At 36.8% G+C, this 72,089-nt stretch overlaps 1 long non-coding RNA gene across 1 annotated transcript; it reads right to left on the bottom strand.

Annotated features, from left to right (window-relative positions):
* Nucleotides 1-11,952: 11,952 nt before the first annotated feature.
* LOC118698045 (uncharacterized) lies at nucleotides 11,953-61,089 on the bottom strand. The gene is made up of 6 exons (XR_004981831.2): nucleotides 60,975-61,089; nucleotides 33,647-33,850; nucleotides 31,211-31,395; nucleotides 15,672-15,769; nucleotides 12,482-12,641; nucleotides 11,953-12,389 (listed from the first exon to the last, which is right to left on the bottom strand). It is a non-coding gene; the product is annotated as an uncharacterized LOC118698045 (long non-coding RNA).
* Between the last annotated feature and the right edge of the window lie 11,000 nt (nucleotides 61,090-72,089).

Here is a 72,089-nt window from a genome sequence, read left to right as displayed (position 1 = left end):
AAAATTCCTCACTAATGGAAAGTAGACTCCTCCTCAAATGCACCTATTGTCCTATCAATTTTAAGGTCAGGTGTAATTCCAGAGTAATCGAAACCATTTAAACAACAAATTGTTACCTATAACTTGGTCTAAAAAGAGATCACTGGGATTTGCAGATATGACAGCACTGAGGTGGCAAAATCACCAGCAGGATTTCTGGTGTGCCTGACTGCAGTTTCAATACCTATTACTAATAAATCATTCAATTTTCCCTCCCTCTGCCTCCATTCAAATGGACACAGTTCACATGGGTGGAATATGACATGGCAGAACATACTACTGCTGACAAATGACTCCCCAGCAGAATTGTCTGAAGCACAGGCTGCACAGATGATCAATAGCAACCGTCAGTGTTTTGGGATTGTTTAGCTTCCCATTTACGTGAAGTAGAATCACAGCCGAGAACCTGAATTCGCACAGGCTTCAGGACTCATCCCTGCTCAGTAACAGCTCTCCAGGAAGCCCACAGCAATGCCTCTGTCACATCTGTGACAGCCAAGCCCGGGCAGCTCCCCTCCCTGATGCACAGAAAAGATCTAGGAGTTCTGATATCCTGCGGTGACAAGGGGCTCCCAGCTGCCTGGCATGAAGCTGGTACTCAAACCACCACATCAAAACATGGATCATAACAGCTCCAGCACACTCAGACTGCCCAGAGATGACAAATCTTCTAGCTGTGCCACCTCTTACCAGCCATTAGGAACGAGTCAGGTTTTCATGAGGTTTTACCTTGCAGAAATCAGAGATTTTTCAAACCAAAACCAAAACAAACCCAAGAAAAGAAACAAAGAAACCATGAAAAACAAACCACCAAAACACAACCCATAAAGAAACCAAAAGGTAAAAAATCCACCAAATCTCTTCATTTACAGGTTTTTGTCTGACAGCAATAGTTCCAATGACACAAAGGTTGAAGTTTCCACACCTGAGGATTAGATGCATTATATTATTTTCAGAGAACAAGTACTTGCAAGGCTTTTGTGTTCTGCACTTGCAAAAGACTTCATTGAGGTATTGGTGGAAAAGATGCTATCACAGACTAAAGCAGAGGTACATATATTAGCATTATTGACTAGCAACACTGAGTGATCTATTTTATTTAATACCAGATTTATCTCCCTGGTGCCTGCAACTGTAAGAGCTGTAAGATTAGCAATTTATAGGAAACGTCATAGGAAAGGACAGGATGAAATGATGTGGTGGGCTTTCATACAAAAACCAAATTGAAATTCAAAATCAACCAATCCAAAAAAACCAACCCAAACCCACGTCACAATGTAGGGTGGTTTTTGTTTTTGTTGGGTTTTTTAATCTTTAATTGCCAATGTTGCATATTGGCTGGAGGTTTGAACCATTCTGTAGGTGCTATTCCAAAAAAGCAATGTCCCTGGAGATTAATAGCATACGATCACTAGAATAACTCTTCATAAGTCCCCTGAGTCTCTGTAATTAACATGTTAAACTGCACTTAGAGGGAATAAAGTATCATTATACACAGAATAAATCATTTGAAATTACTGAATTATTTGTCTGTAAAATTACCCAGATAATTATCTAAACTTTATGAATAAAAGGTTTCATTAGCTACCACTTACTCTGGATAGAGCCCATCGAGCTTTCACTCTCAAATACACGAACAATGCGAAATACAACATAAATGTTATGGACATTTTAAAAAAGCAGAACTAAATTATATGCTGAGCATGATTTTGAGACCATATTTTTGTTATATAGGGTGCTTTACTGAGGTGAGCTAACTGGAGGCAGATTCTGCAACATAAAACACAAGAAAGTAACTGAGTATTTGCTAAAGCATAATCAGCCAAGGTGAATCTTAGGCTTAAGATACAGGGTTGAAATTGAAGAAAAGTGACCTGTGACATATTGAAGCAGAATTTAATGCACCAGCTTGCCTATATTTAAAGGTAGAACCTTCCTTCAGCAAATTTAGAGTTTATCTAAGCTATTTGCATGGTGGTAGATAGTTTGAGTCTAATACAGGGGTAAGATAACAAAGTGAGAACTAAAATTGACAACAAGGTGGCATTACTGAAAAGACTAAGACCAGTGCTTAAGCAAGGTCTTCCTAAGCAGCATGGCTGATCATGCACATGCCACTGCTCTGAGGGCAATGAAATCTGAAGGTCTTGCTCTTTCTAGAGCTGAGGCACACCAGATGCAGATATGTGACCCAAAGGGGATGACTTTATCTCTGGAGCCAAGGCTTTAACAGTCTTACACTAAATAAAACTGCCGTATGATCTCATTATTGGTAAGATGTAACACCTTTGGGAATTTTGCTTTCTTTCCTTTTAAATCAAGTCAGTAATGACTTTGTCACTGTTATAACCTGCTGCACATGCAGGATTCATGCATGCACTTGGTATCCTGCTGTGGCCCCAGGTTCAACTCCATAATCCAGCCACCACATCAGCTGCACGCCAGTAACTGCTGCCAGCCCTCAGCAAATGCAAATTGAAATGACTGAGGTACAAAGTCGTATTTCCTTTAATTTGCAGCAGACTAAAAGCATGCACATGGACAGCTATAATGCTATAAACACCCGTTCTGCAGCTACCTCAGGCATAATTCAAGCACATGTCTAAAACCTTAACCATTATGGTACGTGAAGAGACATGTAATGTTTTATACACAGACTCCCTTGCCATTTATAAGTTGCACAATCACACTTTTCCTCCCACAAATCTCACTTTTGATCATACAGCTTTCCAGGAATGAGGCACAGAAGTACCTTTGTTTTCTGTCTCTGGGGGCCTACCAATTCCTAAACTTCCCATATTAACTGTTTCCTTCTGGTACATCCCAACCTCAGCTGCACAACTCATAAATTTACTCGAGAGCTGTACTCTAAATCCTTTGACTTCGAAAAACACCCCATTTCCAGATGTGGTACTGGTGCTGCTCATACTTATCCAGCTGATGAGTTATTAGGATGCTTAAGGCTTTACCTGAAAGCTCTTGAGCTTGTATTGGATATGTGAGTTGGGATATCTGGAGTGGAAATTCCTCACCCTTTCCAACTGAAGTTGTTCCACTTCAGGTGAAACCCTACCTGTCTTTGTAGCCATAAAGATTGGGTCCCAAGTGCCCTTTCTATTGGCTTTGGTGTGCAGTGTGGGACCTTCTGTTAACTTACTATATGTAACAGAAGACTTTGCCAAAATGCATGTAAAAGATTGCTTCTCCCTTCTTTTGAGATTTGTATGTGCCTACACTTCCAAACAGAGACCTGGGCATCTTTTTTATTCTTTGGTTTTGTGTATGTCGCTTCATAAGTTTTTATGTTGTTTCACAATTATATCATATGAACATAGATAATATTGAGGAACTAATGCAGTAACATAGTTCATTAATAATGTTGGAAAGGTCATAGTCACCTATAACTATTACAGCAATGTTGATACTTTTTTCCTAAATAACATGTGGTTCCAGGGATTTGGTTTGAATATTTTTGGCAATCTGCTGAAGAAAACAACAGGCATAGAAAATTTCAGCCTGATCAAGGTATTGACAATTGAAAGCAACATATTATAACAAAGCACTGTGCAACTTTGACTTCAAGAATCACTGCTTCAGATAAATAAAGCTATTTATAGACTTTCACAGTGTCTTCCAACCTTAGATTTGAAACTGCCTTATAGTAGAGAAATATCAGAAACACTAGTTTTCCTTCAGCTAGAAAAATTGTCAAAGTCAGGACAGACTTGGCTACCATACAAATTCCAATTCAAGATATAACCTCAGAAAAAGATTGCTAATTACTGGGATCCTGCTCCCACTCTTGGGAATGGAATCATGGCAGGTATGAGCATCCCCTCTGAAGCAGCTGTAGTGACTGGAAACAAATGTGGGTTCTTACATATACACAAGCAGAACTTGATACCTTGCAGACACATCTGTATTTGCCTGGTGACTGAACAGGAGACTAGCATTTCTGCTTCCCATGGTATGGGCAAAGGAAAGAATTGCACCTTAATTTTTATGAGTTTATAACCCCACTTTTCCATATTCAAAGGTATTTCTCTGTCTTGAGAAGCACAAGAGATGGAGATGGATTATAGAAAGTCAAGCTTAGCAAGAAGTTTTGTGAATAGCAAGCAGTGTGCACAATCCTAACTGTTCATGAACCCATCACAGCTCAGAGAGTATGCCTGGCAGTCACAGAAGACCAGTGTAAATATATTGCTGTATGTTAGAAACTGCATTACTGATGCAGGCTCATGGAAGGAATTTTTTGGAACAGAAATTATACCATGGCAGTGGAATTCTTACAGCTATGTCCCCAGGATTGTGCAGCCCCAGTCTGCTGTCCACAGCTGTGAGGGAGGACACACAGACCCCTCTGAGGACAACTATCAAAGCAATTTGACTTATTTGCGGAACTAGAAAAGACACAGGCTTAAAACCAGTAGTCCCTCACTCAGCATGCCCAAGGATTTCTGCCATTAAAATGCATGAGTATAAGACACTGAAGGTCTCACTTCACCTATGTGCTTACTATCCAGCTCCACAAAACAGTGGTTGAGAATCAGCATGGTGGAGAACTGCCTATAAGCCTGTAGGTACCCTCATGAGCTGCTTTTCAGTGGAGAGAACTGTGCAGTTATGTTGAAAGTAAGATTATTTCGTCTAACTGTTGCTCATTACTGACATGAAGTGCAATTAGGCAGGGCATTTGCTCACTTCTACCAAGGTGACAATGTCAATTGGCCTCCAACCTACCTGGTTGTCTCTGAACTGTCCCCCAAAGCTGCTGCATGATGTTGTCTTCTTGCCCCTAGGTCAGCAGAGAGCTGAACATTGTCACAGCCTGAACAAAAACAACCACCACTTTGCCCAGCTTCCTGCACTCCAGAAAACGCTGGTGGTGGAAGGGTTAAGAGCCTCTCTGATAGCAGACAGGTCGTATTGAATTCTTCATTGTGAGATATATAAAAGTGTTTTTCAAGATTACATATCTCCATAGGTTATACTGTCATTATAAGGAACTGCATTTACACAGTAGGGAATTTAAGTTGGAAATGTGACACTCCTAGCAAAAATGTGAACTGGAACAAAAATTACCCAGGGAAGAAGCACCTTAAACCTTTCATTTCAAAGAATCTGCACTAAGCCTGAAGAGAGCAAATAATGAGTGATGAAAGGCGTCTTTGTTATGCTGTGATTTCAAAGCTCTGCCAAAATGTCAAACAATCCATTTAATCAATCAGAAAATTAAAGAATGTGGTAGATTCCCAAGGTAGCTTGACGTTTTAGCTCTGCCAAGTAATTCAGCTACTGCACAAAGCTTATGTCACAATAGCAATTACTTAATAAGGCATTTTTGTCTAACTGTGTTGATGTAAAAATGCAGTTTAGTTTTCAAATGATTTGCAGCTGTGTTCCTTGGATCAAGCATGCAATACCTTCGATGTTTACATTTGATGCTTTAAGCACTGACTTAATTCAATTTTTATCATAATGTAGCCTTCAAAAGTTTCCTATTATCTCAAAACAGAAAGAAATTTATTTCTTAAAATAGGCGTTCATAAGGTCACGTAAGAAAAAGGAGACACTGTCTGTTGTTTCACATACAAGACTCATTACACACTTCAGACACCACTGGCAGAACTCCTGTGATTTCAAATACATATTCTTTATGATGTTTACATTTCAGATTTGGTTATTTATGTCAGGACAAAGTTAAACAATCTTGGGAATCCTGGATTAATATAAATTAAATTTCAGGAATGTGAAACAGTCTACACTGAACATTTTCTATATTACAGGTAATTTGTTTTCTATTTCTCCCAAAGGAAAAATGTGATAGACTTGTTACAAATGTAGATTGTTTTTTCCTTCTGACAAGCCAAATAAAATTAAATATCCATTTTGTTAATGTGAAATTAAATGCAAAAGTTTTAAGGTAAAAAGTTCAATGAGCACTTAAATACATTGTTACTTTAGAAAACTTGGGTATACTAATATTGTCTGCCAAAATAATAATCCTCAATAAAAATGAAATAAAAGTTCATTTTATTTATGAAAATAAAAATGCATTAAATGTAATGTCTTAGTTTTAAATCAAATTGTTTGAGACATGGTTTTATTATCTACACTTTTGCACATTCCAGAAATTTCTTTTGAGCTCTACCTTGTGTCAGTGGCAAGAAATACATTCTATGTCTACCTGCAACTATACGGACAGTATCTGCTTTTCTTTTTTATCTTTTAAAATCTGAAATGCTGACATGAAAGAATCATAAACTCCACCAAATATATACCTACACTGCAGTTTTTAAAGAAAAAAAGCATTCAGCACAGCAAACAAAGCCTGACCTGCACTCCTGACAGCAGGTGGTGAGTGTCTTTGTGATCCTGGAGCCTATTAGTATGATCTCCTTCAGTGGCCGGATGAATAGGGACCTTCCTTTCAGAAGCCACAGTGAGTTGCACAAAAGCTTCTCTGCAGAGGAGGGGTGGAATGAATCCAGTCATGCAGCTTTCACTAACCCCCTGATCCTTTCTTTGGCTCCCCATCTCCACTACCTACCTACCTCTCCCTGTCCCCCTACATTTTGTTTCCTAGTCTGGTCTTATTGCCAATGGAAAAAGACTACAATGAAGACAGCAAAAATATCCCACAGAAATGCATTGAAATAGATCATAAGTGGGGAGCTCCCCAGCATGACCAGACCCGCACTCACAGAAAATTCTGCAGAAAATGCAAGAACTTTGGCCAGAGATGAAGTACCAAATTTGTATCACCTCTGAGTACTGTCAGTCTCCAGATTTTATCAGAACAGGGCACCCCCACATACCTCCTCTAACAATTTTCAGATGCACAAGTGCTTCCAGGGCTGAAGTATCAAGGAGACACCCTCCCCACCATATTTTCTTGTGGAAGTAGGAAAATTTACTCTAAACACTAAGAAACATAAGTGAAACAACAGTAAAAAACCTATTTGTCTCAAATAGGAATCAAACATTTTTTTCTGTAATGATTATTGGAATTTCCCTTCTTGCTGATGTTTTAAAAGTAACCAAGTTAACTCGTTCAAAACAACACATAGGATTGACCAAATCTATTGAAAACTCAGGTCAAGCCAAGTGTTTAACTTCAAAGTTGAAAAAAAATCCTCTCGAAACATTTAGCTGATCAAGTAGCTAAATAGGAACAAGTGACCCTCAAGTTGTTTGCATTATTCAAGAAAGACTTAGGAAATCCTGCTTGGATCTGAGATTACCAAGACACTGCTTCTCCTGAGAGCTGGTATGTCCACTACCTCAGACAGTATTTTGGAGGTATAAGTAGAACATTTTCTTGCTCTTGACTAAGGCTGTTAATTTATTAAGAACACACGTAACATGGACATTTACAATATATTAAACAAAGAGGTAACTTTAACATTTCATCTTTGTGACAAGACCTTGCTTTTTTCTGACAACTGACTACATTTTAAACATATACACTTTTTACTCAATTTGACACTGACAAGAAAAATACTCTCTTTGCCATCATGGCAAGGTGTCACTTAAAACCTGATTGTCATAGTCTTATAATGCATAATTCAAAGAAGTATATCTGAGTATATCATATTTCAGGATATATAAGAATGCATATTTCTTGCTCAGAAAAAAAAAAATAGATCTGCTCCACCCAGGAGGCAGAAGGAAAGGAAAATAATTAGGATATAAATAGTAAATTTTTTTCAGAAAAGAATAGACTAAAGAAGGTTATCTGAAACATCTACAGATGAACTACTACTAGAACGAAAATATAATCCCAAAGTAACACTCTCTCCTCCACTAACACCTTGAGGTGTGACCACTCCAGGACAGGTCATTGCTCATTAACTCCAGGGTTGAACTCTCATGGGCACTTGCAGCTGCTTCTGAAGTAGTCAGTGGAGTTAAATCTGCAAACATGTCATGAAGAGAGTTATTGAAGCACATTTGGGCCATTCTAGTGCCTTGTTTCCAAGGATGAACTCACCTCTGATCTTATTTCAGAGTGCTGTAACTTTTGACTCTTGAAGTAATTTGGAAACAAAATACAGTACTGAAAAATAAACTCTACAGGTGGGATTGTAGACTACTTTCCAAAGTACAGTTTGCAGTAAAGATGAATTAAATTTACCAAAAGAATAGTTCAATTGCAATTCATCATTAATTGGTAGAAATGGAGGAAAAGAGTATGGGGGCCCATGTTTAAAGGACTTTGTCTCAGGTCTATGAAAAGTTGCAACCAAAGTAGGTATTGAAAAAACAAAGACAATTTTTAACTCAGCCAAATAAAAAGTTGAAAAATAAACACAGCTTATTCTCTTGGCTGTACACCCTGGATACTATTGGAAAAATTTTTGTTAACACATGAGAAGGAAAATAGTTTTTCTTAGAATAGGAGTCTGAAGATAATGTGATTTATAGGTTTTTACACCTTTCTTTCACATGGCACCATTGAAGCAAACCTGTGTCTACCTTTTTTAAGCCCAAGCAAGACTGAAATAATTGCCACACAACATCTGGGAATTTAATCGTGGTTAATTTCTCCACGTGCTTTTTGATTTAAAGGAGAAATTAAAATTTATATTAAAATGGGAAATATACATTCTGCCTAATTATTGCTGGGGCTTTTCACCAGAAGATGACCTTAGTTACAATAAAGTCAGTATTTTTAGCAGAGAGAGAGAAAAAAATCATACCTAAGAAAAATAATAAAGGAGTCAAAGTACCAAAAAAATCAATAATGTTTTATTAACATATGCTTCAGAGAAATATTACAACAGAAAAATTGGAAATAAATAACATTCCCCAAAATATTCTCAAAGGAAACTGGTATACAAAAGCAAAGGAGATAGAGCAGTAAGGCAATATGTGGAATAGCAGCACTGTAAGGAATTTGTCAGAAATTTTTTTTCTGAGCCCAACACTGTCAGCCTTCATTCCAGTTCCAGAGAGGAAAAGAACAAAGCATTTTCAGAAAGACATGCAAGCAGAGAAAATAATTCTTTTTAAATCCCTGGTTACATCTCAGATTTGCTCTTAAACATGTAAATAAAGAGTCTGGACCAGTTGCTAACAGGGTAGACCTTGCTTTGTTTCCTTCCTTATTTCCAAGCATTTAGAAATTCATTGGCATTGCTTTGTATTCATTTTGGCATGTGTTTATTAGCTATATTAAATTCTTAGCTAAGTGTTTCATATACAGTGTTATCTTTGGCAGAAAATGAAAGATGTATGAACAATTTAAATACTGAACACCGATGTAAAGATGGATAATCTCGTTACAAACTGATTTCCTCTCATCAACCTACATGGGTGAAGGATGAAGAAGGAAAATGCAAAAACATGGTAGTCAAAGTGATGACACACTAAACCATCTTCCAATCATTCTCCATAACTCTACAACTACAGCATGCTATCCTGATGGCCCCATCTGAGTTGATGATTTTTCACAATGTATTTCATGGCTTCCATCCCTACATGAGACTTTATTACTATCACATAGGAATAAAAAGCCATAAAACACTAGAGTGAATTTATCTTGATCAGATGCAATACTTATTTTCTTCACATGATTTCATCACCATTCCAAAACTAACCAATGATTTCATGCTACATTACTGAACATTTTAAACTACATTTCAATGACAAGAAAGACACTGAAATGGTTACATCACAAATTTACAAAGCTTTAGCCTTTAAACACATTCCTACCTACGAGAATCAAGAAACAATCACAAGACACAACCATTTAATTCACTGATAAAAGACAGGACGCCACAGAAAATATCACTTCCACATACATCTTTCAAGACATAAGGAAAGACAAGAGACACAAAAGAAACTGGTATAGATAAACGCTATGAAAGCACACTACCAGCATCTTTTTCCTAATTTTCCTTAGTAACTTCCTGACATGCATTATTAAAAATTCGCACTCCAACACTACGACATCTTTAAGACATCTGAGCTTAATTGAAGAAGCAGAACAAGATTCCCTACTTATGACACTGAAACAGCCACTGTCACACAGCTCCTGTCAAATATGACCCTCTCATCCCTAGGACTTTTACCTTCTTGGCTATGACAAATTTACTATATAGCTCCAAAGTCCATATTTCTCCTGATGAAAGACCAAATGAGACAAATTATAAAATATCCTTATTTTCTAACCCAGACTATAATACTGAGGTCCTGGTCTGAACACAGTTATTTATTAGTGTAATTACTATTCATCTTCCTATTACTACTAATTGGCCAAGTAGAAACACAAGTCTCTAGGGTCATTGAAAAGTCAATACAATAATTTAACTGCCATTTGAAAATAATTTTGCTTGCAAGCAAACTAGGCTACATCAGAAATGTCTCAAGCTAAAATCTCTGCTTTGCCAAAAATATTTTACATCTTCCCAGCCATGTAAACCCACTGGCATGGGACCAATATTAATTCTGATCTAGTGGTGACACTAGGACTCAAAATTAACTCAGGTTTGATTTATATACTGCTATCCTTTCTTGCCTACCAAATCCAACTTCTTGCATAATATAATGTTGATAGCATAGAAAAGAGTGAGAAATCATTAAATGAAAGGAAGTGCATAAATAAATTCAATTATCATGCATAAAACATGCAAATGACTTAAAGACTGCATATGAAACTCTAGTTTATATTCATTAATCTCAGGTTGCACTTTTGAGGGAGAAAGAGACACTAATCTGATCCAGATTAATGCACTCCCAAACCTTCCCATTTGTTTTTAGGTGAGGGTTAAAATAGATGTATTAAAATAAACACAGCTGCTCACCTCCCTCAACCCGATTTCATATGTGGAAGAAAGTGAAAACTAAAAATTATATCATAGGTTTGAGACTCAGGGTTTCTCCTCAGGACAGCTACTTTTCCACTCTCCCTTTTTTTTTTTTTTTTTTTAAATGGAAGACAACTTTGTCTGCAAACTAGTCCAAAACCAAGCTAGTGGCTTGACACAGAGAGCAGGGTGGGAAGTGTTTGGGCTTGCCTAAATCATCCCCTTCTATTCTCCCTTCCCTATCCTGAAAAATAATTCAGATGGATCATTTTAGACCACGTGCAGTCACACCCAAAAGGGCCTCCATCCAAGGCTGTCACATTGCTGCTTCATTGTGTAGGAAAAGGGGATTCACAAGTGGGCTTATGCAGCCTGGCTTTGCTTACCTAGCCAGTAGGAACAGGATACAGAATAGGGCCAAACACCTTTAACCTGCCACCTGCTCCAGGTTTCACTGCCCAGGGATTCCTCCCGGTCTCTGCCCAATCATCTGGCTATACAAGTAGCAACCCCCCAGCCTCCTCTCACTTCCCCTGCTGGCGCTGGGTGCTGGTCCCTGTCACTTACCCTTGCCTAGGGAGCACTCAGCAGGGACAAGCCCCTGAGGACGAGACCAGTACCTGCAACAGTGAACAAAGGGGAAGTGGAATTCCTGGGGCTGATCCTGCCCCAGGAAAAAGGGAAGCACATGGAAGAAATGTGCCCAGAAAGAAAAAAGAATGGAAGGCCCCATTCCCATCCACTGGGAGAGGAAGGTTAAACAAAGCAAACAAAAAAGGTCACCAAACTAATTTCGTACTGAAACCAATGAATTTAGATTAGAGGCCCAAAGGGGAAAGGTTAGGATGTTATCAGTGACATAATTTCTCTTCCCTTTTGTTAAAATGATTGGATATTAAACCCCTCCAACACAATGGGACACACTTTCTGCAGGGTGGAGGGAAGCATTTGAAATCTTACATTTCTTTGATTATTTTTTACATATTATCCTCCTGAACTACAGACATTACACCATGAAAGCACAAAAACACATACATGTAGACTCAAACATATATTCACACATATGGTTTCAGACACAGACCAACTTCTGCTGACAGCCTGATTCAAGAGAGCTTTTATTAGAATTAATTTCTGCATGTTTGCACATGCCAAATTAGTTGCAATAAATAACAACAATAAGGCTGAAATCTGTCAACATCTTGACAAATATTCAGAGAGCTATTTAGTATACACTTATAATATTCATTGCTCCTAAAAGAGAAAATGATCATACAGTAACCAAACCCTAAGTAAGAGCTAAAGATATTCACCTCATGAAGCCATTTCTCAACTAGCCCCTTGGCACTTGCTGGAATTATTCGCAGCACGAGATCTACTTTTTCATTTTCCGCTGACTCCATGTGGGTAATTTCTCTCTTGTGATTAAAAGTGAGCTTGTCAATTCCTTCAAAGCATTTCCTTAGGTTGGAGGTGGAGTGGATCCTTTGTCTCAAAAAGGATTCTTAATAGATCATTGCAGCATCTAGGGAAAAAAACCTGAAAAATGATAAAAAATGAAGTTTAGAGGTATTTATATAAACATATTTTACACCAACACCAACAGCAGACGGATGAAATGGACTGTTTACCTTGAAAAGAATAGTCTTTTCTCCACCAGATAATCATTCAAGGCCTTCCTGAATGTCATCCAAAAGCGATTCTGCCTCCTTCAACTTATCCAGCATCTGGGGCTGTGAGATAACCCTTGTGGCATTGGTCTCCTCCACTGACTCCCTCGTTATTAGCCTCCTGGTGGGTGAGATAGAATACAGTGAATGTAATAACCATACTTCACACAACAGGCTCTCTCTCTCTTTTAAATTGAAAATCCCCTTATTACAAAACAAGGGGTGTTCTTTTTCTTCTACCTTTAAGTAGGACTGCCACATTCATTGCTTTTTACAAAAATCCAGCTGCTTTTTAAGCTACAGATAAATAGAATCTGCTAGGCAGTAATTCTGCTCAGTCTGAATGTATTATTTTCTAAGTCACTTTGGTGAGGCACTTTTTATTATGAACTGGAATGAACAGGGAAAGTCCTTTTCTCGACTAATTATGACTGTGCTTTGTTCTATACTATTAACTTACAATGCCAGATTGGTCAGCTTTTTTTTTTCCTTCTTTCAACAACTTCAACAAATTACCATGCTTTTTCTGGGAAATTAGAGAGTTAATTAATAAGACTTTATGTACTAATGATGAAAATATAAATAGCACTGAACAACAGTGTATCGGTAACATTCACACAATCCCTTTGATATGCACAAGGCAAACTCCTATCTTAACACCACTGATGTGTGGACAGGGGTTACTTTAACACAATCTACAGTATTTTCTTCTCAAAAAGATTTGTTAAACTAGGTACTTTCTAACTGAGGAAAAAGGAAAGCTGAAACACCATTTTTCATATACCTATCCCTAGTATACTATTATTGTACTCCCTATTTATGAAAATCAGGAAAGAGAGAATCAAAAGAAAAGCTATAAAGACATTAAACCAGGAAAGCATCAGGACATCTGTTGTTTCCCACTACAAGACATAATGTTGTATGTTTGATTTGAAAGACAGTTGTGGTTTGTTTGTTTTTAATTAACTACTTTAGGGAATGGATTAGTTTGCAAAGAAGATTTCAATATTCCCCAGTAACAATAAAAGCTAGAATATCATTCTGAGGTGTTGAGGCCTTCAGCAATCCATAATGCCTGGCTTTAACCAGGTAAGTAAGACATAAAGTAAAACATAGCTACATACCAAGTGGAAAATAATATTTTTAGCTTCATGGTTGTCCATACAGACATTCCAAGAAATGCAATGTAAGCATTTGGATACCAGAACACAGATCCTTTTATGTACTATATAGTGTGCTGAATGGAATTCAAATAAATAAATAAGAAAAATATTTTCTCCTTAAAGTTTTTTTTCAATACTTTTGAGCTGAAAACCATCAGTAGAAAAACCTGTCAGCAGAACTGCTGCTACCCTGTATTCAGGTTTGCAAATTAGAAAGAATTCTGGAAATAAGAACTTGTTCATTGAAAGAAAATTCACATCTCCACCACCATAACATCCCACTTGCATTCAAAATTATCCCATTTTTATCTATTTCTGCCTGAAATATTTTTGGGGGATATTTATTGTATGTTTTTCAAACACCTACCAAAAAAAAATATAGATATAGCAACAGTGACATTGCTTTGAGAAGCTAAAACTTGCTTCTTCCATGAGGTATTTCTCAGACCTCTGATAATTGGTAAACTGTGGACCCTTTTGGGTTGCTTGTCTCCATATCTAGAGACCAACCTGAATGCTGGAGTATTAGAAGCCTAATTCATGTAGACTGAAATACAGTTGATGGTACTAAAAAATAACTCTGTATCAGCAGAGCTTCCAGGATGTGAAAGCAAATGAACACATCCCCACAAACATTTATTTAACTTGATTTTAATACCAAGCTGAGTGTGCATGTACATTCTAATATGTCCCTCCATATTATCTCTGAAACAAGGACACAATCTAGCATATTGCAAATTTAGGTATGTTATCTTCTGCACTAACCTAATAAAAGAATTCTGAAATGCTTATTCCTGCTTGATTAAAAATATAACTGGATCTGTCAATTTAGCAACATTTCTTTTTAGGAAGTGACAGTAAGGACACTAAAAAAATACCTGTGAATGTGAGAAACCTTACCAATGTGGGGTACTGTTTTTCCTAAAATAATTTCAGAATTAAAGATATCCTCAGTAATTTTGTTGAGAATGCCATTCTTTCAGGCATGAAAGGCCTTCAGATTACTGATTATCCCACTTTCAACATGGCTAGTATCAATGGAGCACAATATAGTTTGATTAAAACTGAACCTATTTCATTTTAGTTGAATCAATTAAACACAGTGAAATAGTGGGATTCTACCCTGTGCTCATCCTCTGCTGAGCACTCCCCGAGAGCTTTTCACAATAGCCAGGGTTATGGTACAAAGTGATTGAATGACTTGACAAACATTACAGCCCTAGTAGGGGCCCATTTACGTACAGGGGAAAGATTTAGAAACTCCCAGTTTTGTACTTTGTCCACCTGACCATGTTTCCCTTCACTTCAGAAGAGAGAATCAAAATGAAGAATAATTCAGGGAAAAAAAAAATCAAACCTCCTATCTTTACCAAACCATTTTGTAGCTACTCCTTTTCCTTGCAACTCTATTAAGATAGCTAACATGGGAGACATATGTCTTCCAATGTATTACTTGCACGATTAAAAGGAAGTGTTTTACAGGTGCTTTTAGATATGCATGCATTTTGAATATTCTGCAGATCATTCATTAGCAGATCACATATATTTCTAAACACTGACTCAATATTCAGGGAAAAGACAGCAGTGAAGCCCAGTTTTTTATAAATTAAAAAATAATTAAAGATATATTTTGCTAAAAACATTCTTGACCTGTTTCTAGTGGAGTACTTCGTGGAGTACAATGAGAAACAAGACATGAGGAAATGGTTGCTTGTCTTTGTCACTCGAATCCTAACTTACTGAGAGGCTGTGTCTATTGTTTCTGAGCTCACATCATAAAAACTAATTAGAAATCAATTTAAGACAATGAACTTTAAACTTTACTTTTCCCTCATTATTCTAAAGTGGCACAGCTAAGTTGGAAAAGTTTTAAATAATGGAAGTCAGTGAAGCCTAAATCACACACAATGGTGAAAGCTGAGATGCGAGATGGAGATGAAATCTAAAAGCTAATTAAATTCAACAAGAGCCTCTCAAAGGCAACATACCAGCTTAGCCTCCCATGCTAACATTTCATTTTGAAGGGTGCACTAAATGGAGGGCCTTTCATGGCTGCAGTTTTCACAATATGATCCACCAGCTAAACCTGAGAGGGGAGAGAAAAAAAAGATTAGATGCATGGATTACTGTACTGAATAGATGCCAAGGCCAAGATAAAAAGAATAGATAAGTTAGGGCTTCTGAGGAGCTAAATTTGAAGCCGACCGGCAAAACGGATTGAACTTTATTACCTCTAGTCACTGAGAAATTCCCTAGACAGTTGGATGTAATTTGAAAAGGTCAGAAAAAAAATTTCCTTCACAGTATTATTGCTTCATGCTTTAAGGGTGTACGATTGTGAGGTGCCAGCTCTAATCATTTTTATTGACTTGCTCCAGAGAGACAGACAGATGCACTGGGAGTCACGACAGACAGATAAGACATATCCTACCTTTGTTTCCAGTTTTAAAACGTATCACACAGTATTAGGTATGTTTTAATGTTACTCATTTCATTTTATCCTTTGCCATATCTGAGAAGAATTTCCTTGTTTCTCTAAGCACAGGAAGGGGGAGGGAGGGAAACCCAGTGCATAACATTGGAAACTTGCTACAAATGTTCATATTTGATTTGAGCACTCATTGAATTCTATGTGAATCTGAAATACATAACTGGAATTCAGTAAGTGTAATAGGATTTTCTAGGCATTTTTAGGTATGCTCAGTTGATTTTTTTTTCACCTAAAGGGGAGCAGATCTTCCTGAATAGATTATAGCAATGACCTTCAGCATACTGACAGTACAAGCTTTATTACCATTGTGGGATGTCTTGGGGAAAAAAATCCCCAATATACAAAAAACCTCATGAAGAAACAGAAAACAAACCCACCCCAATTAAAGTAATTCAATTCTTTGACTTAGCATTCACAGATGCTTGTAATCAAATATAAACATTTGCTAACATTATACTTAGAGTCAATTTTTTGTCATGCAATTAAAATCAAAAGAGACTTAAGAACACAAAAGAAGAATTATCCAACCCAACCCCTGGAAAATTTTAATTAACATTAGATTTTCTTTTGCTCAGAAGATATTTTTTCCTTCCATTCGTAACACAAGCATATGTATTCCATGTATCCTGACCCTGAATGCACAGCTGAGGCAATTAATGGCCATTAAAATACAGCTCTGTGAGTTTCTCTACTGTATTGTTTAAGAAATATTTTGAGGGGTTTATGACCCCTCCTGCAAGCTGACTAAACTGTTTCCACTTGGATAAGAAACCCATTTCCATATGGTCATGTTCCCTCCCTTCAAGCCCTGTACATCAGAGGGTAACATGAAATTGCAGCAGAAGAGTTGCATATATATATTCACTCCTCCAGCACTTTATGCCTCTGAAAGGAAGTAAGAAACAAGTTATTTTTCCCAACAGAAGGAGTGACAGAGAAATTAACTTCTGTTGTAAGTTCTGACATAAGCTCAAAGTTGAACTCATGTACCCTATCAATCTTTTTGCCAAAAGACCCCTTATTCATCATGAAAAAATATTTGATCAAGACACAAACATTTAATATCCAAACTCAATTTTCCAAAAATATTCCCCCATCAACATATTTTGATGCCATTTGCAACAATTTAGCATGATGTCATTCCCTGTTTACAAGACATTCACTACCTTTTTTGCTATTCCTTTTTTCCCGTCTCCTCAAGGGCAGCACACATAACAGAAGATTCATTGTACCACATATGGAAGGGGTAGATCTTTAAATGTTCCATATGACATCCCTCTCACTCTAAGACAAAAAACATGTGAGAAGCTGATCCTATTATCCCTTACACATAGGTGACAGCACCCTCCACCTTTTTATAATAATTTCTATGATACTGTTTGCCTCCCATATGACTATTAGCCATGCTGATGGCAAAATTGCACAAAATCCAAAATACTGCTAAATTGCACTGTAACAATAGGTTTAATTAACCACCAAAACAGTTTGCTCAGAAAGGTGAGAAATGTTCACTTACTTCTAATCAGGATTTCATTTTAAACAATATTCTCACAGTTTTACAACAAATTATTTGGTTAGGTGTAGTAATCACACTTCTTTCCTTTACAGCCTTTAAGACTAAAGTGTTGTGATCCAAGTGGAACACCAGTTGGTGTAACAGGATCCCACCAGTAGGATGTCTTACTTTCTGTTTTTCTCTGTGTGACCAGGAGACTGTGGCGTTTATATACATTCAATTTGAAAATGAAGACCTTGCAATTCTGTGTTCTAACAATGCAAGAGCTGTAGGTGCCTTTGTCTTGTGAAAACTAGATTACTGAAACACATCCAGCATGTGATATTAGCCAATTGAAAAAACATGAATCCACACAATATTTTTTTTCTGTTGGCATGAGGGCTACAAGACAGGTATTCCCTGTAAGGTCTTCCACTTGAATGAATCCTGCCCTTCATTTCTGATACAAAGTTCCTCCTCCCCAGACAGCTGATAGCAAAGGAAAATTTGTCTGTCCTGACCAACAACCAGAGTCCTCACAGGACTTGAGGGAGGGCTGCATTCCCATGTTTGTTTAACCAAAATTAGATATCACCCATGTATTCTTCAGTTTTGTTCTGACCAGCTGACATGCCTAAACTGTATCTCTTTTCTTAAGAGGAAAAAGTCCAATCAAACAAAAAACCCAGAAAAACTAGAACAATGAAAAGCGGGCTTCAGAACATGCCCCAGACACAATCCTAGTTTCAGATGAGCTCCAGCATCACTTCAGCCTGCAGTAGGCCATGTTGCTCACATACAGAGCTCATGCAAAAGATTAGGTAACTATTTCACAGATGAAGAAGAAATGCTTGAGAGATGGATATGAATATAATTTCTAAGATTTACTCCAGAAAGCAGTTAGGGGCTGGCTACCGGTTTTACTACTTCCAAATTCTCCAACAGGTCTTCTTTCTGAATGGACTAGCTACTGGAAAAGGCTGGTGAGCTGGTTTGTTTGTTTGTGGGCTTTTGGTTTTGCTTTTTTTGTTACGCTCAATATAAAAAGCTTCTCAATGAAGACATAGGAAACATTTCAGCATCTAACATCATACTGGGCCAGTTAAACCTGTTTTGTATCCTTCAGAATAGGTCACAAAGATTCATAGTCTTAAAGGTCTTTTCCAACTTAATGACTCTATGATTCTTTGTCAGTTAATCACAGCAAATATTTGCTTTCTCTTAAAAGCCACTCTGTGATGTGTGTAATTTGAACCTGTAGTTTTTTGCTATACAGAAGAAATAAAGCATTCTGAAAAAAGGCTGCAATACACTTACTAGACACAACATTTATGTCTTGAATGGCAACTCATTCTTAAAATAAATCAGACCTTCTTCAAGACATAGGAAAAAAACCCCACTTTTGGATTTACTATGCATAATAGTATATTTTGGCAAATTCTCTCATGTGAGCACTGATTCAGCTCCCAGCTCTAATATAATTAGACTTAACATGCAAAAAATTAGGTTTGAGAACAATGAAATGCAATTAAAATACCATATGTACTGCAGCAGAGATAACATTTTATGTAGGTTTAGTGGGAAGAAAGAGAAAATCCTTTCTTGTTATTAAAGTTATAATGAAGGGACCTCAAAAAATGTACATAGGTAAAGGAGGAATTTATAACTGATTTTTCCTCTCAGCATTTCAGCTAGCAATTCACTGTTGGTTGATCATATTAATGAAAATCTAAACATTTGATAAACAACAGTTGCTATAATTTGAATTCTCCTGTGTTTCTAAGAAGAAAGGTGATTATACATTTCCAATCAGCAGTTGTTTAAAAGGATTCTCTGATAAGTTCTTCATGATTTGGGCATTGCATATTGAACTTTAGGCCCTTTGCCATTTTTTCTGGAGAAAACTTAAATCAACTGTCAGAAAACATCATTATTCAGGATATTGTTGAATCCTCTCCAAGTTGTACTCACTATAAATAAATATTTAATAAAAATGAATGTCAGCTTTTGTACATTTTTTCCTTGAAATTAGAACTGGTTTTGGAACCCAGAAGATATAGGTGAGTAAAGTGTTTGGCAGTCCTACAAAAGTATAATGGAGATGCAGCCAAGGTTCTTCTCATGCTGTTTTTCATATAATCAAGAAAACTAGAATTTATATAAAGCAATACAGGCACCATAGGTTTCTTTTTCAAATTCTGTGTTCATAATAGATGAATGTCTTTTTTTTTCAGGCCTCAGATTTCACTCTGAGTGAAGGTGACTCTCTGTGCTTTCTACTCCAAAAATTGAACTCTGAAATCATTTAAACCTAGTAGCTGTGGTAAGAAAAGCTCTTTTTAAGGGCAGACTTTCTTTAACATCTACCATTTACCACTGAATTTAGGTATTCAATCATTTCTTTTAAAGAGTTTTGGAGGACTCTTTTTGGCTTTCTGTCCTGACACAACACTGACCCATGTCCAGCCACACAAAAGGTAGAAGGAAGTTATATGCACTTACTTTTTGCTGAATTTCCTTGTTTGTCAAGCAAAATTAACCTTTCAGTTACATAATACATACATATAAATATGTATACATCTATAAATGCATAATATATTACAAATAAAGCCATTGGTGAATGGTCAGGACCAACAAGGAGTCATTTTACTTTGTACTATATAAGCAAGAATGGATGCACCTGTTGCCCTGAAGAGTCTTCATTGAGTTAAGGAATACAGTGTTTTCATTATTTTGTAGCTGTCCACTGCAGCCTTGTAACATTTCAGTATTTGATCAGTTACAGCTCATTTGTCTTTGACAAACAAGACCAAGAGTTAAAATGGTACCATTCATATTTATGCCTTCCGTCTATGTCATGCTATTTATAAGAATGGGGCTTTTTTTCCTTTACTTGTATCAAATTAGTACCTGGAGTCCCCAGCTCCTTCCAGCACAGACCACAAACAAACAAAATCTCTACTTTTTTTCCTCAGAGGCCTTATAGCTGAAGTGGAAATGAAAGAAAAGCACAGTGACTTGCCTAAAATCTTTCTTTTATCTCTCCTTCACACATGCATGGACTTACAGAGTCTAAAGAGAAGAAAGAGACCTTATAGAGAAATACATGGAACAAGTAAAGAATCAAAGTTCATACTATAATGAGGAAATAGGGAGAGAGTTAGTATTGTGCATAACATTTTAGAGCACACTACCATTGTTGAAGGCAGACTCAAACTGTATAGGTACAAAAGGAAAAGGAAAATCAAAGCAAAAAGATTTAAAAGTTACACAATCTAAGGAAAAAAAAAAAAAGCTGGGTAAAATATTACCAAGATTTGATTTTACACATCTGAGAGCTCATGTGCTTGGAAAGAAGTATTTTGTTGCACTGGGAATTTGTCTGAGTTTTCTTCCTTCTTTCCAAAAGTAAAATTTCCATTCTCATATCCAGAGAGAAAATTAACATAAAAATAGTCTCTGATTTAAATACAGTCTAATACTACTCTGGGGACTAATAAGCATACAGATAATTTTCATCCAAGGGAAAAAGCACTTTTTCGGCTGTTTGGAAAAAGACACTAGCAATTTCTGGAATATGCTCCAAATGCCCCTAAAATGGTCAACCAAAGTGGAATTGTCAGGAAAAAGAAGAGAGAGATGGTGAGAATTTTGAAACATTTTCTGTGTGATCTTCACAGCCGTTTTGATGAGCTATGCATTTGTACATGCATACACATGAGTATGCCAAATACAGACAGAAACACGTTTGTTATACTATGCCACCACAACTTTCAGACAGCCTTTTTCACTACTTTAAATGCCATTAGGCATATTTTTATCTGGTCTTGCAATTTTCCTTCTGAGAACCGATAGGCTTGGAAAAGCCATTATTCAAAAATCATGTCTCTTGCAGTAGGTACTCAACTTAAATGCTCTGTGTTTATGGCAATATAAAAATGCCACACACAGACTGGTTCATAACTGCTGTGCAAGCATCAGTCAGTGCATACATACACATTCAGGAAAAATCAAACTAAATTCAAATACTCGTAATGTTTGTTCTATTTCTCAGTTGGCGCAGCTGACAATTGAAACCTGAAATAGACACTCTAACATAAGAAAACTTACTAACTTATGTTGAGGCTTTACTCATTTCATGCCAGTTCTGTCTGAAACAGGAACAGGCCCAAAGTATGAACTTCATAAGTTCACACAAGTGCACACACACACAAACACATATACAATATTTGCCAGAAGAAAGGATTGCATCATTGTCATCGATTACGAGGAATGTAGATGGGGAAAACACAATAATAAATGAGGGACCGTTGAGGAGAGGTAGTGAGAACAAAGCTATGTGAGGTTGAAAAGAAGACATCTCTAATGCCATAGAGACAAAGGAGCTAATGCAGTTATCTATGAAAGGAATTTATTCACATGGCTTGAGTCTTCCTTTCTGAGGATATTTTTGCAGAGACATGCACAACAACACAAAAACAGACTATGTCTAATGTGGCAGAAAAGGTGGTACTGACCAGCTCTGCTTTTCCTTCTCTTACTATCTTGTGTAGTTTTAGATAGTTGAAAGTAATTTTAGATCAAAAGTAAATAGTTTCTAATTAGTGTAAAGAAATACAAGAGGAACAATTTAATCTGTGTTGAACAATAGAGAAAAATTTAGGAAATCTAATTTTAAAGTAAAATTAACAAAGACCAGTGATGTGAAAAAGAAATTTTTAGTGTTCAGCCTTGATTTGATGGAAGCTTGCAGATATCATAGAGTTATTACACTTGCCCTTTTGACATACATATGGTGGCTTCAAATATAGACATGAAGTAAATTAATGAATGAATAAATGAAGGTTGAAGCTGAATCTGAGCAGAAGAGGCATAAGAACATCTAGCAGAGAAAAGCACATGAAAAAGTTCACATACGAAGTGAATATGAATCTGGGATAACACAGAAATAGTTGATCAAATAGGAATTTGCAAGATGTTTTGAAATCCATGCTGACACAAGACACTTAGAAAAAAAATTCACTCTTAGTGATAGCACTCCCAGATGTCTAGAGTAGTCTAGTAGAATATTACACTTTGGTTTTGCCTTTCCAAGGTAAAAGAAATTTTTTTTTCAGGTGCATAGCATTACTCAGACACTATTAGAAAGACAGAGCAATTCAGTATAATGAAGACTAAACTAAAACTCATGGTCAGCCTTAAGAGCTTTAAGTAGAAGAAAAATATGATCAACTAGAAAAATCAAAATTACCCAAATTGCATACCAAGCACAAAGAGAAAGGGACAGACATGAAAGAGGATCAGGGAAAAAGATGAGGTGAGATACAGTGATAGCACAGAAACAGAGTGAACATAAAATAGCAACTAGACTATAAGAGAAAAGGAGTCTGGAGAAGGGGGGACAAAGAATCTGGAAGAGACTAGAGGACTTCACTTCTGGCAGGGTCTTGAAGGCATTTTTAAACAGGGACCCTTCATACCAATGGATACTTTGAGATGCAATGTGAAAGAGAAAGGATATGTAATATGTGCTTCCCTTTTTCAAGGGGAATGTTAATTGCTTAATGTTATACAATGAACTTGAAAAATAGCGAACATTTAACTGTGAAATAGATTTATACTAAAACAAACTTTAAAAAAGCTCAGGTGGGTAACTGAGGTGTAAGTTATTTTTTGTAAGTGCACTGTGAGGTGTTTTAGTAAACGTAGAACAAAACAACTACTTCAGAATGCATCAGATTTCAAAAATTCAATGCTGGAAATTAGAACAGATATGAAAAATGTCAAAAATTATCCATAAAAGCAGAAGATACCTTTTGACTTGGACTCTATAAAAGATTCCCCAAAGCAGCAAGAGTAGTCTCCTTGTTTTGAGAAATAACTTAAAAAGTCAAAGAGGTAGCCCACAGAGCCAAAACGGACATATTAATTGCTTGGAAGACCAGAAACATTGCCCTGATTTTGTAACAAAAAAATCCCGGAATCCACTGGAAATACGCAAACAGAGGGAATGAATAGTCACTCAACTCATCCACAGAGGAGAGACCAATACAGCACAGTGTCTCATCTTTCCTTCCAAGTCAACCCTGTATGACAAGAATTCCAATAATGTGGACTGACAATAAAAACCCAAAGGCATTTAAGGTGGAGATGAAGAGAGAATTTCTGCATTAGCAGCAGGTTGGTCTTTCTGTTGTAGGAAAAAAAAAAGGCAAAATTCAACATGAATGGTTAAGTAAGTAGCAAGACAGATGATTTCAAATCAAATATATAAATAAATTGTGCTAGAAACCATTTCCATTTTTAGATGGGCTTGTTCCTGACCAGAGATGCAATGTCATTACACAAGGTGGGAATGTAAAACTGGTAAAGGTGATGTTGAGTGAGAAGGAATCTCCTTTTCTATTATTCCTCCTTGGTTCATGTCTGCTGTTCAGGTTAAGTACATTTCATAAGAACAGAGTCTCCTGGATACTTCAGATCTTTTTATGAGGGTGCTTATATCCATGGCTTTCACATGGGCTGTGCAAAAGTTTCACATTTCAGTTCCAGTTGACCAAAAGTGATCTATTTTCCATAGGAATTTGATGACCACTCACTTTTATTGATGCAGATTTTTTTAAGAAATAAAAGCAAAAAAGGCAATTAGTCATGACACTATATTCTTTTTCCTGCATGATTTTTATGTCCTTATTTAAGGGTTGACTGCAGAGCTCATGAGTATTTATTTATTGTTATTTGGTTAGTCTATGCTTAAACTAGCTAATTTAGGGACTAAAGAAAGATATAATCTTAAAAAATGTTATTGTATCTCTTCAGTACATGATTTTATACAAATTCTGTAGAATGCATAGCAGGTGTCAGGAGATATCACGCACACCTTTACACTGTTGACTGGAAACAAGAACCTGTTGCAAGGCTAAATCAGCTTTTGCAGCTGTATCATATAGATGCCCTGAGTAACAGCTGACTGCTGCCCCCAAGATTCTGGCTTGAACTTGTATTTTAAAGGCCAAAAGCAAATACTGTGGACTTCTTTCCTACTGATTTTGCTCTCAAACAATGGTAAAGGTCAAAGTTTGGAGAGATTTTCTATATCAAGTGTTGTCTTTCTTTAAACATTTATGTGGAAGTTGCAGCTTTATTTTCTATGGAAAAAAAGGCCTTGGTAGATTCTTCTAAGCTATGGGTTAATTGATTCTTTCTTTCATCTACCAGTTTATTTGAAGATCATCAACTGCCCAAAAGATCTTGTCTATGAATCATTTATTCCAGAAATTTCCAAGTGAGAGCAATGTCTGGACGCAAATTTTCATGACTTTTTCAAACTCCATCTTAAAACTAAATTTTAAACTTTGGATTTGTGTGTCTCCCTCTTTCTGTGTTCCATAAGTTGATGCTTCTCTCTTTTTCTCTCTCAACTACTCTTGCATAAAGAAGTCAAGCTCTATTGAGGGTGGTGAAGTACTTGACATTAAATGGTCTAGTATAACATTTTATGACTCAGAGCTCCTGATAAATGTGATTTATTAGGGATAAAAGCTTTTTCCTAGGTCAGATGTCTGCACTGAAGAGACAGTTCATTATAGAGGATCACTCATATTTAGCGATGTAATAGGAATGAAGCAATTTTTTTATCATAGTGGTCCAAATCTGACTTGTACCACTACTGTTCTCTTCAGCCAGAGTTAATTGTCTGCTGAACAATGAAGGTACCTGGAACTAATTTATTTAGGAATATGTTCCATCTGTAAAGCCTCTGCTAATGGAGTACAAGAGGCCATGACTAAAGGATTCAGGTATAAAGTTTAAGACCTTAGATAATTACTTGCAGAAAGTATCATCAGCTCTACGTGTCAACTTACACAAAAACAGAACTATTGAACCTTTTAAAAAGGAGTATTGTGTCCACAGGACAATTTCTATTCACCATAATGGTGGAATAACAGAGTCAAAAGAGTTCTCTCTCTCTCATTGCAACGCACAGAAGAAAGTAGATTCCAACCAGCTGAGATCAAAAGATCTGACACTCTTTATAACTATAACTGTAGCTACCTACATTGAGCCAGGACCACTACAAATATCTTGAGAACATTTGTGAAAGAACTGTCCAAAAAGGAAAATTAGAACATTACCAGTCCAATTATTATTTTGGTACAAATAGGTGCAGTACTTACAACCCCTGCTTTTCACTGTCAAGACATTGTGCGTAAAGCTTCTGATGGAATTACTGAATTTCACATGGGAGCTGACCCCTGAATATTTAAGCTCTGAAGCAAACGAATAAATGGATTGAAAACTGGACATATGCTGTGTGGCAGTTGATCTATATTAAGAGCACTTATGCTCTAGATATTTTTTTGTACCACTTTAAGACTTATTTACAGGTTTGCATCCAACTGAACCACTAAGAGGGATTAAGTGCAACAATGGAATACCTTAATCTGTGCTGCTCTAAATAAAATTAGGAAAATAGATTGCATTTGTCAGATTAGTGCAGTTAAAAGCCTTTCCACAACAATCTGAAACATGTAGCCCAATTGTCCTATTATATAAAAAACTGGATTTTTTTTAATTCTTGCAAAAGGAGAAATCTCTGCTGTTGCAGAAGTTCTTTTAATGAGATCTGTTTAATCTTTCTGTTATTTGGTTTTATTCCATTTACTATCTAGCCTTATTACATTTGCAAAATAGCTTGTTTATCTTCATTCTGGGAAAGTAGGTGCCTATAATTTGTAAATATGTCAGTCAAAAATAGACCAGTTAGATGTTCCTGGTTGGCACATTGTCAAGGCACACAATGAGGGAGGCTCCCTCCTCTCTCTCACACACACTCCTTTCTCTCTCACATACACACACTCAAAAATGTATCCAGTAGAGTAAAATATTCACATTAATACTGGAAGCAATGGAGAAGAACCCTGGTCGACATCCCATCTGTTCCCTTGAATTAAATTTAGAATTCATATGTAATATAGACATTTCTGTCTGAATATCATAAAGCCCTGACACATTCAGGGTTTCATTAAAAAGCTCTGAGATGTGACTTGAATAACAATCTGTCTTAGCTAATTAGTATTTTCAGTTTAGCATATTCACTTTCAAACGTATTGCTGTTTGCACATGGTAATTTAGGTAAACAGAGCCCATCCACAGCTGCATCAATTAACACTGCTAATCAAAACTGAATTCAGGTAATTAGGCACATTTATGCAAAAAATGTGTAATTTGTGGGGAAAGCTAGATTCTTCAGTAATATTTCAATAAGTAGGAGTCTCTTTTTGCAAATAAGGCAAGAATATAGTGATAAATCAGCTTTAACATATACATGATACATAGTCAGTCACAAATATCTAAATTAAATCTCACTAATTGGTCTGTATTTTCAGAAATTTGACAATATTTTTTTCACATAAATGCTTTCCTCAGTGTTTCTACACAAAAGAGTGGATTGGTTTCTGATGGAAGTTTTCGTGCCTTTAAAAGTTAATGTTTGCTCAAGCCGTTTTTGAACTGTTGAACATGATGGTCTGAGCTGTTCTCATTTTCAGACAGGAAAATTTTAATGAGAAAGCCCTCAACTCAATTAAAATTTTAATTTCTTCAAAGAAGGCGCATTTTGTTTTACTTGAAAGAAAAGCTAGTAATTTCTACCACCATCCATTTCAAGAATGTAAAGTGGTACGTACCTCAAAAATATCCTGCCTTGACCTACAAAGTTTCACATCCTTTCCTTCCCTTTCTCTCACTTAATCCAAAATTTGAAACCCTCCAAAAACCACAAAAATCCCCAAACCCAAGCAGTGTAAGAAACTGCATATTCATAAGAGAATTTTAATTTCTATTGAAATGGAATGAAGAAATGTTCAGTGAAACATTATACTCCAAGAGTTTTCATATGCAGCTATTCAAGTTATTCAAATTCAATTCTCTGTTATGCACACTTTCAGAAAACTACACAGGTCTGATGAAGAAGGAATGCAATTATCAACTTGCAGCTAATTTTCCATGATGAAAAGAAATACTAGGCAATTGCTGATTTTTAACAGAAGCCTAAAATGAATCTGCAGGTTTTGTATCTTCTCTCCGATTTGAAGCTAACTCTGGGGGGAAATATGCAATACATTTTGTGCAGATTTGCAACATGGAATGTATAGCTTCTGCTAAATACATCATTGAGAAGAAAAAGAATTCTTTACAACTTTAAGGTCTAAGCCTAAGTAGCTACTGAAACTGCAGTGTGTTTTCCAATTATATTTAATGCAGTGGATATCTCACTATTCAGAAACTTTCCTCTATATAGAAAATTGCAGTTTGTTCCATTATAAAAATTTTTTTTAATGCTTCAGTTAAAATGGCTTTAAACCTGCAATTTTCATTTAGCTATTGGCTGAGTAACATATTGAAAGAACATTGAAATGAGATGGAAGAGGAAAAATGAAGACTGTGGCATGAGTAAAATTTTGAGGTGTTTTCTTTTCAAGTTATTGTAATGACTACTGATAATGTTAGAAATGCTGAACAAGACAATTTCTAAGCAATCATCCTACCAACATAAAAATATATGAAGTTCCCTATGCCATTTGCACTGGGAGCAATAGTGGGGGCAAACAAGATTTTAACTGCACCTTTTTTGGGGGTTTTTTTCAAGAGAGAAACATCACCTATATGACATCACATGCTAAGCACCACACTGATCTCTCACGTGACTTGATAACATTGACACACAGTGAAGATCATCAAAACGATCTTATGTGACCTTTGCCAATCTTATGTCTTTGAAAGAACCCGCTTGATAAATGCTTTTTCAAAAGAGCAAAGCAAAAGGCACAATGACTAACGGTGTTTATTTTAGGTGTTATGGTCTGTAGGAAGTGAGGACAGTGACAACATCCTTGTTGAGGGAGGAGGTCCCTCCTCCACCCGCCACATTGCTAGCCCTTTTTTTTGCATAAAGTAATCAGGTATGGTATTACAGCAAACTTCCCAGAAATACTTTACTACACTGGCCTGCCTCTTCAGCCTGACTGCCTCAGAAAATATAAGTAGACACAGTTAGGACAATCTCTTCACTAAACACATATGTATTTAGCATACATTATTACCTCCTCATGAATTTCCCTGATGCACCTCCCATTTGAAAATTTAATATCATGCTAGAGCATCATTATTTCATGTGATTTGGAGGGGGTTTTCCCACAGAGGTTTAAGAAATTTATGGCAGTATTAGCTGATAACAGACAAGGAAATAATGCCTATCTCAAAAGAGAAAATGCTATATATGAAAGTTGGCTGGTAAATAGATGCTTCTGACAGATGTAGCTCCAATTTTTTTTTCTGTCCTGCATTGCTCTACTGTAAAATATGGAAAATAATTGAGGCATCTTTCTACTAAAAAAAATTTAAAATAGGATTTTACATTCCAATTACCATTAATTAAAATATGACGGATATGTATGACTACAAAGGATCTATAAATACTGCTTCCCTCAATTTAAAGAAAAGTTTCATCCTATTACAAGCACTCAAGAGCATTCCAGAATTATAAGCAAAACAATAAATATTTGAAGTTATTTATTTTTTTCACAGAGCATGCAACTCATTATTCATAACATAAAAACTGTTGCAATGCTTCACATTCCAGGTATTCATATGGTTAATTCAAGAAGATGCAAAAATTTTTAGCTTGAGAAAAGCAAAAGCAAGAGCCAAAAGCCAACAATTAGTACTCTACACTTTACATGAGGAAAAAAAGCTCAATAATTTGCAAACGTTGAAGGAAGTGCTAGTTCCATAATTAAAAATCAGCCAGAGATCCTTTTGGCAAATGGATCTCTTTGTTAAACATCCCACTAATCCAAGCCTGAAGGTATAATTCAGTACCCTGGAGGATCCCCTCTATACTTTTGCCAGCTGTTCCATTTAGGTCACTCCACCACAAGTTTAGCTTTTATCTATTCCTCACTTTCTTCGCTGGGTCCCAGAAGCAGCAACCCATCTCTCTGAAGGCTGTTTAAAGTGTAAATGAAAAGACGAGACAGAAGTGAGCTGCTACCTCAGGGTCCTTAATTTCTGAACTGCAATTCCTTGGACTTCCCTACCTTGACAGATGCAATATAAAATCTTCCTTGATAAAAAGTGGGGAGATAAACTGAATATGGAATGCAGATGGCACATTCATTATCATTTTAATGCTTTACAGCTGCATGAAAGAATAGGAAATTTTACTAGGCAGAAAGTCCACTCAAGACCAAACAGTTGTAGAAGCCCTTCTGCCCTTCAGCCCAATTCCCAGCACTACTGCTGTTGGCATGCAAGCAAAAGCCTTCAAAGATCCATTTTATCTCTTCTCCAGTGGTCAGGGAGAGGTGGATTCAAGCATAGGAAATAAAAAGAAAGAAAACAAAAGGGCAAAAAAATCCTGCATAGTCTGATCCAGTACAGTGTATACCAAAGACCATGAAGATTCCTGGGTGCAGACCTGACTCTCTTGCCTCCCTCTTCTGGACTGGCAGGTGAAGAAAGGAGACAGTAATCCTTGAAGGACTTGTTCATGCAAGTTAAACCAACCCCAAATAACAAAACTACTTCTAGTTTACCATTATTTTGGTGCTTTTAACAAAAATATAATTTGCTAACAAAGCAACAAAAATCTTTGAACTGGATCCATTTATAACGGCTGTAGTCAGTGTAAATTTAAGTCCTCAGAGATTCATTATAGTCCTCCAGAAGGACTTTTTGACAGTATGCTGCTTTATAACAACACCCTGGTCTCTTACCCTGCGGAAGTTAAGTGTAATTCATCATAAAACAAATCACTGCTCTGACATTAATTTTTTCTGCTAAATAAAAATAAAGAGTCAGGCCAATACTCTGGGAGGAATTCCTAAGTGTTTAACTTTTAATGAAAGATTTATAAAAAATTCAGCAAGCATATTACTGAGGTCTTTCCAATTCAATATTAAGTAATAAAGTTTGCACACCCAGATACAAACTGTAATGTGAAGCAGTATAAGATCTATTGGAAATTAACTTTCTAGATTTTTTAAAATGCTGTTCAGTAGCATAGCCACAGCAACTCCGACAACTATCTGCAAGACTTTACACATGTGGAGTAATCCCACATGTTTTAGACATCTACTAAGATCATGCCCTGATCCTACCCATCCAGCACGACGTACTGGCTACAGCCTAAGAAGCAGCTTGTTCACCCTTGCAGGAAGGATGGGAATCACATCCCTGAAGCAGCGCAGCAATTCACACACCTGCACTCAGCCCGTGCTGGAGGAAGCGCTCTGTCAGTCAAAAGTACAGTTCTGCAAGCTCGTACATCCGACGTTTAAGGATCGGGGAGAAGGAAAAAGCATCTCAAAGAACATAGATGCAACTCAATTTCTAATTCTGCCATGGCTCGCACAGGTGAGCAACCCATCTCCGACACGCTGTCCCGTGAGGCTGGGCAGGGACCCTCACCTGTGTCACCTGTACCCGGGGTCTCCACTCGCAGATCGAGCACATCCACAGTGACTTGTCCCGCTTACCTCGCTGACGCCTCCATGCTCTCCTGCTGGCATTCCTGCACGCGAAGGCTCCTTGCAGGCAGCTGCTCCCAAGCTCAGCATCCCCGTGGCACGGCTGCTCCGGCGGGAGCCAGCAGAGTAAAGGCAGGTTGCCACTGGCCAGTTCCACCACAGCCCGGCTGCGCGCTGTCTGCAATCACATCTCACTGAGTGCAAAACGAAAATTAAAACGTTTTTTCCTCTTACACTTAGAACAGTATGCTATATCATTTGTGTTTGCATTTAAATTGGACAGAATAATTTACTACTGGCTTTTAATTTCAGAAGGGTTAATCACCTCAGCAAAGGTCAATCAAACTTTAATCTCCAATAAAATTGCAGTAGCTTCAGTCACCTGCAGGACATTTATTATATTCCTATTTCCATGCAAAAGGATGCATCACTAATCTTCTAATTCTTTACATTAGCACATTTGCTATTAACATTTTACTAAAATTATTAATTCCTCCAAAACTATTACAAGGGCTCATTTCTACACATCTCAGAAGATAATCCTGTTAAAAACCAGCCACATCTACTGTGACATTGCTTTAGTTGTCTGCTCTAATCCTCACAACCATTTGATACTCCAACTGAGTTCTAACAATGCACGAAGTCTCAATTACAGAAAATATTACAGGCTTTAGTTTAGAACAACAATATACTGTTTTAGTAACTTAATCTTCCCTATTGTCTGCAATCACAATACTAATCTATTTTGTCACTGCTCACAGCATTTTCTATTCAAAACAAAATATAGATTTTTAATTTTGCTTAGCAGCTCTTGAAAAGCAATAGATTTACAAGGATAACTTAAAATCCATTACCAAGGATAGGAATAATAATCATGATAAGAATATGTTTCTGGCCTGCAGAGAAGTATTTCCTCACAAAACAGAAGTCTCTTTTGGGGTATAACCCATTAAAAAAACAAAGAAATAACAAAAAAGAGTAGGTTGTTCTTTAAATTTGATCTACCAGTTAAGAACAATTTATCTGCTATTAAATTGACTGAGAACTGCAAAGTCTCTCTGAAAAATTCACATCAGCATTAGTTTTAAACTACCATTGCAATAATATCAGCTCAAAATGAGAAAATTGCTTAACTCAAAACAGAAAATTATCCAATATAAAAGAGCACATCCCCTCAAAAATGTTGGTTTTAGATAAACATCTGCTATGCTAGCTACTAAACAATACATTCCTTCAAAAGTCTACTGTAACAATTCCACCTGCATGCCCAGAACTAGTTTACCTGTAAAGACATAGAGAAAAGCAACAGAAAATTCAGGGAGAGCTCATTACAGAACCTAAACAAAACACAAACAATTCATTTCCCAAATTTTAGAAGCTGGTACCAAAAAGTCAGAATTTATTGGGCAGAAAAATACTAATACCACAAAAATAAATGGGTCTCCCTTATCCTCCTACCATGGTCATATTAGCTCCTGCGAGAAAGAAATCTTCTGTCTATTTAAAATGGATTTTTTAGCCATAATAACATTTTGACATACCGTAATGTAAACAAACTGTTCTTTCCCATCCCAATATTTCCTTCTCTGTCTCTCTGTCTCTCTGTGTCTCCGTCTCTCTCCTCTTTTTGTTTTAATATATGGCACACAGACAGACACACGCCCCCGTCACTGTCAATATGCACACTCATTAGCAATATGTCAGACTGGCATTTTCAACACACTCCAGAGCATAACTGAACTACCACACAGTGCACACACACAGGCGTTAAAATACAATTGCAGAGAAAAAGAGCTCAGTGGAACAATGTTTGACTTGGAAAGCTAGGCAAACATACAAAAGGAGTAAGTGAGATTCTCGGGCAGTATTTTACAAAGGAGCTGTGAATTCCCAGCTAACATCATCAATGCTCCCCTCTTTTCATACACACAAACAGACACAAACACACATACACAAAAGTGAGCATTTTAGCAAGACATTCTAATGCTGAATTACAGATGCAAGAACACGGGTTTTCCCCTGGTTTATTCTTCCAACTTTTTAATGCATTTAAGTTACATTCTAACTTGAAGTAATGCATGAAAATAAATGCTGAAAAACCCAAGCTGAATGACGAGTTCCTAGAACGTAGACTGTCAACAGCATTTCTCAGTTTCCAGCTGAGAAAATTAGCTACAAAACAACTGCATCCGCATTTTTTGGAAAAAGCATCCAGCAAGACACTGAAGACCACTTAGAAAGGGTGAGTATCACTGAACTACAGTGTTGATTATTCACCTCTTGACGCATTGATAAAACACATTCTAGATTGCTATTGCAACTGCTTTAAAATACGACAGAATAGCTTCACATGGGACCCTGAAATGAAAGGTATCCTCAAAGAACCATGCCCTTTATTTTTCAAAAGAACGAGCAGTGGAGAAATGCATAGGGAAAGAAACATACCTTCAGTTATCCCAGCGAACGACTTTTCAGCACATCTACATAGTCCTGCGGCTCCACCAGTGCAAAAGTCAACACTGCTGTGCTTGTGATCTCTGTGACAATGGCATCATACTGCCGGCAATTTTTTCGATTAAACTTCTCAGACATGGTAGCAACTTTGTTAATTATGATATTAGCCAGCTGGCGGGTACAATCAATCATCCACTGTAAGAAAGCCAGACAAAGAGACATCTAATCATTGCAACCAGAGCAGATAAATTTTGTTCCTTTCTTATACGTGTCACAGATTCTATCCCTCCTGACCCTCTACACAGCCATCGACTGTCAAATTTAGATTCAGCAAGCTCCCAGCTTTTCTTTATCCCTGCCTTAGATCTGAAACTCCTGGTTATCAGGAAGACAAGCGTCACCAGCTGTCTCAGAACAGGAAGGCAATCAGGTGAATAGTACTTATTATCTCTCATTGCCTTCTTAGGAGCAACAAGATTGATTTTGGATCAACAACGCATCAAGATCTCAGGCACAGCTACTACAGTGTCAAGTCTAGAATGCAGTGCATACCTAAAGCTGACCTCAACCTTTATTAATACTGCATACCAAAAGTTTGAGGGCTGCTCTTTTTTTAGTTTTGTTTTGTGTCGAGTTTGTTGGTTTTTTTTTTTTCATTTTTTCCCCTAAGAAAACTCTTATATTTTTTTTTTTCTCCAAAGCTGCGTTGGATATTCTCTTATTCCAGGCCTCCATCCCCCCACCTCAGCAAACCCAGGCAAGCAGACCGCACGGTTACTCCGGGGACTCTGTTTCACAGTTGGATAGTCTTAATTGGGCCCACAGAAGCAGTTAGCTACCATTAAAGGCTTCTCTGTATACATCTTCCTCTCAACTAGTCTGATTGTACAGAAAACCCCACAAGTGAAGCCTATGCTTTGGGAAGGTTAAACACGCAAATATGTTATAAACCCAGAATATAAAAGCATCCTAACAGAATCTGAGCTGTTGGTGAATTTCAGCATTGGTCTAGAAACAGGAATATATTTGGGCTTTTCATTTAGAGCAGCATTAAACAATCATGCACTCTTACTGTAAGACCTTTTTCAACACACCAAATGCACTGCCAAGTAGTGGAAGGTGGCTCATATGAAGTAGAAACAAAGGTTTTGTTACAATAGAACAAAAGCTATCAGAATAATGCATTCTGGTACAAAAAGCCCCACCAACTAACTTCATACATTTTGAAATGCCTGCTGACAGTTCCATTTAACTAAATAGAGTATAATAATCAGTGAATACAAATTTATAAGGTGAAAAAATTTTCAGCATCAGTTGTGGATTCTTGGTATACTGGCTGTCCTGGCACTTGGACCAAAGACTGCTTTTCCAAAACTATTTATCCTCAGAATGGTGATCTTGTGTTTATGTCACCTTAAGTGAAAGCTAGTTTCCATTTAAAGTGGTATCCAGCAAGACCATCTCAAATCAGGAAGAAGATTTTGTGGACTTTACAGCATAAAATTACCTCTTTTTTTAAATAAATCCACTAAAAATGATACATTTTTTCTTGAAAGTTTTCACATGCAGTTCAGCTGAATTTTTCACGCTTTCTTTACATGCAAACATAAAATATCAACAGTTAGAAAATAGCAGCTAGTGGGAGCAACAATTACATCCTGACTTTGCTCCCTTCAAATTAAAGTTTTGCAGAACCTGCTATGCGTTTCAGAAGTCAATTTTTTTGTCCTATGTGACTTCTTCATTTGGAAAGTTGAGGCTGGATACAGGAATAGCAATACTGTTCACAATTCATTATTAAACACAGCTAATTGCTTTCTGATATTTGTTTGAAAGGATGAAGACAACAAAATAAATTACATACTCAAATGTGATGTCATTGTTTCATTCATTTTGGATGACTGAAGTATTCAACCAGCTTCTCAGGCAGCTATTGAAGGCTACACCAGTTCTGCTTTGCATTCTATATCCAAATTGTTAACAAATTGAGATCTAGCTCAAGTACCTCCACAACACATTGTCACCAATGCAATGGCAGACACTGTTAGAAACTCCTGAGTAATTCACTTAAAATATCTACCCACAAGAGGATTTTACTCAGAAGGAAGACCTTAATGAATTATTTGCCCTCATTTTTAATGCTTTACTCAAACCAGATCTTGCTTTATTTAAGCAGCAGCTAAATATGAAGAAATAGTCTTGGTTTTAGCACAGAGATTTAAGGCAAGAAGTAATAACTGAGCATAGCAAATGAATGAGGGACTTGAGAAGCACACAAAAACAGGAGGCTGACATAACTACCGATTCATTTTTCTGGAAGGTTAAGCAAAATCATCAGATACATAAGCCTATGCCTAGCAGTATCTCCTCTCAGCCACCAGCATAGACCTGACTAGGTTTCTAAGCTGTCAGAACAGATCTGAGCAGGCAAAACTGGAAAACAAACAGGATGGTGTCTGACAGACACACATTGACCTGACCAATTATTTTAAAGATGCAGGAATGAAGGATCAAACTTGGGACCCCAGAAGAACATGCTTTTGTCCATTTTCAACAATTACATCTGGTTTTCCTCTTATTCACACTTTTTTTCCTTTTCATTACTTCAAAATTCACTGTGGGAAAATATGGAATTAACTTCATGAACCCTCAGCTATAATAAACAAAGCAACTGGGCTTGTCACAATGCTCTTCTCTGTCATTACTAGGATGGACAGCATGACAGGAATCTGCTGAAAATGAATTATTGTACCTATTTACATACTTGAATACTGGTGGAACAACTTATACACTGGATGGATGTACTATCTCTATTAGCTCTCATGGAGATTGCAAAACTGGTCTGAATTCAGTTTTAACCCTGCTTGAAGGAGGAGGCTGGACTAATTGACCTCTGGATGTCTCTTCCAAATTGAATTATTCTATTTATCTATGAACTGTCTAAAGCAAAAACAACATAAATAGTAAAAATTATGAGATTATCCAAATTAAAGGAATTAGAGATGTAATTTTCACAAGAGGGCAGGGCACCTCCTCTGAGTACTTTGGCCCTCAATTTCTTAAGTCATTTGAAAAATTAGCCATATTTGGTTGGGGGGTTGTTTCCCCTGTCCTTTGAGACATAAATATTAGAATTACCAAAACCTCCATACAATGAGAATTTCAGATAAAAGGAAACATATCAAGGGGAATACACAAAGGAAGTGAACAAAGACCTCCACGGAAGCAACTAGACAACATACTTGATATAGGAGGAGTAAATTCAGGGTCAGGTAAACGAAAAATTTCATTAGAATAGAGGGAGATAAAGGATAGACCATGGTTAACTAAAAGTATATTCAGTTTAAAAAAAGAAAATGCAAACCATGGCCATAATAATGGTGGTACAGGCTCAAAAGAGAGGTTTATTTTGGTAAAGACTGGATTACTCCAGGATTTCTACAGTATTTGCTACATTCTTAGCATTCCTACATGGGATGGGGGGGGGGGGGGGGGAACCAAAAGAAACAAAAAACCCCTCAAATCCCAAAGATCCAATGTAGAAAAATATAGTAAAGAGTAGGAGCCATTATCTAAAGGGAAAAAAAAAAAAACAAAAAACAAAATAAAACAATTTATTTGTAAGCTTAACTTAAAAAATGTCCATCTAATAAACCTTCCATTGTACTCTCATAAATCCTGTAAATCTTCCATTCAGTACCTCATTCTAAAAAATTAAGTGAAATTAAGCAATAATATATGTAAATTATACATTTAAAATAATGAACAATGTAATGAAAGGAGTACTCTTCACATTACAATCCAGTGGGCTTTTAAATTAACTTCTAATGTTCAGCGGCTGCCAATTAATAAGGAGCCTATATGCTTGATTCTGCTAGAAAACACAAACTAGGAGAAGGAAAAGTGTAACACAAGGGCACAATGCCAGTGCAGGAGGGGTACACTAACACCAGTGCAGATCTTTAAGGGAACACACTTAGTAGAGCCTGGGTCCAAGGACCAAAACCTTGGTCTGCAGTGAAGCTCTTCCTGAAAACAGCAGCTTTTAAGGTTTTGGGACACACTGATTCCCGTCTCAATCCAAGAAAAAGCATATGCAAGTGCAGACAGCGACCTTATGGTATGGTTTCTCATTTTGCCGTGTCATACGCACCTGAAAGCCACAGATATTTTTTCTTTTAAATTTTGTTTTAAGCAGCTGGCCTGCAGTTTAAACTGCACATATATTCCACTGAAAAGAATGAAATAATAAAGTCTCACAGTGCAGAACAATGTCTGCAAAGGTCACACGTAGCTTCTCGAGGGGGAAGCGCCATGAGGCAGATGTGAAGAGGCCACATGTTGTGTCAATCCTCAGTACAGAATGAGCAGAGGTGAAATATTAATGCATTGCAAGGAAAACAATCTTGCCTATATTCTAGGAACTGATAAAGAAAGAAAAAGGGGGGAAAGACCATTTCTCCACCTGCAGCGTGATGAACAGGTCCAGTTTTGTCCCACTTTAATATTGTCAGGACATGTGAACTAAAGGACTTTTTCTGCCCTGCTGCGGCCAGATGCCGACAAGACTAAAAGCTGCAAATGTTTCTTCCTTGCCACTCTGTTTCACCAATGCTCTGCTGTTTTGCTACCTGCACTAGTAGTCTGACATACCTCTTCTTAAACTGACCATTAAGAATATAGACACTACATATATATGCTCCAGCACCCTGCCTTTGACAACATCCAGTAGCACATGTCCCGGAAAAAATGTAAAGGCAAGCAAGGAGCAATTTTCATTCCTGATGTCCGCTCCCAGCTTCTACCCGCTCATGGCATGGAAGCTAACTTGCCACAAAGCCAGGACAGCTTAATGCAACACATTTGACAAGAATTTCAATTCTGTTACCTATATAACAGAATGACCCAAAAAATCAGTAATTTACAATATATCTGTGAAACAGAAATGCTTGTTGGAATAAGAAAGATTGAGCTGAAGTCAACAAAAAATTAATCTGTCCTAAACTATTTGTTTGCCTATTTTTTAAAAAAGACAGGCTGTTCATTAACATTCAGACTAAAAATTCTGGATTTGAAATGGGGTTGGGGGTTGTATCATTCTCTAAAGATGAGGCAATAAAAAGCTTGCATTGTCTTAATGGAACGACAGCGTATAAAAGCCCTTTCCCAGAGAGCCTCTCGCTGGGTCAAGTGAGACATCTGAGCACCACAACTCCAGGAGCTAGTAATACTTCTTCCCTAAAGGCACTGCTTGAACTGTTTTACAGGAAACTCATTCCCAATGTTGTGGTTAAAAAGCCTTTTCTACAGCCTGAAGGCATCTCCTATGCAAAATTTCTCACCTGCAGTAAACTGGAACTGGGATGGCAGACACACACACAGAACAAAATAGCAACTGAATTAAACAAATTCTTGTTCTGGAGACAACAAACACAAAACACATTGGAGAAAACATATTGCCATGCTACAGCAACACAATCTCTTTAGATTATATGGTACTTATGTTTAATGTGTCATTTTATATTTTTCTCCAAAATAAAAAATGCACTTACTGCTGAAGTAGTCTCATAAAATTACCCATTTTGTCTGAATAAAATTGAAACATGTAAAACACTAATAATGTGGCAGAAACAAACTCTGGTGCATGACCTATTAGAAAGGTTGTAACTTCAATGATCCAATCAAAGTGACATAAGCCAAACACCCAATAGACAGGAAAAAAAATTAAATCCAACAACATAAACCACTAAAAGCGTCTGATAAAATTTCATTAAAAATAGAGTATAGAGTTAATGTAGTTACATTTTGAGTCTGGATTCTACAAAGATAGGTCTCAAATTGTGAAAGTGCCTGACACGTGCATCCAGGATATTAATAATTTTCTAAATTCACTTAATGAGCTTCTTTCAATATAAATAGTTAATTTCCTGACAGATAATACTCTACAACTGATTCCTTTTAGAGCAGTAAAAAGGCAACAGCTCCAAAGGCAAACTAAAAAAACCAAAAAGATAAGGAGGCCAAGTCAGTCATCACTTTTTCCCCAAATTCTAAATTTCTTCCTTATATATCTTTAAAGGTTTTGCCATCAATGTCAGCTACCTATTATTTTCAATATTAGAGGACAGAGAGCTCTTACAGAGTGTTATACCAAAGAGTAGCTGAAAGAAGATGATCTAACAGCAAGAGAAGCATAGTTTGGGGTTGGAGGGAGGGAGGTGGGGGGTTTATTTGCTTGTTTATTATATCAGGCAAAATTATCACATTTTTTGTTTTGCAACAACAGCAGATGTCATTGTATTATATCAGATTCAGGTCTCTTTTTACTTCTTCATTACAGAAATTATCACTAGTAACAGTGTCATCTACTTACATCACAGTGAAATCAAGCCTAAAACAAATAATTTTGTGAGGCTATGGTTCCTTTTAAATAAAGCCTAACGAATTCAAAATTAAAAATGTTGTTCTTTCCCAAAACTTACTGGTTTATGCCTTTTTATCCTCACTTATACAGATGGTATTTGCGCAAGGATGCTATAAGATTCTCCTGTAAGGTGACTGAATGGGTCATATGTCATTGACCAAAGAAGCACCTCTGGAGGATCTGTCTCCATTTTTAAATGCAGATTTCCCCATCACATAATAATCAACTGCCCCAGGTTTTACCACAGTAAACAGGGAAGTGGAAGTTCTGCACAAGGAGCCTTCTCCAGAGAAACAGCATTAAAAGAAACCCACAAAAACTTTAGTGTTCAAATGCTGGCTATTCCCAAAGGGACAAAATATGTTCCATATATGCAACAAAATGGGGAATGGCTCTGAATATGCCAGAAATGTAAGATGCTAGACTGAAGTGAAATATATCAAACCTCTTATGAGCAAAGACTCAGGAGTTTTGCTGCTGTAGACTTTTTGCTCATTTGAAAATGCTCTCTCCACTCCAGCATTACCGATCATGAGAAAAATTAAATTTCTACTCTCACTTGAAGATGAACACTGATTTAAATCTTTTTAAGAACAGAATTTAAACTCTATTGTATGTGTAGAGGGATCAATCATACCATTAAAAAATGCTCTGTTGGTGGTGCTAGTTTCAACTGAAAAGTATAATGAAAATTGTTAATTTGCTGCCTTCATTTGCAAAAGAGTAGGGTTGTCATACTTAAATTTAGGATGGGGTGGGGGGGGAGGGGTGAAGATAACCCAAAATGTAACTGTAGCTCAGTATTTGACTGAATTAGAACATGGAAATTTGAATGTCTTTAAACTCCCTGGAGTAGGATAAACCCACAACTAAGAAAAAGAATAACTTCTTACCAGTTCTTAAGGAGCTGATTAAACTCAAGTTCTGCCCACTACTGCTCAATGCCACTGTAGTTCAGGTGTCAATACCCAGCAGCAGGCTGCTCCAAATGTGTGTACTGTCCCAACCTACTTCTTTGGCATGTCCACTATTTATCACCACTATCACCAGATGCACTAATCTGTAAGTTTGTAACAAATTACACTAATCCCTTTTAAGGATTCTGATCAAGGCTCTAAAATGCAAAGTGCCAACCCTGAAAATGACACGGCTCTCAGAGTCTTTGCCTGCATTTTAAATGCCCGTACCAACCTAATTATCATAATGTTAAAGCTGTGCAATCAAGTTCCTTGAAAATAAAAAGTCATGCTAAAAGAACAAAATAAAATTGATGCATTCAAGTGGAAAAAGGTAAAATAAACAAAATAAAGCATTAGCTAGAAGTTAGGAAGATCATGCATTAAGATGAAAGATGAAACAGATGCAATACACAGCAAAGATCAAAGAGCTCCATCAATTCATTCTGAGAGTCAAAATCCAGCTGAGCATGGGAGCCCTGTCCGCATAATAAGAAAGGTTGACTAAAACATAAGGATTAAACAGATGAGCTGTCTCCAGTGAATGTATGGCACAGGAAGCCCTGCTGAGCCACTTGTAAAGACACTTTGGAATTGTACACCTGCTACTCCACAGTGAAACCTACAGGAAGCCAGCATGCAAGGAGAAAGAAATCCACTAATGGACTAAATAGCTATCTTTAAGAGGAAAAAAAAGAGTTGATGCAAGAAAACAGCAGCTAACAGATTTCCTCTTTCCCCTCCATTTCATTTATTTACCAAATATTTCCACCACAAATGATTATAAAGAAATTGTTATCACCACCCTCTCACTATCTCAAAACAAAAGAAAAAAGCTTACCACTTAAACATCAGCACAGCCATCCTTACAGGATCAGCCTAGTGTTCTCAATGATACTGTCTGTCACAATATTACTGGTTTGGAAGCTCTTTTTGTACTCCAGCACTTGTGTTAACCAGCCAAATCTCTAACAACTTCAGTGCTATGGGATTAATTTTAAGGGTCACTAAAATTTGTATTATTTCTAATGCTGATGGCATTTGAAATAAGGTTATATAAAAATCTTAATTTTTCCTCATCTGCTTTATGGATAGGGATGGAGACATTTCAATCAAAATTTATATCTTATGACTAGTTTCTCTTATCATCAGTAACAAGAAACAAAACTAGAAAAAAGTTATCAGGTAAGAAATGCTATTCAATTTCATTCATTCATTCACTAAGTCTTCTATTAAAGTAAAATCCCTATGACATGCATGTAGCCAAAACCACAGTCTTCTCACAAAAAAAAAAGAGAAAATGTCGGGCTAGCAGCTACTCCATGACTCAAAGAATCTGAACTGCTGGGGTTTCCAACACCTCTGACAGGATCAGTGCTATCCATTACACCTCCTCACAAAGAGCGGGTCAGGGATGCCCTCACATCATAAGATGGCAAAGCATAACTTAAAACAATCAGGAAGCAAAGCCCACAAGTTTCTTAAGACTTTGTTTTCTGACAGATGTACAATTAATGTCCACTGTGGGCTACAGGTGGTTCATATTTATTTTTCAAATGAATGTTACTAGCCTGCTTGTCCCACAAATGTTATTTACAATCACATCTTTTATTCTTGTTTTAGCTGACAGGACAATCTCCTCAAGGATCTCTGCAGAGCTGATATATTTGATTTTCAGGTTATCTACTGCCTGCAGATACAAGCACTTTGATTGTTTACAATGCAGGAGTAATTGGTAACTGTTAAATAACTCCAGAGACTGATTTAAGAGTTCTTCACCTACTGCATGAAAGTAGGGCTTCATACCACAGTCCCTAATCTGGCTAAATACTTTAAGATTTCACTACAAAAACAGGATATTAAAAAATTAGCAAATGCAATGATAATTTAATCATCAATCGCATACAAGCATTATATTCAGTTTTAATGATTTCAAATGAATTTATATTTCAAAGTGGAAATTAAAATAAGAAACAAGCATGTTCCCTCATTATACTTCCAAAATCAGTTAAAAATATTAATTTGTGTAGCTCAGTTTAAAGCAGAATTTCTAGTGCTGCTTTCAGCATCTCAAGCCAAAGTAAGGACACTAAAAGACAATTCAGCCAGTGTTCCTATGAGGAATTTCACATGTTGTTTAATTGGTGATACATTACTTTTGATTACATAGGTTCAAGTTGATGACAATATTTAAAATAACTTTCAGAAGCATTTGCCTGGTCTTGCACAGTCAAATAGAATTACTTAGCTATAAACAAATCTGACAAAAAGTCACAGAGGGCATTTTGACTATTATTTGACACCATCTAATTGCCACTGAACTTTCCTGCTTCACAAAATGGCGAGGAAGCACAATACTGCTGTGAACACACTTTTCGTTGGCAGAACTCCTCTGAACTCAGCATTTTGTACTAGGAAAGAGCAGTGAAATGCATCATTGCAGACAGCACACATTACCAGACAGCACCATCATAGATGTAGCCTAAATCAGATTCTAAAGCACACTGTGGGAGGCCATCCAGTTAGCATTGCTGTGAGCTCACCATGGCCGCGTTTCACCGCAGAGCCCTCATCCACCATGCTTGGAGGAGCAGCAAGAGATAGGGGTATGTCTCTCTTGTCACTCTCTGCCCCTCTGGCTTCTTTGGGGAGTGCAGCACCAAGGCTTCTCCCCTGCTTCCATGTGAAAGCAATGTGGGTGCTTAAGGGCTGATAGCAGCAGCTTCCCAAAAGAGCAGCTCCACATGTTTGTGGAATGAAGGAGACACCAGTGGCAGAGCATCCACTCCTGTGCAGCACTACAGCCGACCTAAGGAGTCACAGGATCCTCTCCTGCTCCATATAACTCTACTGCAACCCCTCAATCTCATCCAGACAGAGATTTCTTTCCAAGCAGAAAATGTAAGGAAAACTGAGATTGTTCCTAAATAATTAGCAATGCCAATTGTCTGACTTCTTGGAGCATAAATGTACATGCTAGCACACTGTAAATTAGTCAAGTGGAAGCCCAACGTTTTACAATTTACAGCCAGCATCAAGTGACACCTGGACTCCTGCAAATCCCAGGTGCGCATCCTGCAAAAATCACATAAGATATACAGCAGAGACTGAGCCAAGTGCTCTTCCAAGTAAGCTGGTGGATATACTATCACAAATTTTACCACCCATGGGCAAACCACAATACGTTCAGACCCAATCACAACCGGTCTCATAAAGACATTTCAAACACTTTTCTCCAAAGAGAGAACTGCCACTTAGAAAAAGTTCAACCTGTTTACCCAGCTGTTTTGGCCCTACAGCTGTCATTTAAAAGGTCATAAACATTCATTTTTATAATGACGTAATGATTTTACCTTCTCCTGCTCAACAGTTTTCCCTAAAATATTGAAATCACTTTTGTGCTGAAAGTTTACCATTGAAAATTTTAGAACAGTTTGCGAAGAGTACAGAATGTTATGATAAGTCAAATACAGAAATTGTCTCTATTGTTAATTTAACCACTAGGCTTCTATGCAAATTCCAGAGTGGGATGTATGTACTCATTTATTTGTTCTGTTTTTACATTTGAACACTACATCTGCAGCTCTGTTGCTCTGCATTTTTTTAAACATTTACGTATATAGAATTAGCAGATGGCAAACAATCCGTCACCTCACTCTTTCAGAGTAAAAAAATCTCACAACAAAAATCCTTTATAAGCTTTATAGTTAATTTGGAACTGTAAGAAAAAATCCAAACATTTGGACATACCTGTAAGTACGCTAAACGAGGCAAAAGGTGTGCCCTCACACCTAATTCTGAAACATTTCTTCTTTGAGTCTCCCCAAACAAGGCTTATGTTTGGTTCAACACTAAATAAGAACTGTGGCAATTTACAACTTTTTATATGGAGGTAGGAGCAAAATTTTCAAAAGTTGTGCTCACATGTTCACGTGTGAAAGAGACACAGAATAAATTAGTTTAGCATACTACTCTGGCTTACCTCTGTAAGCTTACTTTTCTGAATTTCATTTCCTAGACTGAAATTGTAGCTCTTCGTATTTCTTGATGGAGAATCACAGAATAAACTAATTGCAAAAGAAAGTGTCATTTCAGAGACTAGAGTCATTTGCAAAACTTTTTTCCTTCTCCATCCTACCTTGCAGTTTGTTAAAAAGTCTTACATGCATTGTATTATAACCTTGGTTTAAAAAAAAAAAAGAACAAAAATTCATACAATTTTACAGTCATAGCACACAGAGAAAACTCTGCCTTATATGAAAGTATCTATTAACGGGTTTTGTTTTGTTTAAATATAAGATAACACATAAAAGCACGAGTAAACTGTATATGTTGTTATACCCTGCATGAATCCTGTTACTATACTTTACTTTGACACCGTGTCATAAATAAACAAACTCTAGGTCAAATCTAAATACTCAAGTCTCATCTTGATCCTTCACTGTCTCTTGGTCCAGCTTCTTTTAGAGTGGATAAGGTGTGAGAAAAGAGTAAAGGAGCTTGACCTGCAGTTTATATCTTCAGCAAAGAATATAATGTGAGACGTAAATGAAATTAATAGTAAAAAAACCCAAAAAAACCAAAAAACCCCCCACCAAAATAAATATATTTCCTTTTAGGTTTTCAATAGATGCCCCTATAAAAAGTCCAACAATATTTCCTCAGTCTTCCAGGTTCAGCTTCCACTGATCAAGCTAACACAGCACGATCACACATACGTCATCATGCACAGCTACATACATAGGAAAATCTATTAAAGTTTTATAGAGTTCATAGTCTGAGCCCTTCAAAATGGATTACTAGCATTTCTTCAAGTGATTTCAGGCACCAAATGCTACAAACACATTTAAATTTGCCTGACTTCAGCAATGATCATGCATTTACTGTAGTTTTCATTATTTCAAAAATACTTCAGCTTCATTAGCAACAGATGAATTAATTATTTTTTTTATTAATTCAAACGATCTTTTTTCCAATTTTTTATAAGCCCCAAGGTTCTTTCAGCAATATTGGCTCCTTCTCTCTTCCATAAAATTGTAATCAATCTCTATTATTGTCATGAAAATGGTAGTTGTCACTTCGCTGAGAAAAAAACAATCAATACGTCTTGCAGAGTAGAATAGGAATTTAATGCAGTGAATTGATGTCTGTTAGAGAAATTTAGCTTGCCAGCAGTTTGGGACAAGCTAATAGAAAACCAGAAAATTCACTGAAGGTTGACAGATGAATACACAGACATGCCACAAAAATTAATATTTGGGCACTTTGTATAGCCTGTCATTTCATATGCTGGAGAGAAAATAGAGGTAGACAAACATATCCCCCAGGAAATCCTTTTTGTTTTAAAAGTCAAAAGCCAAAAGCATGTAAAAATGAATTCTTCACTGTATTATCTTTAGGTTTATGTAAGTTTCTGAAAAATAAGTATTCTGAAACAATCTTCCATTTAAATATTTTTCATCAGACACGATACTGAATATGAAACACTGCTGAGTGATAAAATAACACAAAGTTTGTGAGGCAATACTGAATTCATGATCAGTCTGGATAACACCGCATTGCAAAACTAAATCAGAGCATTACTTCAAAAATTAGTACAGAAACTGAACAATAGGACCGCTCACAAAATGTTCTGGATCATGAATAGAAAAAAAAAAAGTAAAATTTTCATAACCAATACCTAGAAAGAGATGCAGTCATACATTTCCTGATAAATACAATACCCTCAAAAGAGCTGATAGAATTATTTGAGCATTATTTAAAAAAAAGTTACATTTTAGGAACATAATCCTCCTTTCTGTCTATTGCCATCTGCAGAAGCTGTCAAAACACTCCACCTTCCAATTACACGCTTTCTGTCTTTCACTTGCTCCAACATAAGCCTATAATCTGTTTAATTCCCTTGTTTGATTGGTTTAATAAACAATGCTTTTAAGTAGCAGGGCTTGATAAACCCAGCATCCACAACAAGCAAGCTGCAGTTATCCCTCCCTCCAGCAGAGCATCAGCACCACTGACTGCAGAGACAACACGATGGACACAGCAGGAAGCAGCACAGGGCACCCAGCTTTGGAATTCTGTGGCACTACTTTCTGAATTCCATTCTTCCTGTGAAATCTGCTGATTCTACACTGGATGTAAATGGGACACAGTCTTCAGGGTCCTGCCTCTGGTTCCCAGAAAGCTGTAAGAGGATGAATTTTAAGACCTCAGGTACCCACCAGATGAAAGAGAAGCAAACGGGTCTCTAAAGCCTAAGGCAACCAGCTGATTGTTTGTGGTAAAAAGTTCATGCTGTCATTCCAGAGACTTTAAGTAAGCCTGGCATATGAGCTCTGTTTCAGTAAGAGGAACAGCTTTTTATCATGTGCAAAAGAGCATTCTTGGGCAAAAGGATGAGATGCTAAAGATGTCAGTAATTTTACAGGGAATCACACATGTTTAAACATAACAGAACAGAAGGGACAAAATTTAACAGCTCCTTTACTGTAAAACTGAAATATGACCAGACAACAGAGGGCTACAATAAGGTGGATATTGAAGAAAATCTGCATCTTCTACAGCCTTCACCATACTGTCACAGATTTAAAGATGAATGTGAATTAGAGGTCTCCCCTGCCACTCCTGCACTCCTTTCTGATGACAATGCTGCTAAACCCTCCTTTCTGATGACATCAGAAATTTGATACAGGAAGTGAAAAAATGCTAACATTTCTGAGGGTCTCCAAAAATAGGGAACTTAATCTAATTTTGTCCTAATTTGTAAAAGAATTTGACCTTCAACCTGATGAAAGATCAGGTCAAGTTTCCACCACCGCAAAATTTAAGTTAAACGGTAAAAGGAGAATAAGCTTCTACTGAGACTGCGCCAGTCACAATTTTGCAACCCTAATAGAAAGCAAACACTAACACTACTTGTAAGAAAGTTATGCATTCTTTAAAAAAAGGATGTCATACTCCATAGGAATTTCACAACACTAATGTAGGAGGTCCCAAAAGCCAACTGTGTGGTCTTTATTTCACAACTGAGTTCCAGCTGCTGCTATTGTACATTACAGGATCATGCAGCTGATGGTAATGACAAGAAATCAGTGTTGCATGACACTGTCAACTTTTCATGACTGCAAACATTTGTGGTTCACCCTAGGAAAGGTAAAGGGTTATTACAGAAGGTGACAGAGTATTAGCAGAGCTAGTTCAAAATAGGAAATGTTCTGTTGTACACTGTCAAGTCTGATGCATCAGATTTGCATGTGTGGTGTGAAAACGAACACACATGTTATGCCCTGGGAGTTACATATGTATTTTTGTCAGAAGTGCAAAGCAGAGTTTGGTGTAAATGCAAGCTGTTAAAAAATTTATCAGAGCTGTAAGCATTTGCAATTTCACTGGCTCCACATGAATGTATACACTGAATCTCTTTCAGCAAAATTTTGTGAAAATATAAACATAAATTCCATATTAAGCATGGATATTTTTTGTAATCAGTGTAGTGGATCCTGAGGGAAATATTCCCATTGAATTTTCCTTGGGCTTTCTAAGATAATTTGTACAAGACTGATGATGAATTTGAACAGGTTTGAAAGCTCAGTCCCACTGAGGAAAAGGGTAACAGGTATTTCCCAATTAAACTCTTTCAGATTAGTTTACTGACAAAGGGACATGAATTTGAACCCACAGCGTACATTAAAATTAGATGAGCTTCTACTAAAGATGGCAAATTTTCAGATTTTTTTCTTAATTTCACAAATACTTTTCAGTCATTTCCACAGAAGCAGCCAGAAATTTTGCTGTACTCATAGAACAGACTAACAAGTAACAGCAATGGCTTGGAAATGCCTTCCATCTTTATTATACACCCCGGTCATCAAGTGAGAATTAGATCATGCAAACCTTTCTAGCACTTGCCATTAATGCAAATACCATCAATATGAATCTGTTCTACTTTAAAGTCTTCTTCCTCATTTTCTATACATAATCGTAATGTAGTCTGTTTTCTCTGAAACATGAAACATTTCCAGGGTCTATGTGAAGACTTTTTCCAATAAGACTCAATAAAATTATGATGCAAGGGCATGCTCCTCCATCCACTGAAGTTAATGAAAAGTGTACTCTGGTTTAAACAGTACAGAAAGAATGTCTACAAAAGAAAAAATTTAAATGCAGCCAAAATAGTGGACTTTCTATCTAAAATCTGGCCTCATTTACCACAAGTGTCAGTCATGAGCATTAGATAAATACTAATCAAATGCCTTACAAAATTCCTGCAGCTTCATTTCCCATGCAACTCCAATGTTCATTAATATCAGCAAATACATTTGCTTCAGGTGGAAAAGAGTTTTTCAAAAATACCCAGTAGGTATCATCTCGATTTCTCATTTTGCTATTGACCAAGCAATAACAGTTGACTGCTAACTACTGAATCATTACTAGTTGAATTTGGATCTGATTTCTCTTATGAAATAGAAGGCTTTATACCATACAGATTTTCTTCTGAATAATCTCTTTCCCCTCACTTCATATTTGCAAAAGCACTTAACTGATCAGCAGACAAGGGTTCATATGGTGTTGAAGAAAAACTTATGACAAATAAAAAAAACTTTCTAACTTCTTCTCAAAATCTTACCTTCATTTTCAAGAACAACCATCATAGGTACTTTGCATAACATGCCCTTTAAAAACTATATTTAGTTTTAAGAGCAATCTTTGAATGGATCCTCATTTAGGATTCATTTCTATTCTGGTTTTTGTAGGAGGCATTACCTTAAACCTGTTTACAGAATAACAGCAGAGAGAGGTGGTCATATACACCCACAGCTGTGAGCAATTAAAGATAGCAGTGATGTCCTCTAGCAAAGAATAAGTTGTCCTAGCTCTGTTTTGCTTCCTCTGTGAAGTGTGCTAACACTTCTCATTTGGTTAAGAGATTTGAAGTCAAAGGATCCCCAAACTTGTCTGTTTGCATATTCATTGACATACACCAGAATGTTTCCCGTTTTAATTTTCAAGGAAACTGCCTGCACTGACTAGTTAGAAATACAGAAAGGCATTTGACAGCAGACAAAATGGGCTAGACAACACTCACACCTCCTCCATAAGCTTCTCTTTTTGTCTTCTCATAAAGCATGTTTGCTGCCTAGCCCAGTCCTGTCTTTTCTGTAGCTCTCTCCTGCTCAAAGGTAAGCCAAAGAAAGCCTCCACAGACATCAGCAAGAGGAACCACGACTGAGCAGGAGGGACCAACTTCACAGGGCTCACCAGTTGCCTCCCTGTATCCATCCAGAGGGATCCATGAGTCGGACCTCAGCTCCTCCCAGAGAACAGATGGGTGGAGGAGACGGCCACTGGTGACCAGAGATACGTACTTCACCATGTCTTTCCTCCAGGGAAGTGATTTCAGATCTTAATTCCTTAAACACTGGCACAGCCAGATAAACCCACAACTTAGTAAACTTCTTTGACAAAATCTTTGCTTTGTATATAACTGAGAAAATGATGATGAAAATAATTTTGGTGTTGTACAGTACAAGCTGTTATAAACCATTTAGTCAATTGAAATATGTGAAAAACTCACCATAACATTGAACTGCAGATTGGCATTTATTTTAAAAACAGTTTTGTGCAGGTATAGTTAGTAAATAAACTGTTTTCAATGGCTAAGGGATCTAGCAGTCAGGTTTAGATTTAATCCTGAGTGACCAGAATTAAAATTCAATTGTTCATATTTAAAAAAAAATTCAACCTAAATATTTTGTGAATTTAATTTTGAAAAAGCTGAAATTAAACCAAGTTACCAATTAATTTCAATCTACATACTTTGGGAATTATTTTGATCTATAGGTATCCATACAAGACACATACAAGATACATGAAGTCAGGTCAAAAAGAAGTAAATGAAACCTCTCTGTTGATGCTTTCCACTGATTTTTGTGAGTCAATAGGATAAGGCAGAATGGACCCAAGAGTCAATATTAAAATTAATTGAATATTTAGCTAGAAGTTCAACAACTTTGGTGGCCATCTGCCATTGTGCAGCTGCATTGGTTTAAGTACCTGCTGTGGACTTTAGGTAGATGTCCACAGATGAAAGAAGCTGGTGTACAAGGAAAATCCTTACTATCCAGAGACACTAACACTGATCTTGCTAAGCACATCCTCCAACAAGTCAATTGCAGAACCTGTAGCAGCTCAAGGCCAGTTTATAGTGCACTTGGACAACTGTGTCACTCTGAGAGAGGTGTTTGAGATATTATCAATGTTATCCTGTTGCAAATTAAAGTTTGAGTTTACTTAAAGTGGAAAGTTTTATTTCATACAAGATTTAATCATGGCACTCCAGATCATTAGGAATATGTCCTAGCAAAGAACAACCTAATCCCAAAATTATCAAAATACCTCGCCATGGAATTAAGGCTGTATTTATATGAGAAATAAAAAATACATATATAGGTTTTAAATAGACTGTTAGTCCAGAACTATAGACCGAAGAAAAACAGAGGCAAACAAAGAGCTGTTAGCAGGTTAAACAGGGAAGTACACAATAAAGATGCCACAAAACTTTAACTTTGGACCATATATCTTCTTAAAACAAATGAAAATATGTGCAAAACCAGAGTCAATTTACTATTCAACACTGAAATTTTTCAAACACATTCATGTTATACCTACAGGACTTTTTGATTGGATGGAATCAAGACAGGTTAGATGCTGAAGTTGTAAATTCCTGTATTCTGTTCAGTACACTTTTTAAAATAGAATTTCAAGAATGAATACATCAAGTGTTATGTTTAAATTCTCAACTTGAAATATGCATTAAAAAGTTGACTGTTCTGTTCTATGATGGCATCAATTTACCAGTAAATGTTGTTCACATGATGTTATGAAATGACATGAATAGAAATCTTTTCTATAATTTTCAAACTGAATTAAAATCCTAGCGAAGAAGGTAAATAAAATATTAAACCACTTGAAGCATTAACTTCCTTCACCTTTCTGAACACTGGTAAAGGTATCCATTTTTATATGGGTTTGTTCAATTTGAAGAGCAGGAGGATGCTCAAAGTTTATATATAGTGTGTGAGAATGGATTGCTATACTTCTATTATACTTACCTCATGATTCAGTTCTTAAATCCATTACCTTACTAAATGTGACATGCTATGATTACCTCTCCTCAAAGGACAAAACAAACCCTGTATCAAAAACTTAACAGTCTCTTTGGTGTTCTGAAAAAGCTGCCTGATCTGTGCCTCAAACATCACTGATATGTTTCTTTTCTAGCTGCAAAGGAGGGGAAAGATGTTTAATTCACAGTTTGACTCCCCACCACTTGCAGGAAGCCCACACGAGGACTTTTGCTTTTGTTCGCTATTAACAGCACCGAATACAAGGTGGTTGTCAGAAGCTCAGGGAGAATGCTTTCTGTGGGCTGCTCCCAGTGAGGCTCCGCTCCAGCTGGGAGAGCAAGGGAAAGGAGAGAAAGAGAGAAAATGGCAGAGACCAATTAGCCAGCACAGCCTGTCAAGCAACCTAGCCCTGGGAACCAGGAAGCTGCCTCATTGCACAACCCCACCGCAGAAACAACAGGTGGAAAAAATGTATAATTGGTTAAAGTAAAGTAGAACCTAAATGGCATTTCTCACACAAAGAAAATAAGATAAGGAAACTATCTTTTTAATGCTGCTGGAAAAAAACCCAAACATATAAAAAGAGAAGCGATAACCAAAAGTTGGAATCTGATTTAGACCCTGAATCTGTGATGTTGACATTATATGGAATATGAAAAAGACAACTAAGAAAACAGAGTATTTGGAAAAATATCAGTGCCAAGGACAGTACTGATCTGTTTGTCTAACTTTCCTACCTAGAAATCTTATAACTTTGCTCAATCTGCCAAAATAAGCTATAAAAACAGTACTCTAAATGTGGAAAGTGGCTGCAGCAAAGCCCTGCACATAATGCCTTCTCACAGAAAACTACAATGGGAAAAAAAAAAACATTTAAATGTTGCGAAAATTATGGTGAGTGGTAGTTGTTGAGGAAACAATCTCAAAAAAAAAAAAAAAGGGCAAAAAAACCCAAACCTAAAACATAATAGTGTGTGCACGTCTACCACAGCAGCAGTTTCAGAAAGGACAAGGAAAAACTCAAATTCTCCTCTGAACCAATGCTTCAGGGAGAGAACCCCAATAAAGTGGGGTAAAGATAGTCAGATATTTAAAGGCTCTGCAAGAGAATACTTTACTTTTATGTGTAGCATTCATTCAGGCAAAATAAAAGAATGAGGCAAATACACCTGATTTAATTTGTTTTATTTTACTACTGAGGGCAGAAAAGACAAAACTGATTTGGGCTCACCCATAGTTCCTTCATTTAGGCAGCTAACTTCCATGAAACAGTTCTCGGAAGAGCAGCAATTAATTCCAAAGAGAATTAATTTTTCTTTGCCAAATCAGATCAAAAGCTGTTCTTTCTCTGAAAGGTTATTAAAACTTACTGGACTTAAAATATCCTTCCTTGATCTCTTCACAAAGTCAGTTACAATCCTGCTTTAACTGCATGAAACTCCAGCTTACTGTTGTTAGTCAGATAGTAATGACACACGGCAGGGAAGACACAACAGTGTTCTCCCTCCATTTGCCTAGTTCTGATCAGCAAAGTAACAATTAAAGTGTCTCTGTGGATGGGTGATAAATGCTGAAATTATGCTCATTTCTGCAGTTATAAAAACAAAGTGTAAACACAGAACACAACACACAAACATCCATTATAAATAAAACCCTTTTTGAAATGTTCCCTCTATGCATTTCTCTACCTGTATATATTCTCTATTCCCCATAGGGATATTCTCCATTTCCAATTCCACTCAATGGATATAATTTAAATGGGGACTGACTTTGAGTTCTTCCAGATTTAGAATAAGATAGTAAAAAAGTTTTCAAGTATTTTGACTCATTCAAGAATTAATAATATTTCCAGGCGATGGGTGAAGGAAAATTATGTCAAAGCTGGAGAAAAAAATTAACTTCAGGAGCTTCAACCTGTTGTTCAAGTCATACTAAGTACATAATGTGGCAGTAAAAGGTTTTATACAGTTTCAAAGTCTTGGCTTTATTTGGTATTTTGGTGATTAAAAAGTTAGCCTTTTAGGGAGCTAAATGGCTTGGAAAATATGCTATACTATTTCACAGAAGTATGGACTGAAGCAGTAAAAGAAAAAGAGCATCTTACATCAGGGCTGTCTCTAAAATTAATTTTAACATCAAATAGATGCAAAAAACCATACACATACATATTTAAACCACTCTTTCAAAATATCAGGACATCTGTCTTGTAGGAGTTATTGCTCTTGGTGAAAATACTTACAGCAGAACAGGGGCTTCTGATAATTAGTTGAGTCAAAACAGGCCTACTTACTACGAACAGAAAATAAAATTATTTCTTACTTTTCCCTTCTACATTTTGAATTTTTTTTTTTTGCTCTTGAACAACAAGGCATTCCCATTGTGATACCCTGAAAAGCTGAAATCTCTCCTGTGACTTTCAATCACAATATCACAAGCTCATAAACAACACTATTTTTGACCCAAAAATTTACCTACAGTAAGTGTAAAAGTGGTATCTCTCATGATTACTATAAAACGAAAAGACACAAGCAGGCTACAAGCATGCAACAGAAGCCCTACTACCCGTGATTAACCGAGTAGAAATTAGTATTCTCACATGGTGCTTCATTGCGCACTTGCAAGAAATAATACCAAATAATTCAATAAAGCGGTAATTAAAAACCTGTCTCAATTCTCCTGGTACCGTGGCAATCATGCTCCCACAACCTCGCAGCTGAGCACGGAGCACTCAGCTGCCTGCACTGCACTGCAAAGAAACAATCCACCCACCACTGACTCCTGTTGTTTCATAGGGGATCCAATTACTGATATCGTTCTGACACCAGAGATTAGCTGATTGCCAGTTCAGTGTGCTTACAAAATCTTATGTGTCACAGGAGGCCCTTTACTTGTTTCTGTAAGACAAACAGTGGTTTTTTTAAAATCTATTAAAAACCCACTAGAATATATTCCCTCTCATGTGTAGCTCTTCAGCCCCATCGTGTTGGACTCAAAGTAAATTCCTCCTCTAAAATTGTCATAGAACTACAGTGTGGTGACTGTAGCAGCAAAAATACACTTTTAATTGTGCTTTTCAAAGAAGAGATTCAAGAGAGGCAGAAGCTATATATGCCACTATTTTAGCACTCAGAAAGACTGCAGATCTTTGCAAAGTCTTAGAGCACAATTAAAATTTCTTCTAATTAAAAAATGCTAATGGAACTTTGCGCTGCTCTTTTTCCAAATCTAAGAGCACATTGGAACAAGCACTTGTGTGGAAAACAATGGTTTGGTTTTTGTTAGAAAGTGTTTTTCTAATCCCCAATGCTGTAAATAAAATTCATTAGGACTGTATCATATCAGTCAGTTAAATTCTATTACCATTCAAAGGAAACATATCAGTGGGGCTCCAATACAATTTTCCTGTTACAGCTCTTGAACTGAAACAAAAAGAAGAAATGGAAAGGCAAACTACAGGTCGGACAAATTAATATGAAGGCAAGAAAGGTCAGATGCTAAGAAAAAATAAGGAAGAAAGAGAGCAATGAGCAAAAAATACTCTATTTTCTCACCACCAAGACCAGTATTTTTACAGGGAGACATCCTAATGACTCTGCTGCTTATTCAAGTGCTTAAGCTGTATCTACATATGAGAAACCAGGAATACCCTTTTTAATGCTCCAGTGAACTTTACCATCCATTCTAGAAAACAGTGTCTTCATCAGCTGTGACAGGACATATTTTATTACTTTGAATACCATAGGATTTTACTGTAAATAACACCATCTCTAGAGAACCGAAGCTTAAATTGATGTGGGAAATGATGTAATGCTACATAGATTTAGAATGAAAAGGACTTTATTTATTTATGCTACCATATGAAAAAAACAAACAGAAAGGCATTTTACAATCTCCAATTTAATTAATTTCCACAAATCTTTTTAAATAAAAATGGAAGTTAACCTATAAATTTCTGGAATTTAATTTTATCTAATGACAATATGCAAATTTTGTTTCAGACTATTAGAAAAAGATTTCATTCACAACATCCAAACAAAGAATACTGCCAAATAACACAAAATAAGGGCTAAGATAGTATTAAACAGACATGCTGCATTTTCTTTTAATACCCTTCCTGGGATAAAAAAAGCTGTGGAAACTTGCTGGTCAAAAGTATATCTAGGTTTTATCTTATACCCTAACAAGAGCAAAGTAAGAGACACAATCGTAAAACAGATCAGGGTAAAGAAACCACTGCAATGCAAAGTTTTTAATCTCACTGCCTCCCAAGGACAATGCAAAAACAGGGCTGACCTAGACAGGGTGGGTAGGGATGCCACGAGCTGTCTTTGCCACCCCTCTACTCACAAGGATCACTCAACTGCCTCTGACAGAAGTTTGCCTAACTCACTCCCAGAATCTTCAAGAGGGACGCTGCAGCATCTCTAATCCATCAGCTGCTGTGCTTCACTAATTTTACACTTACAATGGTTTCCCCAATGCCTAACTTAAATCTCCCTCACTAAGAATGTAAAAACATTATTATTCTTCTCCTGTTCCCCATGGACAAAAGGACAGTTTAGTACTTTCTTCTTTGCAACAACCTCTCATGTATTTGAATCTCAATCCAAAACGTTTCTTCAATTGACTAATTCCTTCAGATTGCAGATTTGGGGAAAGTTTTCTAGAATGCTGACCATCCAAATCCTGTTTGATTTTCTTCGGACTTGCATGGAAATCACAGATCAACTAAAGTATGATAAAGAACTACAAGCACACTGTTAACTTCCACAGTACTGTCCTTTCCATGCCAACATACACAAATGGTACCAGCCTACTGCACTTAGAGCTTGCTGAGTGCTGCTGTTCTTCAACTAAAACGGCACCTCAGCACTTTTTACTAATAAAACTGTTGAATGTGCAATAAAGACAAACATATGCTTAACTTAAAATCAATTTAACTATAAAAAGCCCTAAACCAGACCTCATTAATTTAAATTTTGCACTCTGTTTTGTGGTGTGATTTACCCTTGCCACATAATATCACCTAGCCAAGGCACATTGTTTCTAAACAGTATTATTTCATTAGGTAAGTACTTATTGACAGACATTTCACATACACCGATTGCAAGTTGCTGTGCAAAGTCGGGGGCACAAAAATAAACACCATGTGTTCATACACCTGAAGAAAGTTTAATCCTTTAACTTTCTTATTAAATAAGAAATTTATTAAGAAATTTAAATTCTTATTAAATAAGAAATATAAGGAAGTACATTATTTCATGAAGATAATTAATTCCTTTTGAAAGAGGTGACAATGACAGTGAGCTATAAACAATAGGAATGTTCTAGATCAGAGGGAATCTCTTGCTTCTTTAAACCTCATATGAATTATGTGTCATTACTCCCCTGGCTCTTTTTAAACATTATCAGCTAAACTTGCTAGACAGTGTTCCCAAGGCAGGCCTCCTGGAGCACTGAACCTAAATCATCAAAATAAAAGTGAAGTTACTATAAATTAACCATAGGTGAGTCCTTACTAAATGTTAATTTTAAACTACATTATTGACTTACATCATCCATCATTAATGAAACACCAAGCCTCTGACTACATACCCTTCACCAATTCAATGTGTATGTGATTAGGAAGAGTGATTTTTTTTCCCACTGAAGCAATTGCTCTATTTTGATGCTTGCTCCAAGTATTTTACCATCCCATATCACCATTGTTGTGACTTCAGCAGTGTTCTTGCTTGTCAAGGTTACCCAGGAACCCTGCGCAGATGTACTACAAAATAGAAATGTATGTATGAGATAACACATGCCGAGTAGGTTTGCCATTCTGTGGCACGAAGCATTTCCAACCACTTATCAACTGTAGAGTTGCTATTTGCATTTTATACTCTGTACATGAAAGCGCTACATCTGCCTGTGGCAACAAAGGAAATGCAAAACTTGATGGAAGAAAATAAATAAAACCATTTCTTGTGGGACAATTGAAAGTCTCACCTCATCATCCTGAGACATCAGGGATTCTGTGTTGCCTCTGTTTTTTATTAATAATGCAGCAACAGTCTTTCAATCACTCTTTCATAAGAGGAGCCTTTCCTTTGGAGGTGATATGAGTCATGTGATTACCTCAGTCATCTGGAGTCAAAGGCTAAAAACTGGTAGAGGTTCTCACTATCAACTAGCCTATAATTTGGCACCCAGAGAAGCAGTAATAAATGAGTGTTTATCTACTCAATGGGGAATTTAATTTCACTTTCTGCCCCCAAAGTCATTACCTGCACAATAGGAATGAGCAATGGAAATTCACAACATAATAAACTATTACAGGCTTACTGCTTAAACAGCATCTCAAAATAATTTTCTGGACCAGAAGCTATAAGCAAACTGTGCTCCACAACATAAGAAAAATTTGTTGATATGATGAAATAAAAGGTATTTGCATCTCCGAAGAACAGGGAAGCATTTTTTACTCCAGATAAATAGTTTCTTCTGTCCTCAGTATTGTTTTCCTTGGTGAAGAAAAACATTAAATAGTCCTAATTTTCTTTTTGAGAAACCATTTCACTTAAAGTGTCACTAAGCAATATTTGTGTAAGTCTTTTTATCTAACTGAAAGTTAAAAGACATTTTCTATCTTGTTGAAAAAAACTTATGTGATCAAAAGGATAAGTAATAAGAAAATATTGTTCAATTAACTTGTTAGGCCATTTACACTTAAGTGTATTGCCAGTAAGTAAAAAAACAACACTTCTGTTGTAATATCTACTCAAAATCCTGCACAAAAACTTACTCTGAATATTTTTTTTTTTCTAAAATTGGCATTTTACTACGGAAGAAATTAAAATATTTGTAAATATACCAGCACTTAAAATGGTCAAAATTCATATTTTTATTCAGTATTTTTGTGGAATGTATTGGGGTATCATTTTAAAACTAAGATATTAAAAGATAGTTTCAAGCAATACCTTTCCACTGACTTAATCTTAAAAAACTAGTTTCTCATCACTGTTATATTTGTTCAAGCATGAAAAGCATAATATTTTTTCCCCTTTTTTTCACATTCTGTTGAGATATTTCAGTCTAGAAATCTAAGATTATCTAGTCCAATACTGATATGACTGATATGAAGTTACTGTGTAGTCATCCTGTGATCCTATGTGAGGAAACGCAGCAAGAAAATTATGTAGTCATTAAGGGAGCAACAGAAGCCACTTACATAAATGACTGTACAGTAATTCAAAAGAATATGAGGAGAAGAGATGCTTGAGGCTTATGATTCTTTATTCTGTAAGCCTTGAATGTATCATCTGCCCAAATCTTGGGTAAGAGACCACCTGGTATCTCCTTTTTAAGCTTAAGTGAACAAATCAGTTTTTCTGTTTTTTCTAAAAATAATTCTTTTTTTTAAGCAGATACTATGGTATCTACAGTTTCTTACTACTGTAAAGTGACTGAACTAATATCCCTTAATATTAAAATAAGCAAAAATCCTAGCTCACCATGGGGATTTTCTGTGTGTTTTCTTAAGTCACAGGGGAAACCAGAAGTGAGGATACCATCCTTTCTCTGACCAAAGGAAAGTAATTTCTTCTAAGAACATATTTGGTTTAATGAAAATAGTATATTTCCTTTCCTAAAGCCTACTGACATGATAATTTACTCATTTTAATTTTCCCTGTCTATAGGAAAATAAATACCACAGAAAGGAACAGACAGCTCCAGAAAATTTGCAGTGAGAATCAAGTGAGAATCTTGATCACAGAAGGTACCAGCTACATGCACAAGTCATACAAGTCCCCCCAGTCTGATTGATTTCAGCCACCATGGAAAACGCACACCCTGGATTTTCAGTCTTGCCTTCAGGTTCAGAATAGAGACAAATTATTTCACATTATTCAAATTATTTCTCAGGCAATAAAATTAAGTTGATCAGACGTTGCTCTCCAAGCATCAGTGAATAGTGTTCCCACCATGATGTTTACGGATGTCATTCTCAGCAGAGGAAAACCTCTCTGCAAGTTTCAGGGCATTCCCACATCATCAGCCTTTGTTCTCTGACAGTATAGAGTGTGGAGTATTTTTTTTCCCTTTTTTGTGCACATTTTTTGACTAAAGGAATAGGATTTCAGTTCCTAACTATGAAGTGTGCACTTTTCATTGACCATAATATTTCAAAAGCTTCACATTGCACCTGATCATAATTGTAATAGCCTAGAAACTGGCATATACATGAAAAGTATCAGAATTGTTTATGAGGCCTGGCTTGTGTTATATAGAACTTGACTCATTTTTTATCAAAACTTCGCTTTTACCAATCACTGACTTGTGATTTATCAGAATATATTCATGCTTAGAATCAGCATTCTATCTCTCTGCTCTGATACTATCTGAAATGGGACTTTCACTAAGAAGTCATCAGAAAGGCTCAGGGAGATACAGGAAGGTGCAGCAGAAAGCAGAAGAAGAACAGGATGGATCAGACCTGTTGGTGAGCCTGAACATTTAATGTTGCTCAAAGTCTCTGAAGAAGAGCAAAAGGAGTAGAAAAAAATACCTGATATTATTTTCTTAACAATGATTTCAGGACGCTCTAATTAATTTTTCTCTGTTAAGAAAGAGGAGTGGACAACCTAAATTTCAAAATCTTCAAATTATCTGCGTGAATCAGAAGGCTGCATGCATGGAGGGCAAACACTGACATTTATTTTGTATAGTAGTGCATGTCTTGAGATGAATTGCCACTGGAACATTATTCCCACTCTGCATGTCAAACATTAATATAAAATCAATATGGAGCCATGATCCCAACATTTTTCACGCACCTGTGTTACCCCCCTGGAGGGTTTAGCCACACCTGGCATTTGGCTCCCCCAGGACGTGGGAAGAGGTTCACTGCAATCCTCCTGCTCGGCACAGCCTCCGAGCATTGGCAAGGGCTCAGCAAGACCCCGGCATCTGTGGAGGGAAAGTGCAAGGTGAGACAAAGGTGATTGGTGGTAAATTTGCTGCTCTGTCAGCAAGTCCTGGAAAATAGAAAGTAAAAAGGGTGTCTTCCACAATACAGATGACATCCTCATTTGAAATTAATACAGCTGGAGTTGCTTTGTGACGGACATGTTCCTTTCTGTCTTTAGACATGATAGGAATAAATCCATCGGAACAGCTAACCTGCAAAATACACTTAGGCTCACATAAAAGCTTGACTTCATAGATCCCAATTTTTTCCCCTGAAAATATAATTTCCTTTTGAACTCATAGTAAATTAGCCTTCATTTCATAGCTGAACTAGTTCTCAGACACGCTCTACACTTCAGTTTACCTCATGATCAGACATCGTCAAAAACATTAGTTAATCAAAACATCACAGTTTTGAGGAAAGAAAACCCCAGAAAACCACAGCACACTACTGTTTTCTTCAAATAGGATGTAGCAGATCTCCCTCCATGTTTACATTCTCCTGGAACACTGCTCAGACAGGTGGTTTTGAGCTCAACATTCCAAAACTGCCAGTCTCAGAGGAGCTTCATTTTTTTCCCAGACAATGTGCATCTCTGTGAATCACTGGCACCTTTCAAACCTGGATTTTAAAAGATTCCTAAGTCAAAGGTATTTAAGGATGCAGTTTTAACATGTTTCTTCTGGATCTGGTATAGGTATGCCAATCTGTTTTAATGTATACACTCAGAAAGCCACAATAGTCTATTGTCCTCAATTGAAATTACACCAGCTAAGGCCACTACTTACTCTTTGTTGCTGATATACTAAATCATTGCTCCTAAATATCGTGACCTAGTGCTCAAAAATACACTCAAATTCCCATCTGGATTTTGTTCCTGGGTATTTTGCTTTATGGAATGGAGCTCAGTTTCCTTTCTTTTTTCTCCACCTCAAGCTTCCAAAGCTCAAGGCCAACATTTTCTGAGGCCTGTGGGAGAAAACCACAGCTAATTTCCATGACATAGATGGGAAAAAGATCTTAACCACAGCTCCCTACCTTCACTGGCTGCAAAAGATACTACACTCAGTTATCACCGGCAGTATGTTAGATATATTCTAGTCCAATGAGATCAGGGAGGGGACTATTGAGAGAAGCAGCTCCTGCACACCTCCTTAATGAAGGTGAAGAGTCAAACATGATCTCGATATCATAGGAAAAACACGTGGCAATTTCTATTGTGGCTTCTACTGCTAAGAGTCAAAATGAAAACTTGTTATCCTGGACCAAAATTTTTTGTCTATTTTTTAAAACAAGATTTCCAAAAGAAAAGAGGTCTCTGTGGAGAGGTGACAGCATGTTTGGACTCATCCGTGGATGCATACTGGCAGCAGATCCTGCATGGGGATGCCAGATGAACTCAGAAACCTACATGGGGGCCCATGTAATTTATTGTCATCAGTTTCAGAACAGTTCAGTTTTAGAAGCAGTAACCCTATAGACTGAGACCCTACAAATTAAGAAAGCCCAAGGCAAGTTTAGAATCTACTCCATTTGTGTTGTTGGGTAATACCACACTATACGAAGTCATGGTGCCACACACCCATTTCCTTAACGCATGAGATCTTTTGTTTTCATTGACGCATGCAATGCTTCTGAAAACAAATTGAAACTTTTCAAAAAATCTGAGAGGATCTTTTGAATCAGTGCACAGACTAGTCTTTTCACCAGCCACTGAATGTGACTTTGTTCAGGATGGCTGGTAGAAGGGCGAGTGTACGCTATGGACCACATGACTAGACAGAAGTTTGGCCAAAAGAGCTTACGGTTATACAAAGAGCCACGTCTTTCGTAGTCAAGAGAATCCTGTATTATAGGTGCTTATAAGAACAGCCTCCACAGAAAAAAATCTCATCAGAGCCCATTTTATAGGCTTTCTTTAAGTGAAGGACCAAACAATCCCATTCTGGAATGAAACCTGTGATTTTAGACAAAAAAGCATTTCAAAACTCATTGTTTAGACACAATTCTCCTTCAAACTTAGGCTGAAACTTCAGCTTCTCCCATTACTTCTAAAAAACCACAGAGAATGAAATATCTCATGCAAAAATTACTGTATAATGTAGGGAATCTATAGAGATATACTCAACATTGAATTAAGTAAAATAATCACCACATCTTTTATTAGTCAAATTTTCTGAGTACTCAAAGATCCCAACCTAAACCCCACTTATCATGAGCTGAGAAGTTAGCTGGTTCTTATTCCTAAGAGGCGTGGGAATTCCTCTGCAATCTATTGAAAATATCATTTGTCAGTGTACTGGTACTTACTTAACAAAAAGAAAGCTATTCAAAGAACTTATTCTGTTAGTGCTACTTTGCTACAACTTTTTTTTCACGCATGAACAAAAAAATTATTCTTCTATCCCAGTAAAACAGAAATACAAACTGCAGGAAACAATTCCTTCAGTCCTCGTGGAATAGGCATTATAAGGTTCAACAAAAGTTATTATCTCAGACTAGACATTTAGTAGTAAATTATTGATGATCTGCTTCCATTGTCATTTTTACTTCTGTTAACAGAAATTAGAGCAAATTTTAAATTTCTAAATACACCATGACTAGGGAAAAAAATCATGTTCATAGGCAGCAGGATTCTCTGCAGTCTCAAAGGAATTTTCATAATCTCACAGGTATCTTCAAGTCCTAGAATTTGCATTCTGCTTCTCGGCTCAGCTTGCAGATGTTTAAAAATACATGCAACAAGACAATTCGCTTTTGGCTACACATCCAAGAGGTTCAAACATCTGAATTATTCTGTCTGAGGTCAACTACAATTTATGTGCCAAATTAGGTTGAAATCAAGCTAGGAAGAGCTAAGAAATACTAAGATCATTTGTGCTTGGGAACTTGAGGCTATTTCTGCCCAATGTGAATCATCTCCAATCTTCTTCCAGGAAAAGGAGGCATTTTCAGGAACCAGATATGAAATATAAGCTTACAACTTCTGAATCTCTAGACTTCAGTGATTTAAATTTTGCTGTGCAAACAGATATAAAATGTGGATTACAATAGCAAAATTTTGTAAGAGTGTTCCTTGGATTTTGGAATTCTAGAAAACAAAGGATGCATGTGTTGTCATATGCACTTGCATGCCAACAAGATTTGCAATAAAGACAAAAAGACAAGTTTCTCTGGGCTTTAACAATCCACATTGCTGTACTGTTTAATATAAACAGAAAATATTTTCCAGGAGCTCAGGTTCAAGACTTAAAAGAGGTATATATCTAAGTGGTATAATTCCATCAAAATGTTGGATGCAGTACTAATTATACTAATATATATCTCATTTAGTCAGTTACTGAGAAAATCAATGTTCATCCCAAAATATATGGGCTATTTTTTGCACAATTCAAAATTGTGAACTAGTAACTCAAGTAAACTTACTATTTTTACTCTAAAATAATTTTCCATAAATATCTAAATGATGGAAGATATTTCATATAAGTATCTCCTGAAACTTTTCAATGCAATTAAGGTAGAGCTAAAGAGAGCTCAAGTGACTTTCCTCCTCATTTTTAATTCATGTTTAAGTAAATTCCCAACCTGCAACCTAAAGCAATCTATGCATTCTATTTTCTTGGAACAGATAACACCAATATTAAAACTAGTTTTGGGAGGGGACAACTTGAAACAGAATTATCCATAAATGAAAATGCTAATTAAATTAGCATTTTTTTCCTTTACTAAATATACTAAACTTCAAAGTCCAAGAAGGGATTTTAAAAATCTAAAGTAGCTATCAGCCTTCAGTACTGTTAATGTCTCTTCCACTCACCAAAACCCATCCCCACCAGCTTCCGAGTCTTATCTTACTTCTTCCAGGAACTGAGAATAGAATAATGAAAGAACAGTGAGGAATGGACTGAGATGTACTGGAAGATATTTGTTTTAAGACTGAAGAACTCAACAGATAATTCACTATGTGCCAGGCACATTTTTCAGAAATAATCAGCATATTATCATAAACTTGGAATTAAGCTTCAAATATGTTTTAATGGGCTGATTCCAAAAACATTGAAGATTGCCATCGATCAAGAAGCTACAGGAAAAAAAATTACTAACAAGTAGTAATTTTTTTTGGTATTTTTTCTTTCCTAATTATAGAACTTTTAATGGAAAATCAAACCTTAAATAGATTGTATTCAATCAAAGCCCTCTTTCTGTACCAGTACAAAATGAAAAAGAAAAAAAAATCATCCTTATCAGGGAGAGAAAGAGTCAGAATCTATTAAATCTATCTTGTCTGACACAAAATTACAAGTGTGACATAAAAATCTAGCTAGCCTGACACAAAATTAAGGTGCTCCTGGCTTAACTTTAAAGAACACAAACCATCTCAAATGCAATAGAGGAAACCACAGGATGCAGCTTCTAGAAGCACAAAAGTGGGATCCAAGATCCCAGTTGAATTCATTCTGTAAGAACGGAGTGTGATGATAATGATGTAACTGAATTCCTACAAGAGACTTGGAGCTGCACAAAGAGAAGAGAACTCTGGTAAAAGATCCAAGCTGCCTGATCACTACGGGTTCCTAATGAACACCTGTGCATTGCCTCCTTATGCAAATCAGAGCAAAGGCTGAATACTATAATTTAAGAATCCATTTTCAGTGCAACCTTTAAAAAATACGGAACTAAACACTGAAATAAGCATCTCATTTCTGGAGAAAAAAATCCAAGCCCCCTGACCTGCAAAAATAGTCGTACCAGTGCTGTGTATGCTTGTCCTTGACCATGGCTCAGAGCAGGCAGTCAAGGAAGATTATAAAATTAGGACATATTCCTCCTACTTTCTGGTTAAACTGGAAATTTAAACTTAATTTGAATGAACAAGGTACATGATGACAGTTATATTTTACAGCCACTGTGATGTCTACCCTCCAAGAACCTCACTAAATCCATTTTTAACTTACACTTTTGTCCTCCTTAATTTCTTCTGGCACTGAGTTCCACAACTCAGCTTCACACTGCCAGGAAGGGTTTTAAAACTTGTTCTTCCTGGGCAGCAGAACTGGCTCTTCTCTGGTCACCTTCTCCTCACAATGTCCTCGTGTAAGGAGAGCCAAATCTGACTACTGTGTCATAGGACAGAGAGACTTCTCTTCCTCCCCCCCCCTGCTCCTCATTCTTGTTTCAACCCATTCATCCTGTGAACACAGCAGTAAATTCCTTTTCTAAGAAACTCTCTCCTCCCAGCACACTCCTGCCAGGAGGCTTATGACTGCTCTAGCAGTCAACCCTGCTTTGTTATTTCAGTCCACGAGTCTTTCCTGAGCTGACTCTATTGAAATTAAAGTTATGGCTGTATTTAAATTAACCATAGCATTTGTGAGCATTAAAATCACCATGCAGGAAAGCCCTCTGACCTGCTAGTTGATTCCTTTACCTTAAAAAATATTCAACCTGGCCAAAACTGCCACTTTATGTACAATCCCAAGAAAGCTGAAGGCTCAGCAGCCTGCTCAGAAGAAGTAAAAAAACTCTCATGAGACACAGTGAATTTATCCTGAGCCCAACCAAAAATAATAAAATGAAGGGAAAGGAAAATGATGGAGAATGATCAAGTTCAAAAATAAGACACAATTTCCTTCAATTTAAAAGAACTGATGATAACTGAAACAATGGCCAAGGGAACACATTTGTCTATATTTCACCAGATTCACTGAATCACTTAGTGTGACATGGAAGATATGATAGTTATAATGAGATGGCTTTAAGAAGGGAAAAAATAAGATGGAACAGTAGAAAACAGCATCAGTTAGTGAGATTTGCTAAACTAAGAAATGGTCCTCTCTGTCAATGCACTTTACATTTCTGAGAATATTTAAAGAAAAAGGATAGTGGAAAAAAACTTTTATAGAGAGAATTCCACATGGAGGGGGGGAAAAAACGAAATAGATTTTACAACAATTCCCTCTATTCTAAGAAAAGCTGCACAAATCTGACCTCTGCCTGAAACAACCTCTACAGAGTTGCAAATGCTGATGGATGGCTATCATATACTCACCAGGCAGACAGTCCTGTGGAACACGAATAATTTGAGGGATGAATCAGATTAGCTCAAGTTGCTTCAAAGCCCCCACCTCTCTCTCTGATTCTCTCCCTCCAAGGGCACTATCTCACATGAGTGTGACATTCCAGAACAATGAAATTGGTAAAGCAACAAAAGAAAAGCTCATAAGGATGGATTTTAAAACAAACAACCTACACAGAAGCAGAACCAAGGATGCAAAATTGCTTCCTAAATATCTCTTCCAAAAGACACATTCAGAGAAAAAGTTAACATTTGCTCCCCACATCCTGAAAGTGCCCTGCAGTAGTACTACTGTAAATTAACACTTCCATTTCTACAGACATGTCTTAGGACCTATCACATGAGTATCTAAGTGAATGATATCAAAACTGTTAGCTTTCTTCCCTCAGTGTGACTCATACCAGCTGGACTAATCTAAATATTATTAAACATCATTAAATATATTAAGTTTGAGCTTAAATTGTGCCAGCAGGGCTAGTTCAGAAAAAGAACATAAAAATAATGTTTTAATTAATTATGTTCCCAGGGTGTGGTGATGGGTGCTACCCTCACTACTTAGATACAGTCTCAATTATTTTCCACAAATGGATAGGTATGCCTACCAATCCTTCTGGCAGCATTTCCACTGCTGATGTGTGGTGCAAGATTTAAAAGGCCATCCAGGAAATTCTATAATGTGCTATAAAACTTAGGAAGTATTTAAGTGCCTAGATCACCTTCCCAGGGGACTTTCCACACTTACTTGACTAAATTTCGTTGACTGTCCCTGGAAAGAGACCTGCTTTCTGTTCTGACAGCAGTATAACCCTACTTTTATTCTGGCATCTCTAAGAGATACTCAAATCAGCACTTACGAGGCACGGTGCTGGGGAAGACCAATTCTAGGACCAGAGGGATTATTTTACAGCAGTAAAAATCTACTGAAACTGGCTTTTACATGTTATAGTTCCTACACTGTTGCAACATTCAATATTTTTATGAATGTTCTAAACTTATATCTGTGTATATGCACAAATATATGTATATGTACAGCAAGCTCTAGCAATTGATGTGTTTTGCAGTTGGTTTTGCTGTTGTTTTTTATTAAATAATGATGTTGATAGTCTTAGAAGCTTTTCAACAGTGACAAATACAGTATTTTAGAAAGTCAAATTGTGTATTGCATGTCAAATCCAGCATGCCTCTGGGAGGACAAATCAGCATGTGTTACACTTTCAAGTCTGCAAGCACAACAGTTAAGTATATTATGATCAACAGGAGGAATGCAGAGTACATCAAAGGGAAAAATAAAACTCCTGGTAGATAGTAACCATTTTCTTCTTTTCTGTAGGTAATACTAAGATGCTGGAAATTGCTCATACTTAAATCACTATTAATTAAAATAAGTCTTAGCTACTCCTTCCTCAACACCTTACTCCTTTTCCTCTCTCTGCTTCCAAATCAAGACTGAGAAAAAATGAAATGTCTGTGTAACGGAGACCTACATAACCTCCAAAATTTGCATTTAGAGGTAAATACAATTTATTTGGTTTATACTATAATGGTACTTCAGTTTTGGTAACTTTTTCTGAAGGTTATAGAATTTTTGTATGACACTTTAGAAAAAAATTTTGCTAAATGCACAGAGTTCAAATGCCCTCTTTGTGCATATGCCCTTTTCCAGCAAAATAACTTTTCTCATTCAAATTAACCAGACACTTTGTTCTCTGCTCCCACTTGTCCACACAAAGAGATTTTTTTTTTCTAAAATTTCAGAAGTGCCTCTCATCTGAGGTATGAAGTGAAGGAATTGATTCCAGCTGAAATTTACCTAAATCAACCAACACTGTTCCCAGTTTCCACAAACAGCTGATTTCTGATCTTTGCCACCACTTTGTTTCTCTGGAGAATTTTCTCAGCAGCATCACACAGCCACATGCTCACAGACATGCCCATCAGATGCACAAGTGGCCTTGGGGAGCAAGTCAGACTCTGGGTACCATATGAAAAATAGGAATATTCCTGTGCACATGTGATAGGACAGAGAAAGCAGAGACCACGCTACTGCCCCAGGATGTCAACTAGGTGGTCTTCTCATTCTGGTTTAGCATCTGCATGGATCATTATATTAAGCTGTGAACTTCTCACCTCTCTTGAGTGTACTATTTTTCCTTTGTTTTTAATTTCTCAATAGATTTTTAAAAATTGATTAAGAAGCTGAGTTGCAATCTCATCTAGTTTCTGTATTCTAAAGGTTAATACAAGCATCCAAGCATCACATTAACATAACAGCAGCAAAAATCAATCCATCATGAGACTGAAAGCACAAAATTCACCCTTAATTCCAATTATGGCCTGTTGTATAAGTTTTGAATTTTATGTAAAGAATTGATACAATCGTAATTTCCCACTTCCTAAATCCTTTGAGGAGAAAGAAGAAGAAAAAAAAAAAAGTAAAATGGAGACTTGGCAAACAATTCCCTTTTTCACTGATACATGATGACCTTCTTCTAAGATCTTTCTTGGGAAAAACTTCATAAATTTTTTCCTGAAATATTCGAATATCTACATTAGAAGTTGTCAGTGTAGGGACAATGCTGTGAAGGATAAAAGAGAAACAAAACAAATTTAAGGGAATAGCAACCTAGATCTTGCTTGCCATAGGGGTAAAACACACCAAAAATATTTTGAATGCAGTAAAATATAGATATATTTTGCCACAGTTAATATCTAGTGCGAGTTCATGGCTTAGAAAAAGCCTTTGTGCCATCCTTGAAATTACTGCATTCAAAAGGACAAAAACAGGGGTGGAAAAACACCTTTAAAATGCATTTCACGTTTTCTTCTAGTCCAAAATTACAATTACTATACACTTTATAAGCCTGCAGCCAGGTTTAGTAAACTGCTACTTACAGGTCTTGCATGACAGCCAACAGATGAAAGTGGTGTGAGTGAGAGCTCTCATTCACTGCTGCCGGCAACCCACTGCCTTTCTGATTTCTTTCTTCAGAAACAAAGATTAGGTGGGGGAAAATAAGGTAAAGGGTTATTTTTAAAAGTCCTTATTTTCAAATCACTATCCAGGAGCTGTCTGAGTTGGCCTCTTATTAGTTGTCTCTCATCTTCCACCTCTGTCTCCATAGAAACCTTGCAGCAGCATCTCCTGCCTCTCTAGCCTGAAGTCTTCAGATCGGGCTGGTGCCAAGCCTGGCTGGGCAAGCTGGGGGAGGATCATGGCAGCACCCCTCCAGTGCTGAGGTTCACCATGCTGGCCCCTGTCACATGGAGACCTTGGGCACAAAACAGAGGCATCACCTCTAACCCATTGCACAGACTGCAGCAGACAGGCTCATCCCAATTCCAGCTGCTTCCCTTTGCTCTGTCACCCTCGCAGAGATGGATATACATGGATTGGGATGAAGGAAACACCTCAGATCTCATACACTAAAACCCCAAAAGCTGGAAAATAAGTGAGGTGGAGGGATACTGAGCTATGTAATCAGCACAGGGAAAGCCAGCTGGCTACAAAGTGGGGCACTTCTCAAACTCTTGCCCAACTTCCCCTGCTTCTAGAAAAGGGCAGGGGATACTATCAGGAAATGGATTTAAAAAACAAAAAAAAGATCAGTCTGAATATTCAGAGGTACTTCGTAATACCACCTCTACTGTGGAAAAACACATTTGGAAAGTCTTTTTTCCATGGTGTTTTTCTGTTTAAATGGATTATCTATGAAAAAGCCCACTTTTTTCTAATGTCAGTCTCTTGTTTTAGGGAGACATGTACTGAGAATTAATTTGTATTTTTTTAATTTATATGAATGGCCTGCACATGAATAAAATGGTACTTTCTTTTTACCTGCTTCAACTTTTCCATCATTATTATCCCAATTGGAATATACCAGAAAGTATCATTTTGAGGTGACAGCTATAAGTCACCAGGTGGCCAAAACTGACCAGTCAAATGCAAAAGAAAGTTACTACTCTCTACAGACTGCCCAAGGGGACTACCAAAAACTCTTAGCTGGAGAATTGCTTTCTTCCAAAGGAGAGGGCATGTTTAGGCAGACAGTCTCTCAGAATGGTTTTCCCTGCCAGCCCAGCTAATCTCTTTTCAATTTGAGTAAATTGTTCTTAAAATAAAAAAATCTCTGCTCTCAGGCGCACAAACAGAAAGAAGTGGGTTATGGAAAGAAAAACACAATAACAACTTCTAGTAACTTGCTAACAACAAGGGAGCCTACAAAACACTTGGTATTGAGTAAAAGGTAACAAAATGTATCCTGTGAAAATCCAGAGAAAAGAGGGGCTATCCTCCTGTGTTTGAGAACTACTGCAACAGTACATGAACACAATTTCTCCTCTTTGTAGTTATTAGGCCCTCCAGACAGTTTCTGTTCAAGAGATTGTGCACAGTGTGCCAGAACTCCAAACAATCTAGAAGAAACAGAACTGATTTTTATTTTTCCAACATATTAAAGCCTTAACCTCTATATGAAATATGTAGTTACTGAAAAATCAAACTACGCATTACAGAACAGATTTGGAGCTTTGGTGCGTGTGGGTAAGTTTAGAGGTTGCACAATAAATTAATGTGAATATATATATTAATATATACACGCAAAGGGTAGGTAGGAGATAACCCTTGTCTATTGTTTTCAATCAAAGGCTAAAGAAAATTGACAATCCAAATGTTTATCGCAGGTGCAAAGAATATATCTGCATATTGGTTTTTATTCTATTTAGAGTTGTGAAGAACTTCTAAATATAAAGAATGTGAAAGGAAAAATATTAGCTTTAAAGAGCATTTCATGGACATGGAAGAAGGTGAGCAAAAAGAAAAATGTCAGATTTGTGCCATAAGTTTGAACCAATATGCTGAATGCAGACAGCAGTGATCACAAGTTACTTGCCGTGATGATGTTTATT

Source organism: Molothrus ater, chromosome 5, assembly GCF_012460135.2.
Source record: "Molothrus ater isolate BHLD 08-10-18 breed brown headed cowbird chromosome 5, BPBGC_Mater_1.1, whole genome shotgun sequence".
Lineage (NCBI taxonomy): Eukaryota > Metazoa > Chordata > Aves > Passeriformes > Icteridae > Molothrus > Molothrus ater.
This window is presented reverse-complemented; position numbering and strand designations above follow the sequence as displayed.